We start from the raw sequence: 70,508 nt of genomic DNA, 5'->3' as shown, positions 1-70,508 counted from the left end.
AATTATAACATTACTTTACTATTAGCTGACAATAATGCAAGAGAATTGTTTTAGAACAGTTCCTTTATTAAGTGTAGCACATTATTAAAATATCTCACAGCACATAAAACTGTATTTACAAATTTAACTAAAAGGATCAAATTATAAAAGTCATATTATTTATGCTGCAGAAAAATGTTCCTACTAGTGTTACATAGATCAGTATTACCACTGCAGAAACTTCAGGTTAAGTTAAAAGTTCAAATACTTTATATCTCCACTAACAAATGTTATTCAAAGAGAAATCATAAGATTGACAAGTGGCTAGGATGTGAGAATGCATCTTTAAAAATAGCAAAACAGCTCAAATTGTACCTCAGAAGCAGCTTGTCTAGCACACCAGAGACCACAGGGCAAGCACTGCCTGTCTTGCTTGCCCTGACAGAAAGCTGCTGCCTCGGTGTATAATCATGTCTTCCTCTGGGTTTTTGTCTGAGCCTTTACTGTGTAACCTGTTTCCTCTATGTAAATTTTTGTGTCTTCATGTTTTATAGTTTGGACCTTTTGCTGTTTCTGGATTTTGGTTGTTATATTTTGAAGTTTGCATTTTCTGTTGCTGCACACTTTTTGTCTGCAATTGCTGTTGAATGAAACCTTAACAAAAGGAACTACAAAACAGATGATTGATGAAAGCAAGTTAGTGAAGTTTAATATTTCTTGTTTGATTGATTTTTGAAAATTACTGCAGTTTCTGTTGTTTAGGAAGCAAAAAAAATTTTTTTTACCTACTTGCAATGTAGTGCATTAGCCTCTAACAACTAGGGCACAGACGGCTGAACAATATTCAATTAGGGCTGAAACAATAACAGATTTCTTTAGCTGTCTATGTCATGTCTTATGGATTGTTTTTGCACTTTTGACTGTTATAAAACTAATGTTAGGTGTATATATATACATATATATGTTATAATATTTGTTATGTTTAATTTGTTCCATTTTCAGTTAAATATATGTTTGAAATGTCTTGCAAATAATTGCATTCTGTTTTACTTTGGGTCCCAACATTTCAGGAAACAGTGTTATACCTCTAGTTACTGTTGTAATGGCTGACTAAATGATATTACTTTATCTTTAAAGGTCATTTCATAAAAACAAATGGGAAAGAATGCACATTTTTCCTGCTGTTTTCTTATTTCCCCCTTTTTCCAGTTAACATGAGCATAAGCTATGTTGTACTTGCAGGTACTGACCCTTTTAAACTTCCACGGTCCATATAACCCACATGAACCTCCACCCAGCACCACCACCACCTGCGGCAAACTGTCCATGACTCTTAAAACCAGCCAGATGTTGCCTTAAGTCGAGGATTTCTGTGCAGTTTCACGATCAGGATTGATGCTAATTGCTTTGGTGAGGTGGGAGATTTTTATTGCCGTGTAAGATGTAGAATTGCATGTCTTTATTTAAACTATGAGGAAAGGATATCTCATTAAAGTAATCTAATTACTGAAATCATTTATTGTTCTCAACATACTTTCCTACATTTCCCAGAATTGCCTCCAACTACCCCAAAGGGAACATGACTGGACTTGTTGCTCTCAGCAGTTTTAAAAGTAAAAGGAGGGTTGAAGGAAAAGAAGAGCAACATTTTTGTTTAAAACAAAGGAAATTCTGGCTTGTTTTCCGCTACTACTAAATGTATTTCAGGAAGTGGGTTGCTGAACATCAGTGCAGGTTTGTGAGTTAAGAATTTAACACGAGATCTTTACCCAGAACATTAAATAGAATATTTTAGATTTGCAGGAGATGTATTAGAATTTGCTTTGTCTTCCTGGCCAATCTTCAAAGAAGAGATTGAAACATGTTGCTGCAACAGACTGCTCTTAGGCTTCTTTCCTACTCTTTGCTTTCTCTCCAAAAGGATTTGTCTTTTATTTTATGAGAACATTTGTTTGAAGTTACACTAAACCTTAGTTTTTCCAGTGTTGACCATTTCAGTTACAGGAGGAAAGGCACCTACTCTTACTCGGCTTTGTGATTATTTTATAGCAATTTAACTGAACAATCAACATTTAACATCTAATTAATAATAAATTGCTAAGCAAAAAGGCTATAACCTAACATTAAGATGACCTTTAGTTATATAGAAGTTGTGTTTAAGAATATCATACAAATTACTTGCATATATGTTAAAAAAAAACCTTAACGTCTGTATTTTCTGCTTTTTCACTACATCCAATGGGCACATAATGCAGCCTTGGATGCCACATTCCCTTTGCAAGACATTAATGTGACAGAAACACTTATTCCTTCTCTCTCCCCCCCCTTTCTTTTCAGTCCCAGATGTAGGCAACATCAAAAGCAAAATCTACATCTTTTGAAAGTGTTGTAATTGCCAACATGAATGCAGCGCACATGTGACACACACTGCATCAATCACACGGCAACACCTGACTTTAATCACCTCCCCATGGCCGCAGTAATCGTTTTGACACCCACAAAATAGCTGAGAGCTAAATGCTTGAAAGAGGAAAAGTAGGATATTAAAAACTATAATTTTTAGAGCGGGGAATGAAGAAAAAAAACACATGACAGCCACCAGCTCATTTTATTTTATTTTTTATAGAATGCACAGCAGTCTTAAATGACTGTGTTGTTTAGTTCTCTTACCTGCAGTAAATTTGAAAAGAATGAACGCAGGCAAATAAAAAACAAAACATTAATTCAGCTCCACAATCCACAAATAATAACACAAAGATGTAGTGTTTTTTTCCCATTTTGATGACACGGGGAGGGGGGATCTTTCAGGAAGACATTGTGTAATCTTAGACTTGACCACAATGACATGGGTTTCAACCACGGGGAATTTGTAAAATGTGTTGCTTATGTACTTGACCTCCCAGAAATCATTAGATAGTTAAACAGAAGAGGGCAGCACCATGACATCTGTTAATGAGGTTCTGCATGTTCTGCTAACAACTACTGATGTATTCTACTATGAAAATTCCTCACTGACTGCATAGGGTTTATGTGCTAGTCCTACAAAGTCAACTCAACATATTCTGCTGTTTGTTTCTAACATAAAAGCCCGACATTAGAGCTCATAGTGATACATTCAAACATCAGCGGTTATTCAGTCTTTTCAGAAGTAATTCACTTTACTGACTAAATATGTGTTCTCAAAGATGAATAAGCCTACCAGTGTAAATGATCCGTATTCTTGTAGCTGCAATTCCAGAGAGAATTCCAAGAGAGACTTGGCAGCAGATGATGACCAAACATAAAAAGCTGTATACATGCAAATTCCAGTGATAATGTGATGTTTACAGTTTGTGCTGCTGTAACTTTACAGCTGGGCTTCTTCCAGTGCAGTTCAACACACTGCATATACAAAAGGTATTCCTTCAGCACAGATCTATAATTTGTGGGGTTTCCAAACAATTGTAAACTGAAACTGATAAACTGAATTGCAGTAAATTACTAAAAAAATAAATAAATAAATATAAAAAAAAACAAAACACCCAGCACGCCCCTGCGGGCGGTTTATCCTTCAAGCTCGGGTCCTCTACCAGAGGCCTGGGAGCTTGAGGGTCCAGTATCTTAGCTGTTCCCAGGACTACGCTCTTCTGGACAGAGATCTCCGATGTTGTTCCCAGGATCTGCTGGATATATATATATATATATATATATATATATATGGCAGCACAAATGAACCAGCTGCTAGTTAACGAGAGACACCCGGAATGGCTAACCGAAGGTCGGACGGTCCTGATCCCCAAGGACCCCAAGAAGGGACCGGTCCCCTCCAACTACCGACCAATAACCTGCCTCAGTACTACATGGAAGCTCCTGTCAGGCATCATATCGGCTAAGATGAACAGGCACATGGGTCAATACATGAGTGGGACACAGAAAGGAATTGGCAAGAATACCAGAGGCGCAAAACACCAGCTACTGGTAGACAGAACAGTCAGCCGAGACTGCAAGACCAGACTGACCAACCTGTGCACTGCCTGGATTGATTACAAGAAGGCCTATGACTCAATGCCCCACAGCTGGATACTGGAATGCCTAGAATTGTACAAGATCAATGGGACCCTAAGAGCCTTCATCAGGAACTCAATGGGGATGTGGCGTATAACACTAGAGGCCAACTCCAAGCCCATAGCACAAGTCACCATCAAGTGCGGGATCTACCAAGGAGATGCTCTGTCCCCACTGCTGTTCTGCATAGGCCTGAACCCCCTCAGTGAGATCATTAACAAGACTGGCTACGGATACCGGCTACGGATACCGACTACGGAACGGAGCAGTTGTCAGCCACCTCCTGTACATGGATGACATCAAGCTGTATGCCAAGAGTGAACGAGACATCGATTCACTGATCCACACTACCAGGCTATACAGCAATGACATTGGAATGTCGTTCGGACTGGAGAAGTGTAGTCGGATGGTAACAAAGAGAGGGAAGGTAGTCAGAACTGAGGGGATTGAACTACCAGAAGGCAACATTGCAGACATAGAGGACAGTTACAAGTACCTGGGGATCCCGCAGGCAAATGGGAACCATGAAGAGGCCGCTAGAAAGGCTGCAACCACCAAGTACCTGCAGAGGGTCAGGCAAGTCCTGAGGAGTCAGCTGAATGGTAAGAACAAGATCCGGGCCATCAACACGTACGCCCTGCCCATGATCAGGTACCCTGCTGGGGTAATAGGCTGGCCAAAGGAGGAGATAGAAGCCACTGACATAAAGACAAGAAAGCTCCTTACCATGCATGGAGGGTTTCACCCCAAGTCCAGCACCCTGAGGCTGTACGCTAAGCGGAAGGAAGGGGGCCGGGGACTGGTGAGTGTCAGCACCACAGTCCAGGATGAGACAACGAACATCCAAGAATACATTGGGAAGATGGCCCCAACTGACCGAGTGCTCAGTGAATACCTCAGGCAGCAGAAACCCAAGAAAGAGGAGGGAGACGAGGAACCATCATGGAAGGACAGAGCCCTGCACGGTATGTACCACCGGCAGATAGAGGAGGTGGCTGATATCCAGAAATCCTACCAGTGGCTGGACAAAGCTGGACTGAAAGACAGCACAGAGGCACTAATCATGGCAGCACAAGAACAAGCTCTGAGTACAAGATCCATAGAGGCTGGGGTCTATCACACCAGGCAAGACCCCTGTGTAAAGATGCCCCAGAGACAATCCAGCACATAACAGCAGGGTGCAAGATGCTAGCAGGCAAGGCATACATGGAACGCCATAACCAAGTGGCCGGCATAGTGTACAGGAACATCTGTGCCGAGTATAATCTGGAAGTCCCGAGGTCAAAATGGGAGATGCCCCCAAGGGTGGTGGAGAATGACCGAGCTAAGATCCTGTGGGACTTCCAGATATAGACGGACAAAATGGTGGTGGCTAACCAACCGGACATAGTGGTGGTAGACAAACAGAAGAAGACGGCCGTAGTGATCGATGTAGCGGTTCCGAATGACAGCAATATCAGGAAGAAGGAACACGAGAAGCTGGAGAAATACCAAGGGCTCAGAGAAGAGCTCGAGAGGATGTGGAGGGTGAAGGTAACGGTGGTCCCCGTGGTAATCGGAGCACTAGGTGCGGTGACTCCCAAGCTAGGCGAGTGGCTCCAGCAGATCCCGGGAATAACATCGGAGATCTCTGTCCAGAAGAGCGCAGTCCTGGGAACAGCTAAGATACTGCGCAGGACCCTCAAGCTCCCAGGCCTCTGGTAGAGGACCCGAGCTTGAAGGATAAACCGCCCGCAGGGGCGTGCTGGGTGTTTTATATATATATATATATATATATATATATGCACACCGGATTATAAGGTGCATTAAGCGAAAGAAAACAGTCAGATAAGTCAAACTTTACGCAGCTCATTCTTCTTGCTTCCTCCTCTTCCGTACCATTGTTTTATCTGGCAGATGCTCTATTCCCATGTTGTTGCAGTATATTAATGACTAACCTCGTATTGTGGATGGATTATCTCAGTTGTTCTCCTGACTGAAGTTTGGTCCATTTACAGCATCCTGCCATGCGATTGCATTTGTCCATAATCATCGGGAACCCTGCCATTAACAGTGGAAAAAAGTTAGCGTTCATCCTCCAGCTTCACTGTTTATATTATGCTAACATAGCTGTGTCGCTAGCAATCACGTAGCACATCATTATATACCAGCTAGCCCAACTTCAGTAACCCTACAAACGTCACTGCTGGTTAGTTTTCTGTCTTCATTTATGTTGGAAGTGATAGCAGAGCTGTACGTTTGAATTTTTCAGAAATCTCTCAGTCAGAACATGCTATATCATGTTTAGGTGGAAACTAGCGAGCTAATTTCCTGCTAACTTCTAACTCCGTTAAATTTAATAAATCCTGTTTTCATGGATGCCTGGATGTTAAACTTAATTGTTACACCTGGTAAAGCAGCAACGCTGATCATTTTTATTAAAGATGAAAGAATTTAGACAGTTTTTGGCTCTCAGTGATGCTGCAGTGTTCGTTTGTTTTTGGGACCTGAAGCAGCACCATGAGCACCATGTACCACATGAAATTGGTTCGAGGTCAGTAAGCACAACCTGAATTCATAGATAAGGCACACTGTCTATTTTTGAGAAAATTAAAGGATTTTAAGTGCGCCTTATAGTGCGGAAAATACTGTACCCCAAACATGCTCTATGAAAAATATCTGAACCTTTTTGATTTTATTTATAGCTAATAGCACATTGAGACAACAGAAGTTGACCCAAAGTGCTCTATGAGACAGGCACATTTACATTGCAGGTCTTCAAAAAACCCAGTTTCAAAATACATGAAAAGCTTAAACTTAAGTTTTGTTGTGTTGTCTTAATTAATTATTGTTGAAAACTTGCATTGATTTCGTGGTCATTAAAGTGTGTTCAGCATTTGCAAATTGATGTTGACTCATGTAATAAGTCATGACACACTGTTCTCCCCTATATAAGCTGTATCGGTATTGATATCGGCAATATTGGCCCTGTATTTAATTGGTATCAGATCCATGACAAAATGTGCAGTATTGCACAGCACTATATACTGTATACTTTCTGAATTAATTGTATCTCCTGTTTCCTTAGCAGCTTGAAAGAGTTAGTAAACATGCCTACTGTCACAGTAGTCATAATACAGCTACGTTACCTCCCACTGCGGTTCTGACACCTAAACTTTGTCCTTGGAATAGCCGGAACAGCCGTGACTTTTAGCATTAACCTAGCTGAAAATGTAGCTTCATACTGGGCTCTACAATTAGAGGGTTTTAGAGCCTTGTCAGTGAAAACAGCTGCGTGTAAAAATGATTCTGAGACTAGGGAGTGTGAAACGGTAAAATTGTGGGCTATAAAATCAAAACAACTAAGAAACATGAAAACTCTCTGAAGAGCTGAAGGGAAGTGCATTTGTGTGTTTGCTGCTACAAGTCACTCATTTTAGTCATTGTTAGAAGAAGAATATCGACAACAGAAGCTTTGTTTCTTGATTTTTTTAAAGGTTTAACAGTGTGACCTAATTGAATACAAATGTTTAAACACCTAATGGAAAATAAAATGTATTGTGCTTTCAGGTCAACTCCCACTGGGTGGCTTGTCATGCTTTGCGGTGTTTTTAAAGGTCACCTCGCAGCATTAGCAAACATTTGACATGTATTTTTCCTTGTGTATGTATGTGTCGTTCACACATGTTATTATTCAACCCCTGGATTATTGTCTGAGTTAGCGAGCCTCACCATGTTGTGGGGGGGGGTGACTCATGCAGCATGTTGAACCATGTGAAACCACAGCTCTGTGCCCTTGTGTTAGTTTGCCAGGAGGCCTGCAGGACTGTCGGAGCGTGCCTTGCAAGCCGTTTCCATGCTCTGTCAGCGAGCAAACTTGCAAACAGCTGCGTTTTCCATCAGAAGTGGTTTCAGGAGATGGATTTCTTTCCTGTCTTCCTTGGGAAGGGGAGGAAGGAGAGGGGGGTTGGGAGGTAAGAGCTGCAGATAAAAGTGAGACGTGCCTCGTACACGCTGGTACAACAAAGTCTTGAATTTGCGCAGACCAAAATTTACTGATGGGAACGGGCAACTTAAAGAAGGTCAACCTGGCCTGTGGGAGAAAACCAATCAAGAGTGTTTTCCTAACTAATGAACTGTGAGATGAGTCACTTCAAGTTACATTAAAGGAAGGGCTTTTTAGCAAGAAGTCTGGCGTCTTGTCCTGACTTCAGGTTCAGTCTTGTGTGCAGTTTTTATAACTTAATGCAGGGATTTAAAATGCAAACAAATCATTCAGGAGGTCTGGTTGATGCTCAGGTACTCCTCTGTACTCCTACACCTCCTCACATGCTGGGTGTATAGACACTGTATGCAAATACAGGATTTGGTGTGCACTGTGTGACTGTTCCTCATGTTAATGCAAGGGTTAATAAGGTGGATTAAGGCAAAACAGAGAACTATATGATACAGAAAGCAGCGTTAGAGCGACCTCTAGTGGATCCAAGTGTAATTTTAGTAGGTAATCAGAGAAAAGAGGAAGAAAAATTTGGGGAGTGTTTTGTACAGATTCTGCAAACGATGTTATTCTCCTGAGAAATGTGACAACACATTTTAATTTGATGACGTTTTCAAATGAAATACAGAAAGGCATGTACAGATGTTATTAATGAAAGTGTGGAAGGTTAAGAAGCAGGCTCAAGTGTCTCCAGGGAAATCAAAATATTCTTCCTTTCCTCATCAGCTTTAGCAGAGCTGCCCTCAAGCAAGGCTCTTAATCAATGTCTGTATTCAACCACAAGGATAGCCAGTGGCAAAATGACCAAAGATTAGCCTTCTAATATAATCATTTATAGAAAGAGAATCAGTTTTAACCACATTTCCTTTTGGTATTGTTGCAGTCAATGCAGCCTTTGTACGTGCGCTGCCTTTGTCACTTCACTTTGAGCCTTTATCCGAGCCACCCAAGTTCACTCCAAGATCGATGTGTTTCTCTCACTCCAGCACGTGTGATAAGTAGAGCGTTTTAAGGTCATATTCTGTGTGTTTTCTTTTTGTTTACTCTGTAATTGCCCGCCGACTGAGAGAGACAGAAAAGTGCCCGAGCCAGTGGCTGATCAATAGCGGTGGGTGCAGCGTTAAAAGCGGCGTAGCGGACCGATCCTGCCTCATCCGTCGCTGACTAATGAGTGTGATGTGTGGTGAAGATACAGGGTCAGAGTCATCCTCACCCTCCTGAGTAATGAACCCCATGCTGAGTTAGAGTGCATGTTAACTCTCTGGGAAATGATAATGAGACAGAATGCTGCAGGAGTTCGAGATGTGCTCTCATTTAAAGTCGTGTTTTGATGATAAATGGCAACATCGTAACCTTAGGTTGTTGTGGTGCTCTTCCCCTGGTCAGGACTCCAGTGATTTGTCCTGAGAATCAATAACTGCACAAGTGCCTCTGAGGTGTGTGACCTTTATAAGCCCAGGTTACTGGGCAGGTTGGACCAAAAAGGTGTGAAAAGACACAAACTACCAGTAAATACCAATAAAGAAAAGCAAAAGTGTATTTGTTGCCAAGTCTTTGCATGTATGAAGCTCAAGAACACAGTGTAGCAGTTGAAGTGATCAAAAATTTGACCTTTCAGTTATCGAATAGTAGGCCTGTGTCTTGCCAAACGCTCAGTCTGTTGTCCCAATTCCTATCTACGATGTCAGAGACAGGAAAATGTCAGCAAAAAAGAAAGAAAAGAAAAAAGGAAGACACGGTAATCCCTCCAGTTGTGGATGTTCAGGTTCAGCTGTTCCGCCCGCTGCCAGAGCTCAGTCACACAACTGTGACAAAGCCTTCAGATTGGAGGACACTTATCTGGACTTGGGACGCAAGAGACAAGAGGTCAGACTAAATTGGCTCACCAGAGAGTGGAGTCCACCCTTCAGGCAATCTCCTACTCCTCCCTTCAATGAATTGGAAGTCCCACCGGTGGCACGCTTTGGCTCCGAGAAGGCCGGACACGTTTCACAAGTGGGGCGAGGAGGAGAATGAGGTGATCCTCCGACGTCCTTGGAGTTTTGCATGACAAAGTATTGAAAGGCAGGAGAGCATTCAGTCTTAGCTGTCTTCACAAGGCTGCCAGTCTCCAGACCGCTGATCTGGTCCCTTGGACAACAAAGAAAAACGACAAAATATGTCAGAGTTTGATAATAAAATCAATAATTCTTCCTGAAGAAACAGAGAGTTGAACATATTAGTTATTCAGTCGAATTTTTATGTATATAGAGGAGTACAGGGTTGCACAGAAAGGGCTCTTAACATCTCCACTGATCCTCAAGAGTCTTTCATCTTGAATGCTACCTAATTAAGTTCTCACTCGACAGCTTCCTCTCAGCATGATGCCAAGCTGATTGCTACAACAAAGGCTGTGACTTTAGAGCTGATATGTGTTCTTTTAAAGCTGCACTAATTGATATTTTTGTACAGGCAATGGAGAAATTGCCTGCATTTATATTATAGTTGTCACTTTTGGTGACAAACCCACAGAGAATAATCTGCAAAATTCTCTGTGAAATTTTAACACAACTCTCCAGAGAGATTTAAGTACCTTTGTTTATGTTTGACAGCCCACAACTTCACAGTTTGAGTTCGATCAATTCAATTTTGATAGTGCCGATTCACAGCAACAGTCACCTCAAGGCACTTTATGTTAGATAGACCCAGAAGACCCTACAGAGAAAGCCCCAACAATCAGACGATCCCATACGAGGAAGCACGTGGCACCAGTAGGAAGGAAAAACATCCTTTTAAAAGCGCTCGTAAAACCAGGCTCAGGGCAGGGCAGCCATCTCAGGAAGGAGACAAAAGACACACTGTGGAAGAGACCCAGAGATTATTAATAATCTGTGTATTTTGCATAGTTGACGTAGACCAAAACAAAGCTAAAAGATAAAGAAATGGTTACACTGCAAATTTATACTAATGTCTTCTAGATCACCGACCTGACTCACTGATACCAGGCGGCGAGAGTTGAGACTCGGGTGTGAAAATGATGATTTTCAGGGTTTTTAGTAGAGATGGACCGATCCGATATTACGTATCGGTATCGGTCCGATACTGACCTAAATTACTGGATCGGATATCGGAGAAAAATAAAAAATGTAATCCGATCCATTAAATATCACGAAAGCACCTCACAAAACTTGCAACACGCCGTAACTCGCCTCAGAACGTCGGAGCAGTATGCATCACGTGATAGAGCAGCTGTGGCATGCGGGACCTGTGGTGGTCTGGATAGCATTTGGAGCTTCGCTAGCAACCTGGCATTTCATCTCCGACAAAGTTATCCCCGAGAGAAGTAAAGCAAGTGTGTAAGTCCATCTCTGAATGTTTGTAAAGCATTCCCACGTTAAGCTTAACGAGCGACTGCCTCTCGCTCTCCGGCTGCTACTTCAATCGTGAAACTGCTAATGATCAGCTGATCGGCTTTTCTGTCGCGAGTCCGTGTCTCTTGTTTGTTTTTGGTCCACTTTGCGCCAGAAAGAGCAAACCAGCGGCTGAACAACAGCAGCACGTTTAAGCTTGATAAGCTGTTGTTACAATTTATTTAATATTACTTTCTACACCAGGATCTTTTTCTACGTAGCTGACGGCTGGTAACTGTGCAGGGGCGGATCTAGCAAAGTTTAGCCAGGGGGGCCGATAGGGCATTAACTGGGAAAAGGGGGCACAAAGACATACTTTTCTTTCTTATTCTCATTTAAAATGTCTAGCTTTTAATAAATAATTATCTGACACCCAAAGTTTTAATTTGATGTAAAATGAATAGAAGTCAATTACTGTATATAGTGACTATTAAGTCTAATATATATATACCCTAGTAAGCTATAGTACATTTTCCTTTGGGAAGGTACCATCTGTGCAGTCTGCAATTTTGTTGAAGAAAGATGTTGAATCTATTTAATATTTCTTGAAAAATAATTGATTTCTGTGCATTTTTTTCACACTTCATCAAATTAAGGTTGATTATGTTGATTAAGCATCATGAGGTGGAGCGTGAGGGGTGGTTCCCTATTTTTTATTTATTTATTTTTGTTGTTGCTGGGAGTTGGAACCCTATTAGTTAGGTTGCTTAATATTTACGCTAAGTACTCTTTAAAATACCAGAATAGGGAGGATGGTGTAGGTCTAAGTTTATTAGATTGATCAGTATTGCTGAACTATGAAATATTTTTTTTGTATACAGGTATAACAGAATAGCTTTAGTGTAGTTGTTGTTTTAAACTTGAGTATGAACTTGCAGACTTGCAAAATGCAGCAAGATATTTTAAAAAACAGTTTTGTTGATTAAAAAACACTATATCGGATTCATATCGGTATCGGCAGATATCCAAATTTATGATATCGGTATCGGTATCGGACATAAAAAAGTGGTATCGTGCCATCTCTAGTTTTTAGCATTATTTTTTTGATCGTTTTTATCGTTAACTCGGTTTCCCCGGGTCTTTCCCGTGTGTTATGAATGAAGCTTCTCTTTTTTTGGTACCTCTACTGGTTTTATTTTGTTGTATTTATCGACACCTTAAAGGACAGTCCGTGAAAATATTGTCAGACATAAATCGGTCGGTGGTGCAAAAAAGGTTGGGGACCGCTGTCCAAAAGTTGAGCCACCCCTCATTTCTTTAGGTTTCAGGAAATGGATTTGTGTATTTATTGAAACAAGTGGAAAGGGGAAAAGTTTCAAGCTTGTACAATAGCTTGAAAATCAGTATTTTGGTATGACCACCTTTATTCTTCAACATGGCTTGAACTCTCATAAGCAAGCTTTCTTTAAGTGGTCTTCAGGAATAGTTCTTTTAAGAATAGGTTGGCTTCAAAGCTCTTCTTGCTGAATTCCTTTTGTTCTGTTGTCTGTAAAGATGAGCCCGCACCGCTTCAATAACGTTGAGGTCCGAGCTCTGGGAAGACTAATCCATGTAGAATCACCAGTGTGTGAATATGTGTGTGAATGGGTGGATGACTGAATGTGTAAAGCACTTTGGGGTCCTTAGGGACTCAGTAAAGCGTTATACAAACACAGGCCATTTTTACTATTGGAGGTCCATCTAGGTATGCTTTTACTGCATTTGCATTGTGTTTGGGATCATTGTCATGCTGAAAAATGAAGCCACTGGCAATCACATGTTTTCTAGATGGTGCTGCATACACGGTCAAAATCTAAAAGAACTTTTGTGTGTTCATAATGCCATCAGTTTTGACAAAATCCTTAACAGCACTGGCTGAAATCGAGCCCCAAACCATGACAGATCCACCACTGTGTTTTACAGATAGTTGTAGGCACTGACTGCAGATGTCGGCAAAAGCAGAAGAAAGAAGTGAAAACAAAATCTGCATTTTTGCAACAGAAGATACAATTTAAAGTTGGTTTGTTGCTAAGTTGTCTGTGGTTTACCCCTTGAATTCATTACACTTAAATGAGTCATAGGTCAGTGTTTTGTGGCTTAAAAAACAGAAGAAGACCAGGTCATGGTCTTCCTTGGAAGAAAAATATAAAGAAATTACTTCTGGACATCAGTTAGATTTACTTAGAAAAGCTAGTGTTTGTTTTTGTGTGAGATTGGCATGCAGCCCAAATATCTTTATTGTGTACAACATTTAATTTTCTGTCCCTAAAACCCAACGTCAAGCCAGCTTAATTTTTCTAATATTTCGATTTTTCTTCTTGTTAAATTTTCTTAGGATACCAGGAAGGGAATGCTAACGTTTCATATCTCTGATTTACAGTCTCCTTGAATGAGCAAAGACAAAGTGTGGCAAGGTTCAAGTCACAAATTTACCCTCTAAATGTTATTAAAAGTTAATAACACAAAATTTTGCTTTTCTCTAATCGGCTTTTCAGTTCAACCTTGTGTTCTTTTGTATTCAAGATTTCTTCCTCCCTTCTTTTCTCGCCTTATTTTATTAATTTCTCTGTTTATCTGGTTTAATCATGCATCTGCTTCCTTTCTTTTGTTGGTTATAATTCTCTCAGCTTTCGGGGTTTTTGTCCTTCTTCAATGACTTCAACTGCATCTTCCTGGGCTTTTAGTTTAGCCTGCAGAGTTTATCAAATTACTTTCAAACAAATACATGACTCACTTGTCAAGGTTAGCAGAGGTGGCTGCTAGGATTTATTAATGAGCCTGTGGCTTTAGGGAGAGTTAATAAAAAGAAAAAACAGCCCTGCTCTTACCCTGGGACATTGTCCAGCGGTTGTTATGTTAATCACTTAGGCCTAATTAATACCATGCATATTATTAGCAAAATGAACATTCAAATGCCAGCATGCGTTAATTACTGCTGCAGAAGTCCTCTAGCCTACATTTCTCTTGTGAATTTTTGACAGTCTGCCAGTGCTAATTTACCTGAAGCCCTCTCATCAGCGCCAGAAATTATTGTATAAGTTTACAGAGTCAACAGAGAGATGGAGGATAAAATGTGCATTTAAACCCCCCACAAAAAACAGCAACTTTGAGGTGTTACTGAACTGCATCTCTTTAATGCAGAATTCATATTACCTGTGTGCTTTTCAGTGTCTCTGCTGTTTGACTGTCCATCCTAAAACGGTGCCTAACTCGTACACAGGATGTTTAATGGTTGTTTGAGATGATCCACGATCTGGTGGGCATACCTGTGTGCGTTTTAGAGGGATTTCCTGATCTAAGCTCCAGTCCTTTCATTCTAAACAAACACCATTCAATGAGCCACAAATCCCTCGACTTATTGTTATTATTGAGGCAACGTGGGAAAAGGAAAAGGGCACTTACCTGGCTCACCTCCTTGTACTTTGACTTCAAACGACTATACGTGATAAGTCTGCATGCAGATATTTTCAATGTATTCACGTTTTTAACTCTTGCATCCAAATGAGCAATAAAGACTTACTCAGTAGGAATATATAGTTGTAGTATGGAAGGAAAGTACAGCTTGGTGGTTTTTAGGTTGTGCCTACAGGTCAGCACAGTTCAAGATACAGCAATTTATGTCAGCACCATTTCTGTGGTAAAAGAATGAAAACAGTGGGGGGGGGGCATTGTAATTTGGGTCAGCCAGTGTTGTTATATTTAAATTATGCGTGCCCCGACAGTAATGGAGTCAAGCCAAAGAGGGCTGTGTTAAAATTCTAGAAACCTATAGTAATATGAAGATGATCTCAGCCAACTTTAAACAGCTCCTTAATTAATCCTCCTCTTGCACACGTAATTAATTGATTTACATGCTCACCTCCCCACAGCAGTCTCAAACAGTGCTTTCCTGCTGGGGAAGTTAATTGTCAGGTTAGACAGTCCCCCCCCCCCTGAGAATTTGCAGTCTGAATTATAATTTCAACTTTTTCCCCAGCGTTTTGGCAGTCAACAGCCTAATGAATTATCCTGTGACACTTACATAAAGAAGTTTATGGAGCACAACAAATGCTATTTGTTGGCTGTACTGGGTACAGTACAACAAGAAATGTTTCTGCTTTTATTGCTAAGGGGGAGGCTGTTTTATGTTTTAAGAAGATCTGCTACTTGTCATTGTCTTTAGCGTCTTCAGTTGCATCCACACTGGAAGGAATCTGTAATGTTGTGGCAACCACACACCACAGAAAGTCAATGACATTCAGTGAATTCAAGCGACTACATCCGAAAGAAATGCTAGCAGTGCTAAGGAGACAGGTCTGATGTTGCTGTCCGCTGGGAGCAGCTGCTTATCTGTCTGGAACTTGAAGTCCCACAGAATCCTAGCCATGTTGTTCTCAACCACCTTCGGCAGTGTCGCTCATTGGGGACAAATCCATATGTGGCACCAATGGGGTGGCTGTGGCTCTCCCAATGCTTTCATCGGCGTGTGAATTTGTGTGTACATGTTAGATAGAAAGCACTTAGATGTAGGAAAAAAGTGCTTGTATGTACGTGTGTGGGTGAATGACATCTGCTGTATAACATGGTTTGAGTGCTCAAGTAGAGTTAAAAACTGCTATTTAAGAACCAGTCCATTTACAATGTTCCTGTACACCATCCTAGCCACCTGGGTGTTCCTTTCTGTGTTCAGGCTCTGACACTCATTAATTCTTAAATCTAAATGAAACAATTCTACGTAACTACGGAACAATTTTGTAGCTGTCAAGCCGACAGAGCCTGTTAGCTTAGTTAGCGCAAAGATAGAAACACAGTATGCTATTTTTGCTTTCTGCATTTTGTTGATATTAAACTAATGAGTTACTTAGAATTGTCACTTAGTAACACTTGTGATTTAGTAGCTCTGATGTTGATAGTAGGAGGATTAAATTAATTGTTGTTTCCAGTTTTTGTGCTGAACAGCTAGCATTAGCCTTTCATTTAGCTCTTGTTAAGGAAGCAACCTCCAAATATCTCTAAATTACTTTTAGTATTACAACTACAATAATAGCTGTCACAGTGTAATTGTGTAATAATTGCAGTGGTAATACTCTTACATTGTATTGTTTTTACAAGGTTAAACTTTGCAAGTCATATTGTACTGCCCCATTATATAGCTGTCTATTTTGTAGCTTGTTCTTTTCACGTCACATTTGTGCCTTACACCATAGCATCAGCAGATAAAACAAGGTGGCCATCTTTAGATATGCACTCTTGTCCTCAATCATCTGACTGTGATTGTTCTCCTTAGGCTAAAGGACAGGAGACTGGGCTCAATGTATTTGCTATTGTTCACAGGTTTTCCCCAGAGTACTGGAGTCAGGACAGAAAAATGACCATCTTGGCCACAGCCTGCCAAGTCAACCAGTCTTTTCCCTAGGTCTCTCCTGTGTTGCTTTCTTTCATTCACAGTCATTTCAAAGTCACCCGAGACCTTGAAAGGGAAAAAATATTTCTTTCTGAAATGTTTTAAAAATGACATGTTTTTCTCTGAAAAAAGAACAAGAGAAAAAAGCGTTGTGTAAACAGTCTCAGACTACTTTCAAGGCTAAATAATTCAACGGTTTCTCATTATCAGCTCCACTCCCGTGAAGAGCAGACACCTTAAAACTTCACAAAGGCAAGTGGGCGTCCTCGCTTTTCATTGTCTCTCTATGCTACAACTAAATCTGACATTATTCTAATTAATGAGATGAGTTCATTACTGCTCTTGGGGTTAATGTGTTGTCCTCCACAGATTAGTGAAGGGATTTCACTTTTGCTGGAGTACCTAATTAGATCACAGTGGGTGCTGCCTGCTTAAATAGATGGAATAATGAAAGTCGTCACTCTTCTCAGCAGCAACTTGATTACTGCGCCCTATCTCTGCTCATAAAAGGCTCACATTCACCTGGAACAGGACTCAGTGAAAGGAATTCAATTATATGTATCAATAAAACAGCAACAGCACTTTCTTTTTAAGTTTGAGTTGGACTAACTTGGCTGTGATGATCAGAATTCTTGGGCCAAAACTGCCATCTAAAGGACCAAGACAGTACTGCAGTCATACATTGTTACGCATCGAGGTTAAGGTATTACTGTTTCTGGACACAAAATTAACAAACCATATTTGAGAAATTAGTAATTAGCATGCGGCAGAGGAATACACAAATGCTGCATCTAAAGTTACAGAGATCATGATCATCTCTTTCGCACAGTCTGTTTTATTCTTGAACAACCGTAATACATAAGTGTTAAGAATAATTAGTTTCTATACAAAAAACATGATAATGTGATTTTCCAAATGAACGTTCCTTTAATTTGTAAGAAAATTGTAACGTACGTGTATTGACATCAGTATCATGTCCTGTATGATCCTGTTATTATAAATAAAAATCATTTCTGATATAATAAAAATGGAAAACACGTTATCACAAAGGTTTTAAGCTCTTATTCAAAGTGTTTGTGTGTTCTCCTTCCATTTTTGCTTAAAAATACTCACTGGCCACTTATTATCACTACTTACACCTTGGTAGTACCATGTTGTCTATGGCAAATTCTGATCATACCATGTGAATGTGGCAACAGAGTTCATCAGAGCAGGCAATGATTTTATAATGTGTAGCTGAGTTTTGATGAGTGTGTAGTATGTTTTCTGTCTTTATCTTACAGAAGTGCCACCTGGTGAATCACGGTTGCCTTACTATCAGCTTGAAGCACTCCGACAATTCTCCTCTGACGTGTGACAAGGCATTTTCACCCAGCAAACTGCTGCTCTCCGAATATTTTTTCTCTCTCTTTTTTTTTGAACAGGTGTACCTACAAAAAATCTTTAACCTCAATGGCATTCAATACCTTTATGTTCTTTTATAGCTACACTATTTAAGATATTAGTATTAAGAGAATAAACAGAAAAACTGAAGGCTATTCGTAGTGTAAAATAAGTAATTGCAACACACCTAAAATATATACAATTTCCCTCGGGAGATGTTGGAGACCAAAGCAAGGTTAAAATCACACTTATTATTTGGTTTACAGTCATTAAATGGCCTGAAACAAAACTCCAAATTAATGTTAATCATGTTTTGTGCGTTTTACATATTCAAAGTAGTAACTGCTAGCTTAAAATGCTAAACTTTAAACCTTAATTCTTTGCACGTAATCCTAAATGTCTCCCTTATATGCATCTTTATATTGTTAAGAATACAACGGCAGGGCTGTTGTATCACTGAGGTTACATCCTCTGCAGTTTTTACCTACTTGGCACTTTAGAAACCTGAGTAAAATTCAGCATTCTTTAATTAAAATGCTAATATGGTGATTTTTTTTTAATCAGCCAATTTCTGTCATTTATAAATGAACGTATTCCTAAGAGACTTAAACTAGTGAGAGAGTTTGAATGACCTTAAATCCTGACTACATTATGGAAAACTAAAATAAGTCATCGTAATAATTAAAAGTATTTGGCAGCTAGCATTTGATATGTACACAATTCCACTAGTAATTCTATTGTTTTGTACTTATTTATTACTTGTGTGTATGACATTGCACAAATCCAAATATCATTTTTGTCCTTTGTTTTCTTCACATTAATCCCACTGCCTTGAAGCTTCATTTTCTCTGTTGGGCTTCTTAAAATTCACCTAATCTCTATTGCCCGTCCCACCCACTTATCGTGTGGTTTTGTAGTGTCTTCTAAGAGGAGAATACTGAGTAGCATATTGCACTCAGACACTAGTCATTAGGCACAGGAACTGTTGTCTTTGAGATAGGCTGAAGTGGTGGAGGAGAAACAGGAGGAGGGATTATGAGACTAATTCCCTCATAACTTTTTCCCCTCATTAATTTTGTTGGAGGGCATGAGATTCTTTAAATGCTAATGTCCAATAAAGATGTCAGCAATGACATTTTACAGTGACTGCACAGATGTGAACAAGGTTGACTGTGTTGTTGTGGAAGAACTTTTCCCACTCGCCTCATCTTACTTGTCTCACATGTTAATTTGAAGGATCCTTTATTGGGATTAAACATAACGTTCTGACACGTACACCTACTTATCCTTCTTATATTCAAACAAGGTCAGATGCAACGGGTATGTCCTGTCCTCAAAATAACTTTGTGGTACTGCTTGAGTCTAGCTAGAAAAAAATATTGGCAACCACCAGCGGTACCCCTCAGCCTTCTAGTAGACACACAAAATCCTACGTCACCTCATTGTCAAGTTATCGCACTCACATGATTTTCAGAAAACTTAACTCTGAGCTGGAGGTCGAGGTCATTGAGATTCAAACTCAGCCGAGATTTTTAGTAGACACACCTATGACATCAATATGAAGCTCCTACGTGGCCTCTTTCTTGAGTTACCTCATTCACAAAGTTAAGTGTCCCAGCCACGATGACAATAATCCCATGAGATTCTTACAGCTGAGGGGTAAAAATCTACACACAAAACCCCAAAATCAAACATTTCCAGAGGAAATAAACTTTAATTCACATACAATTTGATTCTATTTAATATACATACAATCAAGTATATTTAGAGGAAATTGATCGAGGTCAACGTGGCAACAAGTTGATGAGCCACCAAGAGAAATACATCCTTATTTGTCATCATAGCACACGCACCGATGTACAAAAAGGCAATCCTGTATTTCCTTAACAGCACCCATTAATCACCTAAAAACAAAGGACAAAAATCACTAACACTTCCAGAGTAAAATCAGTCCTTACAATCCCACTACGCTGAATTAGTGTCCAAAAGGTAGCAGGTGAAATGTATCTGTACGCAGCTCCTTTGTTTTCTCCTCCAAGGACAAATCATCGTCTGAAAATCCCTTTTGAAGGGATACGATTGTTTCGACACACAGTCATTCTGCTGAGGCTGACCACATTGCCAAGCTGCAGTCGGCCCTGCGCAGCACCCTTTGGGAGTTTCATGAAAATGCGGCGACACTAAAGGTTTGCATAATATCGGTCCCTGTTCATGTAATCTCTGTACGCAAACTTGGCGTCTCTCTTGCTGTGCGGGATCCGTCCGAACGGCGCATGGTCGTTGAAACATGAGTCGAAGACCTCGTCGACTATTTTCTCCGCCTCGGCTCGGCTAATTTTCCTCACGGCCAGGATGGAGCGAAGGGCGCGGCCTCGGACGCACTCCTGTCCAAGGAAAGCACACGAGTTTGGTTTGAAAATGGAAGCTGCGAGCTAAAATCTGCAAATAATTTTTGACCGGTGAAAGTACCTGATGATGCCGCTTAAAGCCGAAGTTGAATCTAGCAACTTCGTTGGTGAAGGAGCAGTCTCCGCTCAGGTTAGCTGCCCGGATCTGAAACAGAGGCACCAAAAACTAGAATCTTTGAGGAGCTTCACTCTGTGAGGCTTAACCAAATCCTCCCAGAATCCAGTCTCACTACTCATCAGTAAGTTTCACGATGCTTCCAGACACTTAGTCAGGGGGGAGCAACATTAGGGAATCTAAACAGCTGATGCCCCCCTACTGTTGGAAATTCCAGATCATTCTCAGTGGAGCTTTTGGACACTAGTAGTATTATGGAACTACTCTTGTTATTCAGTCCCAGTTTTCTTGTGAAAAGAAGACTTCACCACTCACCTCTGAACAGGCCAGATGTCTGAAGTTATTGAACCAGTCCACATGGGCCCGGCAGTGGTCAAAGGCATGTATGAGCTCATGCGTGACTACTCGGTTCATGTGGGACTGCTGGTGGATGTTGTTCTGACACAAAACGATCTGGGGGAAAAAAAACCCAACACAAATACGGTCAGTTCTCATAGGCCCGCACGGTCTGCAACACCTCTGTTCTTGTGTTTCCTACCTGAGACGAGGCCGCGTCAAATCCGCCGCTGACCGTCCCGTCACAGTCCTCACAGGAAAAGTGCCGATCTTTAAACACTTTACTGCATCCAGAGAGGAAAAGTGAAAACACTGTGACGCTCTTTATTTTGTAAAACTGTGCTTTGGCATATTTGTCACACTAACATGTTTAAGAGCAAACAAATTGTAATATTAGACAAAGATAACACTAGTTAATACAAAGTGCAGCTTTTAAAAGATTATTTCATTTATTAAGGGAAAAAACTGTCCAAACCTACCTCACCCTTTGTGAAAAAGTAACTGCGATTAGAACTGCAATCAAGTGTTATAAACAAACTGGTAATGAGTCTTTCACATCACTGGGGAAGAATTTTGTCCCACTCTTCTTTACAGCATTGTAATTTATTTTGGGGGTTTTAGCCATTCAGAGGTGGACTTGCTGGATCGTGCTGCAGAACACAAGTGTGCTTGAGGTTCAGAGCATGAAATGATGACCGAGCTTACAAGCAGTCCAGACCATCACACCACCATGTTTGATTGTTGGTATGCTATTCTCCTTAGTTTAATACCAAATGTAACAAGACACAAAACCTTTCAGAGAGTTCAACTTTTGTCTCATCAGTCCAGAAAATATTTTCCCAAAAGTTTTGGGAATCCTCGTCTCAAATGTGAGACGAGCCTTTATGTTCTCTTTGGTCAGCAGTGGTTTTCTCCTTGGGACTCTACCATGGATGCCCAGTCTCTTTCCTATTGTTGAATCATGAACTCTGACCTTAGATGAGACAACTGAGGCCCGCAGTTCTATAGTTGTTGTTCTGAGTTCTTTTGTGACCTCCTGGGTGAGACATCAGTGCACTCTTAGAGGCACTCCTGGGAAGGTTCATCACATCACTTTTTAAGAGCTTTTAGACGACTTCACTTTGTTGAACAGGTTCTATTTAAAAGATTTCTTAAAGGTCTGGTGGTAAACAGGCCTGGATGTGGTTAAAGAAATTGAACTCTGCTTTCCAAAAACAAAAAAACGTTGAAATATTATCGACAGGTAACTCATGTAGGGTGGGCGATTACTTTTTCACACAGGGCCAAGAAGGTTTGGGTAGGCAAAAATGTATTTATGTTTTGGGGAAGTGAAAATGTTAGTGAATTTGTTACTCTGGAAAAAATTGAAATGGCTTTTTAAGCATTTGTACTTAAGATTTTTATATGTATATAGTAGCTGTAAAACGAATAATCTGCAGCAAAGTTAAACTTGTAAAACTGTTCATTTCGACTGCTTGTTAATAATAAAAAGCAACAGCAAGAGTATCCCCCCTTTCCCATTTGTTGGGACTGCTCTGTATATAGATATCACTACAGTAATATGAGACTAACAGTGGAAGGTCAAGCGTGGTACTTTATTTTGAAGTGGCACGTACCATCCTGAACTCTTCATGGCACTGAGGAGGAGTTTGGCGTAAGGACCTGAGAGAGAAGCACACAAGCTAGTTAGCATTATCATTCACTGCTAACTGAATCAGCTAACGCTAAAAGTGCTGCCAATATAGACTGTGACTTTGTACACTGCAAAAGGCATGCAGTCCCCCGAACCGGCAGGTATTTGCTTCTTACTGCTGAGGTGACGTTCCCTTTTTAAAAAGTAGCTAACACTGATACTCACTGGTTTCCACTGCGAACTGTAACATGACCTGACACTTGTGGTTGAAAGTGAACAGGCTCTCTGCGATTGAGGTCTTTTTGTGCTCTCCCGGTTTTCTCTCCGGGAATAAGTCATATCCATATTCCTCCTCTTGTTTAGTCTGGTCCATTGTGCGAAATGCCCAGAGTATGAAAATGTCACCATGAAGGTCCTCCTGGTTAGCTGCAGACAGCTAGCAGGAGGGGTCGTCACTGTTTTGTAGGTCACGTGGGACATTTAGGTCAAAGGTAATGAATATGGAAATTGAGTTTGTTATCGCTGACGTCACTATTATGAAAAATAAAATATAGAAATATAATTCAAAGAAATGCGGAGAGCAATAAAATGTTAGCCTTTTATATAGTTAATTGGCTAGACTACAGTGAAGATCGTCTATTCGGAATGGGCAGAAAAGTCGTTAACTCGAAGTGGGTCTGAGGACCAAAATTAAACCAGTGTATCAAACGTTTTCATTTATAAGCTGAGTATATTTTGTGTTTCGTAGTTAATGTACTGTCAATCTACAGGCGTGTCAGCTTATAACAAATTATATGGAGTGACATTTGTGCCTTTATTATCCAGTCAATAGATTTGCGATTATAGATTGGAGGCAGAGTCCGTGCAGGTTTGGAAATGTGAGTTCAAAATGCAAAAAGTTTTAGATTTTATCTTTTGATGCTAGCCATCCACTGGCGAGTCTTCACTGGAGTGACAGCTTGAAATCATCCACAGTCAGGGAACTTAGATATGTTTACTTGCAATAAAAATACACTGCCTTTAATTTTAAACTTCTCATGTTTGGGCGCACATTAAAGTCACCAAAGTGACCCCACACTAACATAGACGATCTCTGGGTACGTGCAGTGCTGCTCACGCAGAGCAAAGGCTGCTGGGACCTTGCTGTCATGGCTGCGAACGTAAACAGAAAGCTGTGAATAAACGGCACTTTTTTCTTGTAGTTTTTAGCCAAACTAACGGAAGCTAAACTCTAACTGTGAAGCGGGAAGAGAAGTAACAGGTATTTCACACGTTTTGAGCAGCAACAGTCCGTTTATTTTATTTAAGTAAAGCAATGTTTTTGCTAGCCAGCTAGCTTCTAGCCAAAGAAGCGTGACGGCGTGATTCTCGTGTTTTCTTCCCGACTGCCGCACGAACCCAAAGGTGACAAGTGCCGCTAAGAGTTTGTCCCCCAAACAAATGTGTGTTTCACAGGGAGGGATATGTCCGTGGGAAACAAAGCCGCCGAGTTACAGCTTCAGATGCGGCAAAATGTGGAGGAGCTGCACAGCTTTGTGAGGGAGCTGGAGAACTGGGAGGCGGACATCAAGACGAAGGATGAGGAGCTGAGGACAGGGGTGGTTCAGGAGGTTCAGGTATGCCCCCCGCTGCAGACAGCTCGCGAGGCTCTTGGTGAACTGAAGTCCGTCCAGGTGTCAGCAGCTTCTTGTCTCTGTTGTAGAAAAAACTCCCTCCAGTGAGGAACAGGGACTACAGAGCCAAGAAAAGGGAGAAGAAGAAGGAGGAGGAGGAGGTTACTGGAGATGGTGACACAAAAACAGAGGAGGCCAAACAGGCTTCGAGAATAAAATCATACGACTATCAATCCTGGGACAAGTTTGATGTGGTATTTTTAAAAACCTATAAAACACACTTGGCTTTAGAAGTAAAACTTGTATGCAATCTGCTACAACTTTTATTTAATTTGTTTGATTTGTTGTGGCAGGAAAAGGTAATGGAAGAAATGGATAAGGAGGAAGATTGTCCTGCAGAGTCCAACGAGTCAGACTCGGAGGAAGCTTCAGTAGATCCAGAGAAAGCGCTGGCCGAGAAGGAAAAGGTGGATATTATATGTGAGGCATTAAAAAAAGGAAAAATAGATGTAGTACTGTACAGGCCAATCATGATCAACCCAATGTACGACATAGGGTTTTACAGGGGCTTGCAGTCACGATGTAGGTTTAGATGTCCTGCTGAAGGATAAATCTCCAATCAGGTGATCATGCAGGATACATCAAAATAAGTTATATAATCTGAAAGGGTCTGATACTCCTTCAAGGCCAATAAAAAAATTTTTTAATACAATTATATTATAACCAAAAACTGCCTTTTTAAAGTGTTTTCCAGGTAAAAACACATCAAACATGTGAGCTATTTGATTACTCTTTGTCACAGACATTTGATTATTGCAGTTTTTACCTGAAACTATGATTTATCCCATTATATTCCAAGTTTCTTATAGAGAGTGTGCACTTGTATTCATTTATCCTTGCTAACAACATTTTTTTTTTGTCAGATGTTGTTGATTATTCATTTGTGGCGTTCCATATCCAATGTTCCCCTCATAACATGGATGAGCAGTGATTCTCTCGTCTCATCCTTACTTTTTAAAATTTCATGTATTGGCCTTTATAAGCCTAGATACCGATATATCTGCAGATGGTTAATGAGCACTTATATACGTTATGTTGTAGGATTTACAAAGATCAGAAGCCCCCCCCCCCCCACACACACACACACACACTTTACAGCTATAGTTTCTGTTTAATTTTCAGGGTAACAATTTTTTTAAAGATGGGAAGTACGATTACGCGATTGAATGTTACACGAGAGGAATGGCTGCCGATCCTTACAACCCCGTGCTTCCCACAAACAGAGCTACATCATTCTTCAGGCTCAAAAAGTGAGTCGGAGCACCAAGAATGAAATCATACAATTAGAATGTTTGTGTAGTTTTTTTTAATTTTATTTTTTTCATTATTTTTTCCATTTTGTGTTTGTGCAGGTACGCTGTGGCTGAGTCCGACTGCAACCTGGCAATCGCTCTTGACAGCAAGTATTTCAAAGCGTACGCGTGGAGAGGAGCAGCGCGGTTTGCGCTGAAGAAGTATGAACCTGCATTAGAAGGTAACAAGCGTACCAACAAGACAGTATATTTTAATTTGAGCGCCCTTAGATGACAGTAAAAATATCCTCTGTAGATTACGAGATGGTTCTCAAGCTCGAGCCTGACAACACGGAGGCACAGAATGAAATAAAGAAAATCAGAGAGGTGGGTTAGTGCATAATGTGTGTTTGTGTGCGCACAGTCAACTTGGCGGTTCATCCTCTTTGATCTTCTTCTGTGTCCGCTTCAGGCCCTTGGACATCAGGTGGCTGCCGTTGCAAGCAAAGCTGCAGAGCCCCTGGAGGCCCCTGCAGTCGATCCTGATCAACAGAGACAGATAGAGGAGCAGCAGAGGAGACAGGAGGCGGTTTTCCAGAAGGACAGAGTAGGATTTTTGATGATGATTCATGAAGGTTTTCATGATTTTAGCAGTGTTTCTGCTTTCTTCCAAAAGATCTTAAGTGATGAGGGTTATTGTGTCTCTAGGGGAATGCCTACTTCAAAGAAGGGAAATATGAAGCAGCTGTAGAGTGCTACACCCGAGGCATGGAGGCAGACCACATGAACGTGCTGCTGCCCGCCAACAGAGCCATGGCTTATCTCAAGCTGGAGAAGTAAGGATACTTTTTCTTGACACACATTAAAAAGGCCTTCTTGTTTCTGACTGGCTTTGTTTTTCCTTTCCTTCTGCTGCAGGTTTAAGGAGGCGGAGGAGGACTGCACTAAAGCCATTTTCCTGGACAGTACTTACTCCAAGGCTTTCGCCCGGAGAGGTACAGCCAGAGTGGCACTAGGAAAGCTGGAAGAGGCCAGACAAGGTGCAGTGTGTTTGTGTTTTTATGAGCCCAAAAAACGACATTGTGTCTTCTGTCTGTTTGCTGTTGGGTTGGTTTTAATCTTCGATTCTGTTTGTGTGTGTCACAGACTTTCAGCAGCTGTTGAAACTGGAACCTGGAAACAAGCAAGCCCTTAACGAACTCCAGAAACTGCAGATGGTATGTGTCAAAATCCAGTCATTAGCCCAAAACTAAGTAGTCATAGAAGAAGAAAAACAATTAAATAATGAGTCAAAAGCATTAGCTCCATTAGCTTCTGATGTCTTTATTGGGCTTGAGATTTTTCTCCTCTCACTTTAGTCTTTCTCCTGGTGTTAGTACACAGGCTCCAGTGGCCGTCTGCAGGCTGTGAACGGCTCACAGATGAGAACAGTCCAACCAATAGACAAACCAACACACCTTCGCTCAACCGTGAGTAGCAAATGTCTGTTTAAAAAGCATTTCCTGGATTGCAAGCGTCACTCTTGGCACCCCTTATTGTGAGGGACCAAGCAGCCAAAACAAAGAGGACACAGGCAAAAAAATATCTTCAAAAAGGGTTTTCTTTATTTTAACCCTCAAAAAGTCCAAAATTCAAAACCATACTTAGCAGGCCCATAAAACAGGTCAACTAAATATAACTCTACAAAAAGTAATTTCCAGAAACTTAAACAAAACAAAGTGAGACACAACTTAACTCACAAACTGACCTAATTACAAAGACACACGAGGGTAGCTTTTATAATGATTTGGCCAAACCATTTGAACACAATAGGGGGGAAAACAAAAACACACACTAATATTAACTAAGCACAGAATAACCTAACTAAACCTAAAACACCCCTGCTCCTGGTAAGCCCATGGTTGGTCCTGCTGAGCAGGCATTTTGTCCCCAGAGTCCTCAGCCACACCTTTTGCCCAGACAGGAAACAGCCACCGCCCAAACCCAGGTAACTCAAAGAGAAACATAATTAATATAACAAAACATTTTAGAAAAACCATACAATGCTACTATGTGCGCGCCTCATAATACCAGTGTTAGGTTTAACCAAATGATTAATGAATTATATTAATGAAGAATACTGCAAAGCAAAATAATAAAGTGAAAAATGGACTAATTTACCCCTGTGTGGCTGCTGCCATCACACTTAGACTAGTGTATTTGTAAACTAATATGAACTATGTGAAAGTGGATTTGTGATCCAGCGGAGCTCCGTTTGAACACGCTGCTGAGAGAAGACAAACACTTATTTTGCCATTGCTTGCATGCTATTTTGTTTTGTTTAGTTTAGTTTTGTTTTGCAGGCCCATAAAAATCTTCAGTGCACATGTGACTTTTATTATGTTAATTTTAATCTTTCCTGGAATGACCAGAATCAACGGTGGGGTCCTTTTAATTTTATAAAGCTTGACAAACCTTTTTTTTTCTCTGCAGAAACCTCTGAGGAGGATAGACATCGAGGAAATCAGCGGAAAGATTGTGGTGCCCGAGGGGGAATCAGGGGCATACAAGCCCTTGGTGCAGGAAGTGGTGAAGGAAGTAGAGGAGGCGTCTTCTCCCCTGTCTACATCCCCCAGCGCCAAGATGATCAAAATCGAGGAGCTGTCAGAGGTCCCCTCACAGGCATCAGAAAAGTAGGTGTCAGCATTTTTGAGTATTGCTCTTAACTTTTCTGCACTAGTTGTTATTTTATTGTATCAGTTTTTGTCCTATTAAAAGTTATTCTTCATTTCACCAGACAGCCCAAACAACCAGAGCAGGCAGAAACCGTTCATCCTCCTCCTGAACCATCAACCGAACCTTCCTCAACAGGAACAGACCTGCCTCCTCCACCAACAAACAGCTTCCAGCTGGAGGCGGACCTCCGCAGGATTGGAAACCAGCCCGAAACTGTTTACAGATATCTGAAGGTGAGCCTCCATGCGCTTTTCTTTGTCCCGTCTTCCTCCCCTCACCTCACCCAGTCGCAGCAGATGAGCCTGGTTCTGCTGTTAAAAGGAAGTTCTTCCTTCCCACTGTTGCCAAAGCGCTTGCTCATAGTGTCATATGATTGTGGGGGCTTTCTCTGTTTTCATTATATTTTTGTAGAGTGTTTACCTTACAATAAAAAAGCGCCTTGAGGCCACTGTTATTGTGATTGGGCGAGTATAAATAAAATAAAATTGAATTTCTATCAAGTTATCAAAGATTTTTGGCTAACAGGAAATAGCTGTTCTGAACCAAATGTTTAAAAAAATGAAAATAGGCTGCTGGAGTTTGTTTTAGCTGAAATTGTCGTCTTTGTTCTTGCTTTTTTTGTTTGTCTTGTGTTTTTATGTACAGCAAATAAAATCTGAGGCTTACGCCAAGATTTTCCACAACTCCCTCGAACCTGATATCCTCAGTCTTATCCTGAGGACTCTACATGACTTCTACATCAAGTAAGTTTTTTTTTTTTTTTTTTTTTTTTTTTAATGGTGTCTACGTCAAAGTTATGGTTAATCGTAGTATTATTATGCATTAAGCATCCTGTTATTTTCAGTCATACTCAGACAAATAGGTGCAGCTAAACTCTTAAAGTAGTGAACACGTGTAGCTCTGTGGTGGATTTAAAAAAACAGCTTTGTTTGCAGGAATGAAGAGCCGGCCGTCATACTGGAGACTCTCAGGAGTCTTGCAAGCGTGAGGCGCTTCGATGTGGCTGTTATGTTCATGTCATCACCAGAGAAGAAAGGTGGAGTCTTTACATGATGCGCCGCTGCAAACGGCTCATAGGTTCACTTTGTCTTTTTCATCCACATTTTTCCAGCATATTGATCATTTCTGGGGGGGTTTCTTTTCCTCACAGTGCTCAAAGAACTGTTTGACTTTCTTCACCAAGCCGACCTGGACAGATCATCTATCACGGCTTTGCAGAAGAAGTATGGCGTGTAATTGCATTGAATGGAAATTTGGCGCCTCAGACTTTGCATTTCAGAGAAAACCAAAAAAATCAGCTGTTGTTTGTTTGCTGAATAAACTTTTGTTTAATAAGACTGCAGAGATGTGAATCTTTCCTCTGGAAAGGCGCTGTCGTTTTCTGTCATAAGCGAGTTTATTTAAAGTTGGAGGCTGGGAATTCAGTTTCAGCTGCATTTTAATAAAAAATAAAGAAAAACTTTTCACAGAGGTTCACTTGACTGTTGATTAAGATAGACTCTGCAATTTGCAAATGCAATAAAAGCAGATGTTTACCTTCAATAGCAAGAAATTGTTCAGAAATGTAAATGGAACCAAGTTATTAATCACAGATCCTTTATGGGGTTTTTGGAATATCTAGGCAGGCATACAGAGGCGATATTTAAACGTACCACTCCTGTTGTCCCAAATTTAAGTTTGTAAAAGTTTAATTGAGAATTAAAGGTTTTAATCAAATTTTAGTTGTGTTAAAACTCTGTAACAATATGAATGGGTCTGTGTGAGCAGTTTGAAGTAAGCCAAGAAAACTAAATACGTTTTCAGTAAACTGAACACCAAATAAAGAATCTTTTTTTAATGTGTTTGGACTTCGATAATTTGATGAGTCTCCCCAGGTGTGAGAAATGGAAGAAAATGAGTTTTAGTAAATACCCAAGCTGTTGAGTCTTAATAAAATCCAGGAAAATGTGGAACCGAAAGGTTGATTCTGTTCATCTGGATGCAGCGTTTTCAGTGGGAGAAACGTTTGGTCCAATCCAAGTGACGTCTTCAGTCTCAGCTGACTGCAGGTTTCACCAATTTTGTAAACAGTACATTTGCATAATGACTGAAACCAGCCCACTGAATGAACAATGGGCTGTGAGGTCAGTTCATTGATCAATATGCAAATTGTCATGATCAAAGACCTGAGTATCACTCACACACTCACAGCATTGTAATATGGTGACAGATGGACCCTTAGGCCCCCTCTCCAGTTCAGAGATGTCCTTTTCCTTAAATGACCTCTTTGATTGCCGATCAAACCAGCGTTCCTCCCTGTCCAGGATGTGTACATCCCCATCATTAAAAGAGTGTCCACTGACGAGGTAGCTCTTCTGTGTTGTGCCATCCGCTTAGCCAGATGTTTGGTTTCCGCGATGTATAAATCATGGCAATCCTCCTGGCACAGCGTACGCTATATTACTGTGTTGGAGGACCGATTCCTTGGGGTGGACCAATTTTAGGCGCAGCGTGTTTTGGGCTTTAAGCACCACAGAGACTCGGTGTTTAGAAAAAATGTGTCTCAACTGTTCTGATACTCCTGACACATCAAGGATCACTAAGGGTTTTAGCTTAGGGAGCATGTTCTTCAGCTTCCCTGGCCGCTGTGTCTGTGGGGATGGTGTTGGCTCTATGTTGTAGTGTCCTGATGACACCCAGTCTGTGCTCAAGTGGGTGATGAGAGTATGTGGTAGTTGTAAATAGTAAATGTGGTAGTGCAGCTACAGAATGGGTAAACATAGCCTTGCACATACAGTATATATGTTACTGATGCTTGTGCAGAGCGGACCAGTGGGTGCAGTTCTTCTAGCGTCTCCATGTCAGTGAGGCTCTGCAGTGAAAAGCACATAAATCAATGCACATGAACAACAGCTACAAACACCGAGCCATTTTCTGATGGGCACAGAAGAGATGCCAGTCTAAATTTTGTTGTACTTGTATAACGACAACAAAGATGATCCTATCCTGTTATTGTAATTACAATAAGTGGAGTTATTTCAGTTGCAGGTTGTAACACACAGTAGCATCTTGATGAATCTAACTCACCCAACCACCTTCAGTGTGAATGCCTACCAAACTGTTGCATATGTCTGCATATTTTTAAAATGCAAATGTTAGCTTTTGTACAGCAGGTGGAGCCAAAGCTAAAACAAGACTAGCTAAATGAGAAACTGGGCATGCTTTCCAGTTCCAGAGCAGTTTTAAGACTATACACACACTCTTACAGGTGATTTCACTGCACGGTCAGATTTTATTTGTTCAGATTTTCAGGATACAGAAGAAAATATCTTGCCACATGTAAGTCGTCCTGATCCCATACGTTCTTGTTCACATGCTAAAGAATGTCACAAATATCTTAATAGCTACGCCTCGTATGCGCCGTCCCTTCTGTACTCTGATATGAAAGTCCTTTCAGCTTCACTGATTAGAAAGTACAAATAGAGACTGGCCCATTGTAAACAAGTGAGACGAGCATAAAGTGCTGCATTGTCAGGTTGCAGGTGAGTCATTCACTCTCAAAGCCATTTTATCTTGAGCTGATTCACAAAGGCCGGAAAATCTGACAGAGAAAAACACACATACCGTATATGAAAAAGAAACATTTAACAGTGAGATAAAAACTCCACATCTTTATTGTAGTTAACACTATAGTAGCAAATAATAATAATTGTAAAAAATGCTTAGAAAATTAATAACAGATTGTCACGGTGCTTGGTATTTTGACAAAGCTTATTTATTTATTTATTTTCTGAAAAGTTGCAGTGAAGTTGCAATGTGTTTGACCCCTCTGGGCCACTGTACTTTTGGGATTTTCAAGGTTGTTTTCTTCACGTCCATTCTCTCATAGTTTCTTAGTGTCTGGTTTCAGTCTGCTTTTAGTTAGTGCCTTCCATTTTGTTAAGGCTCCACCACCAAGGTAGATGTTCCCACTTTTAGTTACTTCCTGTTTTAATATGGTACCTATTTGTCTTCAGCATTTTGTATTTAGCTTTACTTCCCCATGCCTCTGAGTGTTTGTACCTGTGTGCTGTTCCCCAGCTGTGAGCTCTTCCCTTGATTAGCCTTGTGTGTATGAGCAGCTTTAGTTTTCCCTCATTCTTTGTCTATGTGTTTCTTAGTTTAGTTTTTCCTTGCTCTCATGTTTTCCCTGGATTTTGTTACCTTTTCGACTTTGTTTTAATTTGGACTGTTGCTTCATATATTCGTTAAATATACATTGTAAGTTTTCATTTCAAGGTCCACTAACAAGACAGATAATTGCAAAAATAACAACAATACAACAGCTGATTACATCATATCTCAGGCGAGTTCTGTCGCTACTCGATCACAGTGTGAAGGAAGCAGGAATGATGAAGGCCAGCAGCAGCACAGCTGAAGATTCTTCAAGACGAGTGGCCAGGCTGCGGTTTGCCGCTGAACAGGAAAAAGCAAAAATATGTGTCAAGTCAACACTTGAACCACACGACTGGACTAACTGTGGAAAAATGACTTCCTGCAGCTTCTGCTGGACTCTACACACAGTCCTGTCTTGATGCATGCTCAATCATCCAGGTAAGGAAATCCCAAAAAGTTGATTCTGTTCATTTGGACTCGTTTTCAGCAGGAGTTTTGTCACTTGGATGAGTGAAAATGTAACGTCCAGATGAACACAATCAACTTTCTGGGATTCACTGTGATCACGTGATTCCAAAAGAGAATGAAGTCTCACAAGATCAGATGATATTTGGTTTTAACTTAACTTTAGCAAGTAGCAACACAAATGATGCACTGCCTAATAAGAAGTTCTCAGTGTCTTTATTGTTAACTCGCAGACTTAAAAACCTTTACGTACATGCCACCTGCAGAGACTGAGTCGTGGAGATGTAAAGATGTGAGAGGGAGTTCTGAGCTTTGCAGGTCAGAGACCCAGAGAGAGTCCTGGGAGGTGGAACGATGGAAACCGGGTTTCCTTCTACAGTACTGAATGTCATGCCATCGAAGTCAACTCTCCATATGTAGTTGCAGGAGGGGTAGCACTCAGCCGAGCAGGTGAAGTTGGACGCAACTCCTGTAGTGAGATTTCCTGGGCCACGTATCTGTATGTTTGAAGGTCCGGCTGAAAAGTTTGAAAATAAAAAACATTTTCTTGAAGTTATTGCTGCTAAGACAACTTACGAGATCAAACTGAATCTTGCTGTCACTACCTGCTGCTTGCAGCATCTTTTGGGCAGCGGCTGCTGTTTTGGTAACAGGATTGACAGCTGTGCACGTCAGGTTTTGGGCTGCCTGTAGTTCTGTAAGCTGCAAGCTCAGCTCTGGGCCCTGGGAAGTCACATTCCCCCAGGTCCAGGTGAACTGACATGCAGGGTAACAACTGGCCGAGCACTGAAAACTGTACAGTATCCCCAGAGTCACTACATCAACCACACTCATGGCTACTGACGCTGGTCCATCTGAGGTTAGAAGCAGAACAGACAAGATAAAAAGCTTAATTTCTTACTCAACGCGGCAAATGCTTTGCTAATAGAAAGATACATATTTCAGTTATATTGTGGAATATGTTTTTTTCCTTATTTTGCTTTTTTTAACCACTGTATGATTTGCCTTTATCACAAATTACTGCATCAATGTAGTCTGACACAGAGGCAGTGACTGAGGTGTCAGTGAAACAGAGGTTGCTTTGATAGTCATACACATGGTTAGTAGGGGTGCAACGATACTCGTATCGATATTGAATCGTTCGATACAGTGCTTTCGGTTCGGTACGCATATGTATCGAACAATACAAAATTTTTAATTTATTTTATCAACTTTCCTTCTGACGATGCTGTCTGTGTTGAGCGCTCAGTGGATCTGCGCTCGACAGTGCAGCCTAGGCGGAGTAGTCGAACCCAGATTCACTGAGCGCAGGGCAAGCTAGCAGACAGAAGTTAAGCTCTCGTTGCAACATGGCAAATTGAACCTCCCCCACCCTCATTCAGATCTGGCGTTTGGAACTATTTTGGTCTTCATGTGAAGTATGACCCTGAAGATAAGCGCGTCATGGACTAAAGTAAAACAGTATGTCGGATGTGCCACGCAATGCTCAATTACATGGGTGGGAACTACTGCGTTAGCGCAGTTAGCTCGTTAACGTGTTGATGCCATCCAGCCCCACGCACAGGGCGATCCGCGGTAGCTCGTTAACGAAGATTTGCCGTGTTGTGGCGTTAACATCATTTCAGATTAACGCTGACAGCACTAGTGGGAACACAACGAATATGACTGCACATTTACGCCGACATCATCCTAGTGCAAAGACAAGTGGAAGCAGACAAAAACAACAAGCATGCATGCTACAAACTTTACCCGAGTCATTTAGACAGCCGTTAGCACCTGATTCTCCTTATGGGGACCTGATATGTTTAATATGCTGCTGAGAGTATACCCCAGAAGAAGCCTATAGTATAGCTTTTATTTTGGAAAGAGCCATTTCTCTGTAATAAACTCTCTTTTCCAAAGATGAGTGATTTCTCAATCAGATTTATTATTTTATCCCTTTGTTGTTCCAGCAACATTAAATTTTAAAACTGTACTTTTGAGTTAAAATATATTTATAATTTTAATAAATGACAAATGAAAAAAGCATGAACATTTTTTGTATCGAAAAAATATCGAACCGTGACACCAAAGTATCGAACCGAACCGTGAATTTTGTGCATTGTTGCACCCCTAATGGTTAGCAAACCATGATGGATGCTCATGTAAACACAGCTAAAATATCAAACAGTAAGCTCAGTTTCATGAACACTTACGAACTTTCAGCTTTAAACTGAACTCTGATACCTGTCATGTGTAGAACAAGAATACTGAATGCGTTGAAGCTTTCTGGGAAGAAACTGAACCAATATTCACAGCTATTAGGACTTAGACTGTAAGATTTCCAGCTGGATTTATACAGTAAACAACCTCTGGTTAAGCAGATGGTATAAAACAGAAAAGCTAACTACTCAGGCCAGGACTCTGCAGTCCTTTTCCGCCTACAGGCGAGTGGCCACTCTTGTTCAATGACAATGATGAGGGTGTAAACACCCTGGACCAGGAGGAACGCCACCTCTGAAACAATTTGCATATCAGTGATCGTGAAGCTGACCTCACAGCCCGTCAGCAGTGTAAGTTTCAGTCATTGTGCAAATGTACTGTTTATAAGGTTTGCGCACAAAACTCCCACTGAAAATGTAACGTCCAGATGAACACAATCAGCTTTCTGGGATTCACTGTGATCACGTGATTCCAAAAGAGAATGAAGTCTCACAAGATCAGATGATATTTGGTTTTAACTTAACTTTAGCAAGTAGCAACACAAATGATGCACTGCCTAATAAGAAGTTCTCAGTGTCTTTATTGTTAACTCGCAGACTTAAAAACCTTTACGTACATGCCACCTGCAGAGACTGAGTCGTGGAGATGTAAAGATGTGAGAGGGAGTTCTGAGCTTTGCAGGTCAGAGACCCAGAGAGAGTCCTGGGAGGTGGAACGATGGAAACCGGGTTTCCTTCTACAGTACTGAATGTCATGCCATCGAAGTCAACTCTCCATATATAGTTGCAGGAGGGGTAGCACTCAGCCGAGCAGGTGAAGTTGGACGCAACTCCTGTAGTGAGAATTCCTGGGCCACGTATCTGTATGTTTGAAGGTCCGGCTGAAAAGTTTGAAAATAAAAAAACATTTTCTTGAAGTTATTGCTGCTAAGACAACTTACGAGATCAAACTGAATCTTGCTGGCACTACCTGCTGCTTGCAGCATCTTTTGGGCAGTGGCTGCTGTTTTGGTAACAGGATTGACAGCTGTGCACGTCAGGTTTTGGGCTGCCTGTAGTTCTGTAAGCTGCAAGCTCAGCTCTGGGCCCTGGGAAGTCACATTCCCCCAGGTCCAGGTGAACTGACATGCAGGGTAACAACTGGCCGAGCACTGAAAACTGTACAGTATCCCCAGAGTCACTACATCAACCCCACTGAGCACCACTGAGGATGGTCCATCTGTTAGGAATGGTTGAACAGATAAAGCTGTTACATTCAAGTAAGTTATTGGATTGTAATTTTTGACAAAAGTTCGAGATAAAACATCATTTTTAAAAGATTTAGAAACATAGTGATCGAGGAATCTTACATGTAGAGTCTGCTGTGGTTCTAAGTAGCTCAGTTGTGTTGCCATAAAATCCTTTATCATGAAAAATGTACAAATTTCATGTCAAATTAACACCATATATTCCATATGTTCCAGGTCACACTACAATAAATAAATTCAACTTTTAATTCAATAAGTCCATAAAAAAGTTTCACCATACCATTTTCATAAAAATCTGATAACCTGCGCTTAGATAATTCCAACTCATGCAAGCGGACGTGAGGTGTGTGTGTCTTCCTTACCAGGCAGACACGTGAGCAGCAGCAGACAGGCTGACTGATGAACCATGGTGTCCGCAGATGCTGAAGTATCCACTCTCTTATGATCATAAAGACTGTACAGTCCTTATAATACATGGGAGAAATGGTATGCCCACTGTTATCAACCACTCAACACAAAAAGCAAACAACCTCGAGGGGTAAAAGAAGTACATGTTGGTTATCAGCTGGTTCTTTTGTCTGGGTTTCTTTTTTTCTCTGAACAGTGCTGCAAAAAAATAATCCTGTGCTCACAGATCTGTCTCTCTCCACTTTTAAATCACGTCTCAAAACCCATCTATTCAGAATTGCATACACCTGATCTGTCTTAGTTCATTTTTACCTTACTCAGCTTTTATACTTTCATGCTTGTGTTTTTGTTTTTTTACCTTAAGTCTAAATCTTTTTTTGCCATGTTTATTGTATTTTATTGCTGCTATTGTTTTTGTGTTATTGTAAGGTGACCTTGAGGGTCTTAAAGGCGCCTATAAATAAATGTATTATGTGGCCAAGGTAGAAACACTTGCCATTGAAGCTAAAACGTTATAGTTAACCTAGTTAATCACAGATATGTTGTAATTCAAGTTGCCAGGATTTTTATAAACTTCAAAATTATTATCCCAAACACACAATGGTTAGTCCAGCTTTCTTTCCTAAAATTATTTATTTATTTTTCTGTATTTCACACTTTATTTTAGATTTTCCTTTTTGTTTCTTTGCGGCTCTAGTTCCTCTTCAATTAGATTTAAATGAGACAGCACACTTACAGTATCCGTTTGTCTCATAGTCACATTTTTTCCCATCCGTCCATTCTCTTCCACATATCATTTTCAGGGTTGCTGGGGCCTATCCCAGCTGTGTTAGGGCGAGAGGCAGGGTACACCCTGGACAGGTCACCAGTCTGTCACCGGGCAAACACATAGAGACAGACAACTATTCTCACTCATATTCGCATTTATGAGCAATTTAGAGTTACCAGTTAACCTATCCCCAGTAACTGCATGTCTTTGGACTGTGGGAGGAAGCCAGAGTACCCGGAGAGAAACCACTCAAACACAGGGAGAACATGCAAACTCTAAACAGAAAGACCCCGGCCTGATGGTGGACTTGAACTCAGGACCTTCTTGCTGTGAGGCAACTCTGCTAACCACCGGCACGGTGGCATTTCTGACACTCTTGGATGCCTATACCCACAGGCCATACATCTGAAACAGAAAGTTCTGTTTGTGTAACCATGTATATAAAGTTGGGCTGATTGGAAATCACAGTTTTAATGTTTGTTTCAAATTTAAGTCACATTTGGTGTTTCTGTTTTTATCTAGTCTTTTCTTTTTTACTGCTGATGAGGAAATTGCTGCACATCTTAAAAGTAATGAGACCTAATACAGAGCTGAATCATTTGACATTTATATTACACTTTTTTATAATGTGCATTAGGATACTTAAAATTCATCACATCTTCAGCAAAATAATTCACCACAGTTTTACTGAGAAGAGGTTTGACTTTATGCAGAAAAGATATAGAATTAATAAATACTTAATCTGCTAATTATTGCAGTCAGAGCAAATACGTGCAGGTCATCTTCCTGCGATGATTTACAGTGTCAGTGTGGAGGTGTCGTTTGGTGTTTTCAACATTTATTTTTATAAAACCAAAATGAAAAGTTCATTTGTTAAGTAATAAGTTCATGCGCCTTTAGCAGCTCAGTGTTAATTGCCAGTGCTCTTTGTGACATGAGATTACAGCCTTTAAATGCACAAGTGTGGGAAACACTTAACAGATTAATTCATAGGTAACCGCAAATAAAGTTCTAAATGTGATAAGATTTATGAAACATATGACATTTTCCCTGAGACTGCAAACATTGTGAAATTAAATAACACTTGACTGCTCATTAAGTGCAGATTCTTATCAACAGGAAACTGTGGCTGTGCTGGTTACTCATTCTTTCTTCTGATAAAGCAGGGCGTGAAAATCATTTCAGTTCACGGGTCACAAACAGCCTCATTTAATCTCAAGTGTGACAAACCAGTAAAAAAGCGGCATAATATTAAAAATAAATGAATAATAGAAATTTGAACTTTTTCACATTTTCTCCTGGCTTTAAATGTTGCTAAGGCCAAGTGAAACACACCTGCCACCCATCGCCTTTAAAAATATAACACTAAAAAAGTTTTTTTCTCATTAAATTAACTTTTCTTATTTACTGATTTAGTAGGAAACTGAGATGACTCAAGTATGTGTGACTTCACCAGCTTTTTTTCTTTTGTTGATTGGGTGACAAAGCAAAAATTTCCCAGGTACAACTTTTGTAACTGAACTATATTAAATTTTTCAATTTTAATTCAATTTTATTTATATAGTGCCTCAAGGCGCTTTATATAAATATATTTTACGTCTTTATGATTTTCAGAAGCTTCAGCTCCTGTAGTAAAGCTGATAACACCACACATGGATTAATAGTGATTAGTTGTGATTTATTTTAGCACTGATTTTCCATTTATAAAGATATAAGTGTTTGCCCCTAGGTTTACCCAAACCATTTAAAAAAAGACTGTCATTGAGTTCCAGAGTAGGTCCGTTTTTATTAATAGAGATGATAATTTTGTACATGTCAGAAGAAGAATGTGTTCTTTGTACACATTTAAATTGTATCAGTGCAGAAGAATGTCAGTTTTGTACGAACACTCCCTTCGCATACAACATTTCAAGTTAATTTATCAAGCACAAACATGGATCCGCCTATTAACAACATGTGAGGCAAATGCATAAGATCAATGTGCACTAGGCTACAGGTGAGTCAGCAATTCAGTGCCATTTCTTCGCAAAACTGATCCTCAGCGCCTAAAAAAGGATCTGAGAGAAAAGAACACAGAGACAAGAAGATAAATTATTTATCTGATGAAAAAAAATGTTATTGACACTAAATTGATGCTGACACTTAATAAATACTGTATAATAATAATACTCAAACGTAATAATAAACATGCTACTACTACTACAGCCAAAAACTATTTGTGTAATATTTAATAATGATAATAAACTGTGCAACATGAAGAGCCTCACCTGTTCTGTACTCAATCACAGTGTGAAGGCAGCAGCAATGCCGAAGGCAAGGAGCAGCAGGGCTGAAGTTTCTTCAGGGCGAGTGGACAGACTGCGGTCTATCACTGAACACAAGCAGAAAGCAAAGATCTGAGTCAAGTATCAGTAAAAACAGTTAATATCTTGTAAGCTTTACATCAAACCATGGTTTTCAGACTGTCTACCTTTCATCTGTACAGTTTTTAGGGCTGTAACTGTCTTCCTTGAGGCAGTATTTTGTGCTTCACACTTGAGAGTCACCGATTTAAGCGGATGATCCAGTGTCATCTCGATCACATTGCCCCTCACGGTCTGACTGTCCACAGACGACAGGAAGCGACAAGAAGGGTGACATTCGGCAGTACACACGTATTTATACGTTTCCGCAATTTCTACAACGTCTGGGCCTTCAATCTGAACCTTTGATGGTCCAACTGAAAGACAGATGATTTGTGAAACACATTGTCGTACAAAGTTAATATACAATTACCTCGTCAATATCTCTTTTAAACACACTACCAACAAACCTTTGTCATGACAGCAAACATTCGCTTATCACTTCTGTTTCTTAGGTTAGGAAGGTAGCTAGTAGCTGGCTATACTGTAGCGGTGTCCCAAAACGTAGGCCGCATCCTTCGGACCGGCCTTCGCGGTCTACGTGGATCGGGTCCTTCGAAGACCGACAAGGCCGGAAGTGCGAGGCTGTGAAATGGGACGGTCTAGCCTTCAGATCTGCGTCTCCGTCTCGGTGGAGTTAAATAAACTCAGCCATCTGCTCCTTGCTATCTAAATATAACCGGACGCTGGCGTAAATTCTCGACCATCTCACACTTCTGTTTAGTCAGTTTTCTGTTTGACATTTATTCAGCTGTGCGAAAATCCCAGAGGAACCCACCCGAGTTTAAAGTTTAATTTAATCTAATCTAATCTAATAACTTTGATCTCAGCCAAACCAATTTACTCCGGAAAAAATAATACACCGAAAAAAGCCAAACAATTACATTTTTAAGTTATCCGAGTGACTGCAAAAGTATTCGGCCCCCTTGAACTTTTCCACATTTTGTCACATTACAGCCACAAACATGAATCAATTTTATTGGAATTCCACGTGAAAGACCAACACAAAGTGGTGTACACGTGAGAAGTGGAACAAAAATCATACATGATTCCAAACAGTTTTTACAAATAAATAACTGAAAAGTGGGGTGTGCATAATTATTCAGCCCCCTGAGTCAATACTTTGTAGAACCAGCATTTGCTGCAATTCCAGCTGCCAGTCTTTTAGGGTCTGTCTCTACCAGCTTTGCACATCTACAGACTGAAATCTTTGCCCATTCTTCTTTGCAAAACAGCTCCAGCTCAGTCAGATTAGATGGACAGCGTTTGTGAACAGCAGTTTTCAGATCTTGCCACAGATTCTCGATTGGATTTAGATCTGGACTTTGACTGGGCCATTCTAACACATGGATATGTTTTGTTTTAAACCATTCCATTGTTGCCCTGGCTTTATGTTTAGGGTCGTTGTCCTGCTGGAAGGTGAACCTCCGCCCCAGTCTCAAGTCTTTTGCAGACTCCAAGAGGTTTTCTTCCAAGATTGCTCTGTATTTGGCTCCATCCATCTTCCCATCAACTCTGACCAGCTTCCCTGTCCCTGCTGAAGAGAAGCACCCCCAGAGCATGATGCTGCCACCACCATATTTGACAGTGGGGATGGTGTGTTCAGAGTCATGTGCAGTGTTAGTTTTCCGCCACACATAGAGTTTTGCATTTTGGCCAAAAAGTTCCATTTTGGTCTCATCTGACCAGAGCAGCTTCTTCCACATGTTTGCTGTGTCCCCCACATGGCTTGTGGTAAACTGCAAACGGGACTTCTTATGGTTTTCTGTTAACAATGGCTTTCTTCTTGCCACTCTTCCATAAAGGCCAACTTTGTGCAGTGCACGACTAATAGTTGTCCTGTGGACAGATTCCCCCACCTGAGCTGTAGATCTCTGCAGCTCGTCCAGAGTCACCATGGGCCTCTTGGCTGCATTTCTGATCAGCGCTCTCCTTGTTCGGCCTGTGAGTTTAGGTGGACGGCCTTGTCTTGGTAGGTTTACAGTTGTGCCATACTCCTTCCATTTCTGAATGATCGCTTGAACAGTGCTCCGTGGGATGTTCAAGGCTTGGGAAATCTTTTTGTAGCCTAAGCCTGCTTTAAATTTCTCAATAACTTTATCCCTGACCTGTCTGGTGTGTTCTTTGGACTTCATGGTGTTGTTGCTCCCAATATTCTCTTAGACAACCTCTGAGGCCGTCACAGAGCAGCTGTATTTGTACTGACATTAGATTGCACACAGGTGCACTCTATTTAGTCATTAGCACTCATCAGGCAATGTCTATGGGCAACTGACTGCACTCAGACCAAATAAGAGTAATATTAAAACTTAGTAGCTGCCGCCATTGTTGGAAACTGGAATTGGCTGGGTCGCGCTATGAATTCTGGGATATGGTGGGCCATGAAGGACACACCCGACCCATCCTTCAAATTTGGGGAAATGAAGGACGCATTTGTTGGCCGCATTTGAAGGAGTCGATGAATTGGGACAGCCCTCATCGCCTGGCTGTGACGTAACGGGTCTTCAAATGCAGCCTCCAAAGGATACAGCTTACGTTTTGGGACACATATAAATGGTTATTGTTAGCCATTTATAATTCTTAGATACAAATTTACTACCCATGGGTCAGAGCCAGCCAGCAGGGTTGGTAAAAGAAAAGCATCAAAGCAGTTGTGAGATGAATAAAGAGGATCAGTGCAACTTTTGGTACACAAATCTCTTGCTTTTGTTAGGTATGGTTGAATATGTAAGGTAAAATGGGATGTACAACAACTATTTTAATATCTGAAAAACATTTTTTCATCATTTGTAGCTCTTTCCAGTAGTAGGTGATTTTGTTTGAAGTTGTTTAAGTGTGGTAACATATTAGAACTTACTGCAGTTTGGAGTAAATATTTATTATGAACCTAATAGTTTTGCATTGAAGAAAAATTTTTTTTTGTCTATACTGTCAGTTATGGTTCTTAGAAAAAAATGAATTGGTGCATCACTACATAAAACAAGTCCCTTTGACACTTCTGTTTTTGTAGAAGATTAAATATGGTACAAAACATCTAAACCTATAAACTTTAGAGTTAGCAAATGAAAGGCTTGCAGTTCTGCTTGGGCAGGCTAACCGTCTGTAACAATCTTCTTTAAATATTCAACTTCCAGATTTCTTCTATTTAAAAAAAATTACTGGAACTTAAGAAGTAGTTATGACCATATCCCTCTTTTATTAGTAAAATAATCTTTGTGTAAAGGTATTTGCTCCCAGTTTTGCATTTGTCTCCAAATCTTGACTTACATGTCACAGCTATGTTTTGAGTAGCAGTGGCAAACAGCCCAGAGATGCGATTGGTGGCTTTGCAGGTGACAGTTTTGGAGGTGTCCATCTCCCGAGGAGTGATAGAAACAACATTTCCTTGACTACGGATCCATGGGCCTTTATCTGTCCTCCAGCTGTAGTAGCAGGATGGCTGACAGTACGCATAGCAATTATAGGTATGGCTCACTGTGGGATTCATCAAACTGGGGCCTGAAATGGAAACATTGGTAGGTCCAGCTATAATAGAAAAATATATATTTGTCATTAGTGGAACCAGTATGGGCTAGTGTCCGTAATTTTTCACATGACAATAACTCAGTGAACTGCTCTTAGTTTTGTAAAAGATCTAACAAGCTCATACCTAAAACCTGGATGTTCTTTGTTGCCGTAGCACTCAGCCCGTTGTCGCCTGAGACTGTACATGTCACTGTTAAAGAAGGTACCCAACTATTAATAGTAAAGGCTAGCATGTTGCTTTGACCCACGGCACTTTGTCCATCCAGAGACATGGAGTAGGTACATGTCCCACAACTGGAACCGCACTCAATGCTGCTTGGCACACCCACCGTCACATAGTTTGGGCCAATAATGACTGGTTTCAAGCCTTCAGAAAATGTCACAAAAATTAGTACTTTATTGCACATAATGTTCAAATTTATTTACAGCTACAGTTCATTTATTATATATTGTTTATGATGATACCTAGAACAGCATTAGCATAAGACTTGTATTGAATTAAATGTAAAATCACTTACCACTGTCAGCCAGTTCAGAGGGCTTTCCATCTGAAGACAGTACTGGGTGAAAGCCTAACAACCAGTAAAGCAAACTACATAAAACATGTAAGCTTTTAAGTTTACAAGAAAATGTAGGCCTAAACAAAGTTTCAGCTATTTTGGGCTGTTTTCGGTCATACAAGGTAAGGAACAGATTGTTAACAAGTTTTTTATTTGGGATTGTTTTTATTAATCAACTCTACTTGCTGCTTATCTTAAGCTAACAGGTATGTGAAGAATCATCTAACGTTAGCAAAGTGTAGCATTACTGCAGGACTTGTGCTGACTTTACACTTCTTCTGTACTTGTGTTTATAATTACACCGTGTTAGAATTATCTTGTTAATCATGGCCATAGACCTATGCATATATCTGTGCAGGTTCTCAGTCATCCAGGTCATGCTAATCTAAGGAGCTTGGAAAGAAAAACAACTGGACTTCATTTCACCTCACCTCACCATAAAGAAGTCCAGCCGCTTTTCTCGCCAAGCTCCTTGGATTACTGATGCATAGGCTTACAGAGGCTGATGACTAGATATTACCAGTAACTATTTTACTTGGGAGGCTTAAATAAATTGCATAGCCTTCAAATTGTTTTTATGAATAATCTTCACATGGATCCATAAGTTACCCACTACTAACTTGGCAGCTGTTGAGCTTAAAGTTATACAAAAAATATACGATAGCAAAACATATTTTAAGAATCAAAAATAATAGTGCTCATAATGTCTAACTTGATTCAATTTACTTTTTCAGCATACTTTTGTAGATAAATATAGAATGTTAAACGTAAGAATTTGGAAAAACAGCAACAAAACTGAAAAAGCAGAAAAAGGTTAACTGTCAATAGAAACGCGTTAGCCCTATGTACAGTGTGCCACGCTAACTTTTTTATCACAGCTACATTTGAGTTCATCGAAGGATTGTGTTACCTGCCAGAAACAGAAACACCGAAATTCTGATGACATTTGTGTTTTCTCCTTTTGGTTTGGATGTGAAGGTATTATCCATTTTTACTGTACGAAGCTGAAGTGTATCTCCGGGAAACAGTCCACTGACACAGAGCAGTCAGGCAGCCAGTCAACATGACTAAGCACACAGCTCATATCAGTAAGAGCTGAAAAGAAATCACCCTTCTTCGTCACCGAGCAATCCATTGCTTTTGTTTCGTAGCACAGTGCGACCCATAGTGGTTACACAAAGGTTTCAGAATTTCATCAGCTATGTATAACCGATTTAGATGGATGAGTTTGTGCACCTTGGGTCAATTTTCCAGAAGCTGATTTTAAAGAGTGGAGAATTACACTGCAGCAGTACTCCCATCTTTGGGCTACAGGCTCAGAGCCAGATAAAAGGAGTGCTTTGAATCTAGGGTGGTGATAGTTGTAGAGAGTAGCCCAAAAAGGAAATGTCACAGGTCTGACCACTCGAACAGCAAACATTTAAATAGAAAGGCATTTATATAGCAGTTTTCTAGTCTTATTGACAATTCAAAGCACTTTATATATCTCAAACTAATCAAACACATGCATATAATAAACTACAACACAACAACTTAACACAACTTAAAACAACTGAATAGACCACATTTATTGAAAGCAAACATTTTGACAAACTAATAACATTCAGTCTTTCTACACAAATACTAAATGTCAAAGGAAAAGAATACTTGTGGGTGTAGGTGCAAGTAGGTGCAATTTTATTTGTAAGAGTGTGTGTGTGTGTGTGTGTGTGTGTGTGTGTGTGTGTGTGTGTGTGTGTGTGTGTGTGTGTGCTCTTAAAGTGACGTCTCTTTCGAGTCCTTGGGTGGCCTGAAGGTCAGTATCTCTGTGAAAGTGTGACCTGCACAACACAAAAGAGGAAACTGTTATTAACAGCAATGCTAAACTCAAGTTTAACAACTAAGACACTGCCTGCCTTGCTGATTATGTTACGAATCAAGGCAGCTTCTGTGTATTATTAGATTTGAAATCTGCATCAAGTAAGATTAGCGTACACTGACCTCTTTTGGCCTAGGGAAGGTACTACAACTTCATGGAATTAATTTTTTTTTTTTTTTTTTTTTTTTTACTGTCATTCACATTGTCAATTTTTACCTATTATCTATACATCTTTTCTGTATGTTTGGGGTTATCTAAAGGAAAAATCTGGTTCTTCAGCAGTTAAATGCCCCACTTTGTTTGGTTGTTTGGTGTTAACCAGGAAGCATTAGAGGCTTTCTTAGATTTGTTTTTTTAACCTGAAGAACAACTGCTGGCTGCAGATTAGAACAAAAAAAGGAGAATTGGGGGGAAAGGACCAAAACAGTAAAGATCTGTGCCAAAACATTAACAGCTGAGTAATAGGTTTTTTGCAACTCGATTAATTTCAATTGAATTCTATTTTATATAATGTAAAATCACAACAACAGTCATCTCAAGGCGCTTTATGTTGTAAAGACCCTACAAATATGCAGAGAAAACCCCAACAATCAGATGAGCCCTGTGAGCAGGCACTTGGTGACAGTGGGAAAGAAAAACTCCCTTTTAACAGGAAGAAACCTCTGGCAGAACCAGCCTCAGGGAGGGGCGGGGCCATCTGTCGTGGCAGCTGTACCTCCCATTCTACTTTTAAATACCTTCAGAACCACAAGTAAGCCAGCAATCTGATAGTGTGATGTAGAGGGGACACGGTTTTATGAGGTCTTTTAAGCTAAGATAACATGATTTTACATTCGATTCTGGATTCAACAGACTTCTGTCATATTTCTTTCAGAATATTTTTGAACAACTCCAGTATTTTTTTATTACGTTTCCACAGGTCCAGCGGCAGTTCTGTGTTGTCTAGGGTCTGATCGTATGGCAGCGCCTCGGTCTCCTCCTCCGTATCTCTGAACTCACTGAAGAAAGGGAGGTCAAGCGCCTCAGAGGCGCTCAGCCTCTGGTCAGGGTCCAGAAGCAGCATCTTTTCCAAGACACATACAGCTGTAATGCAGAGACATGTCATATTCTGGATGATAGTAGCTTAGTGTAATTTATGGATGGTGTATGATCACGTACCATTTGAGCTAGCTTTGGAGAAAATTGAGTGCAAATCCTTTTTTGGCACTTTTGGTAAGCTTCTGATGTAGTTTCTGGCCTGTTCGCAGAGGGAGAGGAAGAAGGTTGATCATTTGAAATATTAAATCAGTGACAGCACATATGTCTACTATTGTCATTTCAACAAGCCCCACCCACTTACTGCTCAAACCTTCTATTTGTGAGGGGCAGCCAATCATGAGAAAGTTGCTTTAAAAGGAGGAGGGGGCTGCACCAAATCAATCTAATGCAAACCAAGATTAAAACTTTTGGAAATGGAATTGAGCATAAGAGGTGACCTTTCCACATGCTTGATTAAAGTCTACACAGGAAAGTAATTCTTTAAAGTCTAATTCAATGCAAATGTCACCTGAGTGCTACTCATGTAGAATACAAGAATAAGACGCATGCACCAGTTTGGCGAAATGTACCGTATTTTCCACACTATAAGGCGCACTTAAAATCCTTTAATTTTCTCAAAAATCGCCAGTGCGCCTTTTAACCTGGTGCGCCTTATGTATGAATTCTGGATGTGATTACTGACCTCGAACTGATTTTATGTAGTACACGGCGCTCAAAAATCTGTCAAAAAATGTTTTAGTACGACTTTGGTAAGCTATGAAGACACAACGCTTGATGGAATGTCGGACAATTGTGACTACCGTAGTCAGAAGCCTTGCGGACTCTGTGTAATCTGGGTCTAAAATTCCGTCAGCTTCAGGTCCCAAAGTCAAACGAACACTGCAGCATCACTGAGAGTTAAAAACTGTCTAAATTCTTTCATCTTTAATAAAATGATCAGCGTGGCTGCTTTACCAGGTGTAACAATTAAGTTTAATATCCAGGCATCCATGAAAACAGAATTTATTAAATTTAATGGAGTTAGAAGTTAGCAGGAAGTTAGCTCGCTAGTTTCCACCTAAACATGATATAGCATGTTCTGACTGAGAGATTTCTGAAAAAATTCAAACGTACAGCTCTGCTGTCACTTCCAACATAAATGAAGACAGAAAACTAAACAGCAGTGAAGTTTGTAGGGTTACTGAAGTTGGGCTAGCTGCTATATAATGATGTGCTACGTGATCACTAGCAACACAGCTATGTTAGCATAACATAAGCACAGTGAAGCTGGAGGATGAACGCTAACTTTTTTCCACTCAATAAAGGTTTATGCGAGGGTTCCCGATGGTTAGGAACAAATGCAATTACATGGCAGGATGCTGTAAACTGACCAAACTTCAGTCAGGAGAACAACTGAGATAATCCATCCACAATATGAGGTTAGTCATTAATATACTGCAACAACATGGGAAACGAGCAGCTGCGAGAGAATTCAACATTAATGAATCAATGTTACGGAAGTGGAAGTAGCGAGAAGAATGAGTTGAGTAAAGTTTGACTTATCTGACTGTTTTGTTTCACTTAATGCACCTTATAATCCGGTGCGCCTTATGGTACGAAAAATAGAGCATTACAGTAACTAAGAAAATAGGTAAGGAAGATGCACTGCACTCGACTCCCAGTGCCGAGAAAGTCCTAAACACAGCTACTCCTGTGCTTTCAATCTGAAAAATATGTGTTTCAAACATACTGTGAGAAAAAAGGAATGGTTTTGATAAACTTCTGTGCATCTTTTTGTGATGAGAACTGTGAAAACGCTGTGACCAACTTTGTATTGGAATGCATTATAGCAACTATGAAACCAGACTGACCACAGCTGCTTTTCCCTTTGAGGTCTGAGAGAGCAAATTGCATATCTTTTACAGCCCTCCCCTTTTTCAACTTTACAGCCAGTGTTTCATACTCAAAGGGAACTGTAACCCCAGGTTATTACTTACATCTTGACTTTGTAGTTTCACAATAAAGTCAGGAGATGGGGTTCCTGTAATCTTCATGATTTCCCTCAGCTGGTCCAGGTCTGACAGTGAAATATGGTTAAGAAGGGTGTGTTTAACTGATTTTTGATATTCAATTGTGAGCTTTCTTTTCAGCTTGCAAGTATAATGGGATCAACATGAAGAGACAGTAAAAATAGGAAAATGGGGAATAAGTCTTAATTTTGCTGTGAAGTGAAGGATTCAGGTGGTTAGTCTTAAACATAGACTGCATATAAAAGATGGCAAGGGTTACACGCTAGACTAACACGGTGAAGGATACGGTCGTTGCCTTTGAACAACGGCTTTCCCAGCAGCATCTCCGCCATTATGCAACCTGCCGACCAGATATCCACTGCAACCCAAAGCCAAGCATCTTTATCTGCAATTTTGGATTAAGAAAGAAATATATCCTCCTGATTTTTACCCCCATCCCTATAAGAAAGATAGCTGTACCAGTTTGCGTATAGTGCATCCAGTTGAGGATAACCTCTGGTGCTCTGTACCACCGTGTCACCACATAGCCGGTCATTTCAGAATCAGCCTGCCTCGCCAGGCCAAAATCCAGAATCTGAAGTGGAGGAAATAACTGAACTTTAACACAGAACGTGACTACGTCTAGAGACTTCACATCGATACATCTTCTTTGTTATTCGGCATTACCTTTAACTCACAGTCTGGGTTAATGGCTAAATTTCCAGGTTTAAGATCCTGTGGTGAAAAGAAATGTTGAGACCAATGAGACCAAGAGATACAAACAGTATGTGATTCAGGTTTAACATTAGTCATTAAAAGTAGGAATTCAACTCAATTTTATTTACATTCCATGTAACAACCCTTATTATTGTGATACAGCACCACTAGGGGGTGTTGTCCTGATATTGTAGTAGTTGGGGAGACTCCTAGTGTGTGTGTGAGTGCAGCGGCAGCCATTACAGCCGAACAGTCTGTTCAGAGAGAGACCTCATCATTGTAACGCGATGGCACCGGCGACTACCCATCCCCGCACATGTAAGTATGGACAGAGGAGAGCCGTGGAGACCTGGCATGTATGGTCTTATGTTGCTAACATCAAATAAGGTCTGTTGTTCGATTTAACTGACTGGCCTCGAGTTATCCAGCTAACCTACACACCACATGCCCGCTGGACCCACTAGCCGCTCTTTCTTCGCCAGACTGCCGTTACAATAACAGACATTGCCTCAAAGTGCTTTATATTGTATGCATAAATACCCTAAAATTTATTAGATTAAATTACATAATCCCCTGTGAGAAAGCACTTGGTGACAGTAGGAAGAAAAAAATCCCTTTTAACAGGATGAAACATCTGGCAGAGCCAGGGTCAGGGAGGGGCGGCCATCTGCCGTGAGTGGTTGGTGGTGAGGGGAGAAGAAGAGAACGGAGGGAGGCAGGACAAAGGATTTGGAATTGGAAGGCTTGTTTCTTTAGCAGGGCTAGCAAGGGTGAAAAAAGGACACATTTTTTAGCAGTAATTGATACGTTTTCTGCTCTAATAAGCAGTTCTCTGAGAGGCAGGAAAAATCAAGGAAAGGCTTTTGAAAATAGACATTTCAATAACACGATCTAACAGTCAGCGTATCAGACACAAACGCACACACTCACATAACAAAGCTCCCTGTGTGGGAATCGAGATGAATGGGACCGAGTATAAAAAAGAGAAAGTAGCCCCGCCACCCCCAAAGCTCATAGTCTAAAAGGTCAAAGGTCACCTACCCTGTGAATGATCCCTGCTGAGTGGATATACTGTGGAGAAAGCAGAGAGAGGGGGCATCAGATCAGCTCACTGAAACACTTTCCTGTTGTTTCAAGAAATTTCATGAGGGTTTCATTCACCTTGAGTCCTTTCAGCATCTGATAGACGAGGAACTGCACTCTGTCCTCCGATAACCTCTCCAGCTTCATCAGCTTGCCGAGGTCGGTGCCCATGAACGGCATCACCAGATAACTGCGGAGAGGCATGGGATCAATTCAAATGAGCTCTGTCTGATTCTTTAAGAGTGGTTAAGGAGAGCAGAGAGAAACTTACAAGTCACGAAACCGGTCGAGTGAGATTTCAGGAGTGAAAACATCCAACAGCCCAATGACCTGATAAGCCAGGAGGGAAAAAAAGCTCAATTAAAATCCGACTGGAATGATATTTAATCACATCTCTTCTCCTTCAAGCATGAACTTCAACATCTGCTATAATGTGAGTCGTATTTGCTGTTCCCGCGTCTTACGTTTTCGTGCTTCATGTGTTTGAGAAGTCGCAGCTCTCTGTAGGCCCTTTTGGCAAAAAGTTTGGTCTGGAAAGGCCGGTGGAGTTTCTTGATGGCCACCTGTGTCCCTATCCGGCGGTCCCATGCTGAACTGATGAGCAAGAAAACAGGTTTTATTGTCAGACTGAAATTTAAACTGGAATTACAAACCCCGATTGCACAATGAAACGTTTTTTAATGATCTGAATTAAAACCAGAAACAACTGCATCTTTCCATGTTTTTTCCATAGAAATGTGTTTCTTTTGTTGTGTTCTTGGTTTCAGTCAGGCACCTGCCCCATTTTTAGTGTGTGTGTGGATGTATTTCCCAGTTAAGCAAACTTGTGCTTTTCCTAGCAGGACAAGTCACCGTGTCTGCAGTGGGAAAAAATGTAGACTGCAATGTGACTGGAGACAAAGTGCATTCTGAGGAATTAACTCAGGGTCTTTAGCTTGACCCTAACAATAAGAGTTGGGGGTGGGTTTTCTTTGTTGACCCTCAGTCACAGTACACAATGCAAAGAGGGGCCCTAGACAGCCATCTGTGGAGAGACCACTGACCAAAAGAGCACATACAACCAGGACCTGATGCTTAGATAGGCTTTTATTGCAACATAAGATGCAGTGATGTGCAGAAATCTTGAGTCGCTTTTCATTTATTTACAATTTCCTAGAAAAATGGGAAATGGAAACAGAGATTTATTGAGACAAGTGTTAAAACATACATGGAAATAAAGCATATAAGCCAAAAACAGAATTTATAATTCTAATAAGCTTGAAAGTGGATAATTGGTAGGTCCAACATCATTCTTTAACACAGCCTGATCTCTCTTTGGCAAGTTTCCTTGTAGTTTCTTTAAGAAGTCTTCAGGACGGACATTCAAAGCTCTCCTTTGGATGTTGACTGACTGATACTACACTGCTTTGACAGTGTTGAGGTCCGGACTCTTGGGGAGGCCAATGCAAACACATACAATTGGCAATGTGTTTGTTATCAATATCCATTTTGACGAGATCTCCAACAGCTGGCTAAAATGGAGCCTCAAACCATGACAGAACCTCCAACATGTTCTATGGATGACTGTAGACACTTGCTGTTGTACCTCTGTGCTGTCCTCTGAATCAATTTTTTAAATTTGTATTCATCAGCCCACAACACCCGTTTCCACTGATTTTCAGTCCAGTTCTGGTGTAATTTCTCTTCGTCCTCCTTCCTTGACAGCTGCCCTCAATAAACAGTAAATGGATCAACTGAAGAGTCAGGTGCATCTCTCAGGTCCTGTGTCAGCTTGGTTTTTTTTCCAGTTTCTTAAGGACAGGACTCTTTTTTTAACAACACACTGCACACGCTGCTAAGACATGCCAAGTTTTTGGCTAATAGCACTTTGGGAATTACCTTGTTGGTGCAAGGCAACATTTCATGCCTGTCCAACTGTGTTACTTTGGTATTTCTCATAGATTCAACTGAAGAAACAGGAACAAATGTTGTGTTTTTGCAACAAGCTGCTAGGAACAAAGTGCAAAACTGATTATTTGCTAAGCTGACTGTTGTCTGTAGGCAACACTTGAGTTAGGTGTCTTCTTCATGCTTTGCTGACCAATCAGCGAACAAGTAAGCAGGGAAAATAATCCCTCTGAAAATGGTCAGGTACAAGGACTGGACTGAAAATGGGTCAAAAAGGAGCCAAAGAAAAACGTTGAAAGATTTTGAGAAATCCCGAGGAAACAATTTAGAAATTACAAGCAAGCCTGGCTCCCTGGAAGCAAAATATAAAGAAATGAAAGGAGGCTCAAGACTTTTCAGACCGTACTGTACTTTATAGCCTTTCACAGTATGTACACAGACGTTGCTTAAAGTCTAACAGACTTGTCCAACTGCATAACACGCACAGGATAGGTTTGTTGACAATCAGTCCAACACAACAGATTTTTTCTTTTTTAATCAAATTCTTTTAAAACTTTCAGCTACAACTTGCATAACTCACCACACAGTCCCATATGCTCCCGTTCCGACCTGCTTCAAGTCTCGATACCGCTCCGGTACCTCCCACACGGTTCTGTTGATCTCCTGCCTGTAGAACCCCGTCCTGGAGCGCACAGCCATACCCTACCGACGAACAAGGCTGCGGCTCCGCTCCAAACTCTCATGTGAAGAAATAAAAGTTCCACAGTAAAGAGCAGCTGTAGAAACTGCTGGGGCGCAAAATTCCTCCAGATGCGATCTCTTGTGCGCTTTGGAGGATCGATACTCACGGCCCCCCAGGACGCACACGCAGACTCACGCGCACTGAATTGTTAGTGGTTGTTTCTGGTCGCCCATGGCACTCCGTGGGTGTGTCTACAATGTGGGGGAAAGACTGCAAAACATCTGTCCACCCTATAAGGTTAGGTCCCCCCTGCGTCCCTTCAGAGCTAACCTTGGCTTCTAACATAAAGTCAGTAAGCTTTCTTTTTTTTGTTTTAGGGATTTTTAGGATTTTGATATTTTTTTGAGTTAAGTTATATTTTCTTTTACACCTGGTTGTGTGCACCTCAGTTTAAATACCTGATATACATGTCAGTGCTTTTAGCAGGGGAATGTCCAGAGTGGGCGCATGGGGTGCCTTGACCCCAAATCCAAAATATAGGATGTCTGAGCAAAATCCATGTTCAGCCGTCTTAATTAATTATTGGCAACACAAATTTTATTTTTTTGAATTCCTTCTACAGTGGCTCTGAGAGTTCAAACGCACTGCAACTTTAGAAAATTTCTGGAAAGCACAAAAAACACAGTGGATGTTAAATAAACACAACAAAAGCAGAAAAAGTGAAACAATGGAAGTAGAAAAAATGCTAGTGTTTGGGGCGGGAAGATAAAGATGTGATGGAACAGCTGCAGACACGACAGAAATCCAAATATGCGAAGGATTTTACTTAAACATGCTTAAAAGAAGGGGAGGATTCACTGGTGATGTGAGGGAGAAAAGATGCTAGGCAATGTGTCTTTTAATCACATTATTCATAAAATACTGTTTATGTTTGCTATTTACTGTTTAGCCTGTCATCATGAATTACTACCCCCCAATAACAAATTCTGTGTTTTGTGAGGGGTTTTTGTGTGGGGGCTCTTGCTATTTTTTTTTCTCTTTTATTCAACTTTGATCGTCTTTGTGTACTTTTCCAGTGCTGGTGTTTTCTTACATTGCAGTGCATTTTTCCTCACAGGGGCACTGTATATTTTTGAAATATACAAAATATACTGCAAATTCCCTGTGAGAAAACCCATTTAGTCAGTTGGAACACCCCATTAAAAAGCAAACAAACAAAAATGGAAAACCTGTTTTCTTCAGAGCAAAACAAATACTAAATGATGAGGTTTGTAGTGTCTGAGTTTTACATGTAAAACCACCATCATCATCTAGATTGCTTTATGTCTTTACAGTATATATTTATGTCAACAATGTATTTTATTCACAATTAATGGTTCTAGTCCAAACTATAAAAATCACACGTTTAATGATATGAAGTATGCAAGAATGATGTGTACTCTATGTGAGACATTTTGGCAAACAGAGATGATCGAGTTTATTCTGTTGAAGCCAAAGCTTAAAAGTCATGGTACTGTCTGATGACGAGAAAATCCTTTGAATCATTTGGAAACTAAGAGCTGACATTCATTTTAGCGATTTGAAACTCAGGACTACAGTTGACTCACACGCCACCATGTATTCAAAAGTCATAACTTGTAACAAACATACATACATACATATACATTCAGTTTGCAGTTGCTAATTAAATCCACCACATATACAACATAAGCACATAACACTGTAACATTCAGAGCTCACACCTTGACTGAGACACAGTTTTGATTAATTTAGACTTCAAATTCAACATTTTTCATCCAGTATTAGTGGACAACTTGCACAAAAGGCTACATGTAGCACTCCAGTGTGAACCAATCTGGGGGGGGGGGGAAGAAAAATAAAAGAATAAACTTTCTTTCTTGTGTCCTTAAAGAATTATTCTTCACGCAGAAGTAATCTTGCTGGTTGAGTTTAATGTGAGCAGATTGAATCAAGAAACTCAGAAGACTTTGCATTACTGCGATGGAGCACATATGGATATGTCCACGGGTACATGGTAATTTTTTTAAAACAGCGTTTTTCTGCTTTTTTGTTGTTAAAAAAAATTGTATTAAAAAAAAAAAATCACAGTGTCACACTCATTTACCTTAATTATGAGTGGACAAAAGGCCAAATGCAGAGAAAGAAGCTATGTTTACCAAAATGCCCGCGTACATGTGAGCAAGTCTGGGATACAATTCACTTCATGTAGCTAGGAGTGGTTTATCTGTCAAGACACATGCTAAAATTCAATTCATATGCTGTAGTATTAAACCTTAAATAAGTGCCAATGATGTGTATAGACCATTCTTTACTGACAGAACTGTATCAGTACATTTATTCTAGCTAGTTTAAAAAACCTAACTAGGCTACAATAACAGCTACAGTTTCACCTTAGCTAGTCTTGTGAATGCCTGCGCTAATACCTGACATCGGAAGGCAAGCCAATTCACTTATTTGTTTTATACCTGACATTCTAGCCAACATTTGCCAACATAGTTTACATATTGAATTAAACATCAGCAGCAGTCAGATATAAATGTGAATAGAGTGTTTAACTGGCTTACTTTGCTTCTTATCCTGTTGTTCAACATGGACAATTAAAATGATTCAATTACAATTTAAACCTATTATTTAGTTTGTTGCATTCAACTTCAAATACCTTTCACTTGATATTTTCACTGACCTTCAGGGCAAAATCTGTGGTTTGTTGGCTGTGCTTACAGTGGTTTAATACCATGCTATTATTAAAACAGCAGCAGCAGCAAAAAAAAAAAAAAAGTTACGAGAACTGAAACTCCAGTTTGTGGCAAGATGAGTGACACATCAGTGGGGAAGTCAGCCATTTGTTAGAAAAATGCATATATGCGTTCGGCTTGTGTGCTTACGCAAATATTTCCAGTCAGAGTTGCTAAGCATGAATATTTATGTTACAATGTTGCACCAAGCTTTTAACTGCAGCAAACTAAAATACACGTAATGGAGGTTAAAAAAGAGATGATCCAAGAATTATGGAAAGAAAAGAAAAAGATGCTTAGGTAACATGAAAGATGACTAATGAGCTCCCTGGTTGCCACAAGCAGCCAAATATGGCTGCTTTCTGTGAATCATCAGTATGTGGTGTTTGACCGGTCAATGCTTGGATGAAGCTACAAGTTGCATAACAGATTATTATCCAGCATTGTTAGACACCTTCTGGGAACTGATTCTGACAATTTGCACAATGTCTGTAATGTTAACAGTTGTAAACACAAATGGGGATCTGTATAAGACAGCAGAGCAGTAGAGAGACCTTACGGAGCAGGGCCAAAGCCAACAGGTGATCGGTTGACAGCGGAATCTGTATATGAGGAAAGAGACTCACACTGTAAACACAGATCTGCAGGGCAATCATTCTGTTTCAGCTTTGGCATATATTAATTATCTTGCTAATTAATAGCACAATTGGTGTTTACTATTCTGTAAGGATGGGATGACTTTTCATCCATGGAAGAACATTTTCAGACATGAATTACAAAGACAGAGGAGGTGAAACACTGGTTACATTTCCTGGTAATGCCTCTTTCTCAACCCCAAACTGGTTTAATAGCAGTGTGGCAGACACAGTAAGCAGTGGTTATAATACACCACCAGTAATATGCTTTAACAATAAAATGCACAGAAGTCATGCATCAGTAGTATGCAGGCTGAATGCTAAGCTGTTCTGTGATGTGAAATGGTATCACTGCAAGCATGATTTTTATATATGAAAGCTTAATGGCATTCGTCTTGATGATGACACAGCATTCCTGTTGTTGCTTTGGAAATCCTAGTGTGCATTTTTTCCTCCTCCCACACCTTCTGTTGGTCTTTAAACAAAGTTCAGTTTCTTAAAGTTGCTTCCTCACATGAATCCTCACGTCCTCCGTGGCCCCTGATATTGAGCAGTTCCTTATTTTACCCTCAGTGAGCGGAACCATAACAGGAAGCAACTTTCTGCACTGGTGAAATCCTTTTTTTAAACTCGAAAATGTTCCCTGTAATAGTAATGTTCACATGTGATCCCATGGAGACCATCCTGCCCTGCTGCTCAGACAAACTCATGACAGGAAATCAAACACAGTCATTTCCTTTGCTTGTTTTTCCAGCCCTCCTTGCATTTATTGACTACATGGTCCTTCTTCAAGCAGAGGAGGCAGAGCAGTAAAAGTCTCACTGCTCCACCTGAAGGCTGTCAGTCTTGCTGCCAGATGCTTTGAAGCTGTTCACCTCTTCAAATACCAACTCTGTGGACGTAAATGAAGAAGAAGGGAGAAGAAACACTGTTAGGCGTGCTGCTCAATATTCGGAATGTAACAATAGAAACAATAGAAATTGTGACATTGCAAAAGCACCTTCTTGATGTTTCATGGCAACAACACAGGATAATATAATGTGCATACTTTAAAGTTTCTTCAGGTTGCTATATTAGTCCAATATAGCAACATATTACAGTCGATAAAACCCAAACATAAAGCATAAACTAAAGCTGGCTGCCCCTCCCTGGTTCTGCTGGAAGTTTCTTCCTGTTAAAAGGAAGTTTTTCCTTTCCACTTTTGCCAAGTGCTTGCCCTGAGGTCCTTGGATGGTCATCTCTGTGTTCAATATAAATTGCCTTCTTTAGGTTTTCAACAAACTTAAAGAAGTCCAGATGCTTTTCTTTCCTCGCTCCTTAGACTACGATGGCCTGGATGACTGAGAACCTTCACAGACATACCACCCACCATAACATTGGTACAGATGGTGTTTTAAGATCAAGACCGTGTGGGGCTATAGACATGACAGTGCTGCCCCCCCTGCAGAATAATCCATCTCATTACACCCCCTAAAACTGCTAGAGAATGATTTGGCAACGATGAAAAAAGAGCCCAAGGCACAGACCCAGGCTCAAAACTCTCCAAACTGCCTCTATTGGTTTTGCCAAAACAAACTCCATCCACAGAGGCCCCGTCCTGCCACCCACAGGACCCCATGAATTAGCTGCCAGTGTGCTCTTGCCAGACACCACAAGGTTTTCCCAGATGTCACGTGTCTATGCCCTGGCTGGTCAGAGTTGTTTTGGCAGCACAGTATGAGGCAGGTGGTGTTGTGGTGAATACTAGTCTCCAATATTGCACCATATTGCTTAGATGGTGCATTTCTGCAACACCCATGCAATATGAAATGTGAAAATCAGTGCAGCTTGAATATATTGTCTTCTTGTTCCAACAGACTTTTATTTCAAATGGTACTTTTTTATTTGCAGAAGAGGAAGTTGCTACTGGCACCACAAATCTAAAACCTCGACAAATGTCTTTCATAGTCATATTTTCTAGTTTGACAGCAGGGACTACAGCAGAATTCTGTGTTTCAGGTAAGACGTGAGTATGGTATCTTCTGTCAGCTGTTTTAAATCATAAAATCACCAAATTTTAAAAAGAGGCTTTACCTTTCCATTCTTCTAAAGTTCGGTCTTTGCTCTCCAGTGTTTGGTCATAGGGCTGGGCCTCTGGCTCGTCATCTGGATCATGGTACTGGGAGAAGTAGGGGTGGGAAAGAGCTTCGCTAGCTGAGATCCTCCCGTCACAGTCCAGAACCAGCATGCGCTTCAGCAGATCAACAGCTAAAAGAGAGACAAAAAACTAGACAAATAAAAGAAGGAAATAGCAGGAGGTCCAAAATTTAATTTAAGCCTATATGGTTAAAATGCATTTCAAATTTGCAGGCTGGAGAGAGTAACTTTTAGCAGAGTCTTAATGGTTTTCAATTGAATTTGAGAAGCTGATAATCCAATCTGCAGTCCATCACCCACCCAGTGGATTTGCCCCTCTGAAGATCTTTTCCAAGTCCTGTTGGGGCATGAAGGGCAGAGATTGGATGTACTTCTGTGCCTGCAAATACACACCAATGTTACACTCATGGCAAGTCACAATTTGGATAACATGTCCAACCACTGGTGATCAATTATGTCCAACACTCAGACATACTGACAGCCAGGTCAATGGAGTGACTAATCAATCAGAGCAGTTTGCTTTTGTCAGTAGAAACAGCTTTTGCGGAAAGCATTATTTTGACATTCCCAATCTCTTTGTAGAGTCCTCACATGTTCAGAGCAGATCTTCTTTAACAGCTCTGGTGTCGGAGTTCCCACCACCTCCATGATTCTCTTCAGCTGGTCGATATCTTAGCACAGGAGGAGTTAAGGGCCATCGAGATTTGCGGAAGTCATCAACTCGCAAGATTTGGCTCATTAGAGTATCTTTTCACATACCGAGGCAGATCGCTGCTTAAAAGACATCTCGAAGCCTGACAGCACAGAAAGATCAGTAAATCAAATTTGTTTTAGAGCCCCTCCGAGACACTGAATACAACAGCCTAGACAATTCAGTCTTTTGTGTTTGCTCCTATTCATTCCCCAGTTTCTCTCTGTTGAAGCAGCTCCCCCCATAGAAAGGCCTATGATTGTAATGCAAATCCACAAGAGGTCCGCATCCATGGGACGGTTTAAAGAGGCAATGGAAGGTTCCCACTAAGACAGAAGAAAAGCTGCAAATTGCGGTGGACTCACGCCACGATGATAAGGATACAGTCAGTGCCGGGAAAAAGGACTTTTCCCTTCAGTAGCTCTCCCATAATGCATCCCACTGACCAGATATCAACTGAAACAGAAACACTACAGGTTCAGCCATTCAGCATTTGCCCATTTTATTGCTGCCAAATGCAAAATACTTTGAAAACCTCATTTTCATTCGATGGCATCTTACCATTCTGATTGTAGTGCATCCAGTTGAGCATGATCTCTGGTGCTCGATACCAGCGAGTCGCCACATAACCTGTCATCTCATCATCTGTCTGCCTGGCTAAGCCAAAGTCAAGGATCTGTAGGACAGGTGAACATTTTATTTCCAGATTGATGGATTTCATTGGGTGTAATGTAGCATTTGTAGGGTTAAACTAAAGACCAGTCTTACCCTAAGCTCACAGTCTTCATTCACTGCCACATTGCTTGGCTTGAGGTCCTGAAGACGTTGGTTAAATAGATAGAGAAACATCACAAGAATTACAACATATCTGAAACTCAGCAGCATGAGCAAAATAACCATTATCCCATTTTCTGATCGACTTTTTTTTCAAAATGTGAAATGTACTCTCAGAATTTCACCCAATGAAACATGTTTATGTTATAATGCCGGACAGTCTGGAGGTGATTTTATCACCTTAAAACATTTTAAGAAATGAAATAGGAAAATGCTTAAGATGTTGTCGTTTCAACCACCAAAGTGCAGCAGTGGTCTCTTGACCAAGGCAAGAAGAAGGAACTCACTCTGTGGATCAATCCAGCTGAATGGATGTACTGTTCAACAGGTGGCGTGGCAGGGGTACAGGGGGAGGAGAGAGAGAGAAGATGGGGGTCAACAGTGCAGCTCAGAATTTAACTTTCTGCCTCTTTTGTCTATCGGAGAGTGAAGAGCCAGCATCTGCAGGCAGCTGGATGATTCAGTGTTAGATGGCAAATCTTGGAATTGTGGATTTCAAAGTCTGTGTGCACTTCAGTGTAGTGATTTCAATGTTACATTGTATATAAATGATCAAAAGTTATCTATTTGATTTTCACAGAACTGTTTTGAAGCCTCGCCATCCACCATCTTTTGTTTTTTGAAGTCACATGTCAGTGGTACACTATGGTAGCAGTGTGTCAATCACCCTAAAGCATATTGAACTTTTTTAAAAAACAAAAAACAAAACCAAACATAATGGGATGTATAGAACGAATGTCTTGTTATATAAAGTCACCAGAAAAATGTCAGAAATGATGTGTTTTTTTCAGCCAGTCTTCAGCACGTTTTAGGCATCAACAGATTAAAGGTGGACCTAGTGTTTGCCCCCTTCCTGATTTCCTAGTGTGTTGCATATTTGTCACACTTAAATGTTTCAGATTGTCAAACAAATTTTAATATTAGACAAAGATAACCTGAGTATATAGAAAATGAACTTGATAAAGTGAAAAAAGTTACCTAAACCTACCTGGTCGTGTGTGAAAAAGTAATTTCCCTTCTTGTTAAATGATTGATTAACTGTAATTAATCGCCATGTTTTGAAAATTTGAGTTCAGTTTGGCTAAACACACTCAGGCCTGATTACTGGCAGGACTGTTGAATCAAGAAATCACTTAAATAGAAGCTGTCTGACGAAGTAAAGCAGGTAAAAAGAGCTCAAAAAGCAACACATCACGCCACAATCTAAAGGAACTACTGAGAAACAAAGTTACTGACATCTATCTGTCTGGAAAGGGTTAAAAAGCCATTTCTAAGGCTTTAGGACTCCATTGAACCACAGTTTGAGCCATTATCCACAAATCGAGAAAATTTGGAACAGTGGTGATGATTCCCAGGAGTGACCAACCGACCAAATTTACTCCAAAAGCATATCAACAACTCATCCAGGAGGTCACAAAAGAACCCAGAACAACATTAAGGAACGACGGGCTTCACATTTCTCAGTTAAGGTCAGAGTTCATGGTTCAACAATAATAAAGAGACTGGGCAAAAATGGCATCCATGGGAGAGTTCAAGGAGAAAACCACTGCTGACCAAAAAGAACAGAAAGACTCGTCTCGCATTTGCCAAAAAGACTTTTGTGAACTGACAAGACAAAAGCTGAACTTTCTGAAATGTTTTAGTCCCGGTGGTAGTGTGATGGTCTGGGGCTTTCTGTCAAAACATCCTGAAGGAGAATGTCCGGCCATCCGTTTGTGACCTAGATACGGCAATTTGTGCTTACTTGTGTTACCTTTCTCTAAATATTTAAATTTGTTTGATGACCTGAAGCATTTAAGTGTGACAAACATGCAAAAAAGTGATCTCCAGTTAAAAAAACAAACAAACAAACAAACAAACAAGAAAGAAAGAAAAAAACAAGATGGCGATGACCAAAATTCCAGGTTTGTGTATTCAAATCAGAGTCTGTCTGTCTTTTGTATACAGTCTATGATTCGCTGCTGTTACATGTGTCTGCTGGCATTAAAACAGACACAGCTGATTATTCATGTTGCAGTGTGGCATGCAGGAGATACTCGTGATGCAGTAAATTACCTTGAGGCCACGGAGGAGCTGGTAAATTAAGAACTGCACATGCTCATCTGACAACCTCTGAAATTTGACTATATTATTGAGGTCTGCGCCCATCAGGTTAGTCACCAGGTAGCTGGAAAAGAGGAGAGAGTCTACATGAGTGAATGGGGGAGGGCATTTCAGTTCAGAGGAGAACATGGAGGTGCTGCCATAGCAACCATCTGACATCTCTACAAGCCTATAATCCCCCTAGGATTGCCTGTATATATGCATCAGTATGCCCTCTAATAAGAGAAATATCTAAAAAGGTGGACAGCTGTACAGCTTGTAGAAAACACAGAGGGAAAAACAAAGATTTACAGCTCATTGAAGTCTTCTAATGTGGCAGCAGGTGTGAAGACGTCGAGCAGCCCTATTACCTGCAGAGACAGAAACAGAAGCAGAGCGGATCAATAACGGAGCGAAAAACATTCAGAGAGCCACGTCTGTCTGTCTCTGGGTATTTTTATAAGGAGCACTAACATTCTCGTGTTTCATGTGCTTGAGAAGCCTGAGTTCCCGGTACGAGCGGCGACTGTGTATGAGAGACTGGAAAGGCCTGGATAGCTTCTTCACCGCAACCTTTTGCCTTAAGACCACATCGTACGCCGAACTGCAAAGAGCAAACAGATAAAGCATTTAACACGTGTGTGGATATACTTAAATGCAGTGCCATTAACACACGAGCTAGGCTAAGCTACTACTTCACGCTGTGATGAATGCCTGAAAGTTGAAAATAAAAAGAGAAACGGGCTGGAAGAGTTTGAAACGCAAGCAGACGGGAGAAGTGAGTGAAAGAGGATGTGGTGGAACAAGGGAAGCGAGGATGTCAGATATTGTAAAAGTGCTGCTGGGGTTTTTTTCATCTCATCTCTTTTGAAATGTAGATGTCACTCCACATATTGAACACTGAGCCCTGCTGCGGCTCATGCTGAATGCCTTTGTGGTGCCAGTGTCTTTTCAGGCCTGCCAGCTTTGCAACCGCTCTTAGAAAGAATAATAATACAGCCATCAGAGGGTGGAACAGACCAACAGGAAGAGCGGGTGGGAATTGAGTAACAATGCATAACATTGCAAAAATAGACCAAGAAGTAAGAAAAGGAACTATGACCTGAAAATTTGTGTGATGAACAACACTTGCAAAACAACTGATGCAATAAAACGACTGTAAACATTTGACATTTTAAAACAAATATCATTTACATCTGGCAGCATGGATGAAATGTTTTACTCCGGTTTATGATAACATACTGTACATAAAGGATGGACAAAGCTTCCTGTTCTGATAAGTAAAGCCAGAGCTAAGTGCTTTAAAACCTGCATTATGTCTACTAGCCGGGGGGGGGGGGGGGGGGGGGGGGGGGGTTACTCCTTTGGGCGCAGTGCCGCATTCCAGATTAAGTCTGAATTTCTTTATCTGGAACACCCTTTCAAGTCACATTTCATACTTAGAAAGTAAGAGCAGCCCCGCCAACCCTGAGCTAACAATCCAAAGTTGCATAAGTGAGCATAAACAGCAGTAAAACTTTAAAACTAATCTGTGCTGCCACTGTTGGCTAGCACTGACTCGACTCTATCCACGAATGTGCTCCAGTAGTGGTTTTAAGCTAAAAGCAAAGAAGTAGTATGCTCTATTACTCGTGATACTTGAAAAACTCTACCTTGCTAAGAACTAAGCAAGTTTTTTCTCGCTTTTCTAGCTTTACTACTGGAATTCACTAACTTCAGAGAGATTTCACTCCCAAGTTTCGACATCTGACTTCTGAGGTAACCGGAAAGTGACATAAAAGGAGGTTAGATTGCACAGACGTCATTGGGAAAATTATCCTAAAGCTCAGTTGATTCATGACCTCAGTTTCAATACTTGAAATGTGCAATTCACTTGTATTTTTATTTTTTATTCCTATTTATTCTATTTATCCCCTTCGTATATTTTATTTATATTGTCTCTGTATTTATATATATATATGTGTGTGTGTGTGTGTGTGTGTGTATATATATATATATAATATTCTGTAACTCTGTAACTCTGTAACTTCTGTCGGTGCTGTGCTTTTTTGAAAATCGAATTTCCCAGAGGAACCCACCCAAGGGATTAATAAAGTTCTATCTTATCTTATCTTATCTCTTATCTTATCTTAGTTATCATTTTCCTGGTGAGCTTATGGTCTCAATTGCTAGTCTCAAGTCTTATTTTATTTAATATATTATTATTACATTGTTATAGTACATTTATTCAGAATTTTTCCATTTTGTAATTGGGAAGTTGTTACCATATGACTGTGTAGCGTCCTTGATTTCCAGAAACACAACAAGATCAAGTCACAAATGCATAAATCAAGGCTTCAGAGTGGGACTGTGTAAAGTGATTGGTGACATGATGGTGCCTACATGTTAAGCTTTAGAAATCCTGTGTACGTTAGTGATTAGTATATATACATAGTGGCCTCATCTTCTCACCTAAGATGCCAAGGGAATGAAAACGCTTTTAACCAGAAAGCATCAAATTATTCTTCTAATTCATAACATCTTTGTTTAATTGAGTGTCCTCCTGTGCAGGTAAAAAGTACTGTTCCCTACAGAGATTGTGGATGATGTTCTTAGGCCATTTAGCAGCTTAATACATTTTTTCTTTTACCCTTAAGACCTGCAAAGATTCAGCTAACAGCAGGTATAACGTCTGTTTACTTTCAGACAGTTACAGTAGAGGTGTCCATGAAATGATGCATGTGTCCTGTTTTTTTTTCCTATACATACTATAAATATTGCTGTATCTTTTCCTGCTGATATATAATGCTTACGTGCTTGAGTTTGCTGCACTTTTGCACACTTCAGTGCATCCATGTGGCTCTCCGTCTCCAAATCACCTGCTGACAGCCCGGATGTCCCAGCTGGGCTACGTCCAGGTCAGCAGCCAGCCTCCTCCGTCTGACATAAAGCAGGCCTCACCGCCTTGAGCATATCTTCCCCCCTGCCATCTTCCATACATGGGTATGATGCACCATTCTCAACACAAACAAGCTAGCAAAGGCATCGATTTCTCCACTGTCCTTTTGTCTCAGTATGCCTTTAATATCCCAGCTCTTAATGCACATTGGGTTTCTCAGACGGAGACGGTGGAAGTAAACTGTTTTTGCAATGAGGAGAAATGTTTCATATAGATAAGATAGCTAGCAGTCTAAACAGTGATATATTCAGATTAAATTTAAGAGAAAGCCAAAAATGATTTGAGGGAGGCTGCTACATGGTGCTAAATCAAGTTGTCTGCATTAAGAGAATTTTATGTTATTTACATTTTTTTATAGGAATTATGCAAAGCTACGCAAACAGCTGCTACATTTAAATTTGTCTTCCAATAAGCTTATTTCACAGCTTTTACCCTGCGATCATTCACATGCTATTTATTCATAAGATCCACAACAACTCAGAATCCCAGTGTGCTTTTTCCTCCCTAATTTATCAAATTTCCAATCAACAATCTGACAAGCAGAGATATAACAATCTCGACAGGAGAAAATGAAGCAGTCATGTTTTATTCATAGTAATCCAAATGCAAGGCTTCATGCCCAAAGTCTAGTGAACAGATGTTACATATGCTCACATGAGATGAAAGCAGCCTTGATCAGCTCAACATATATTCTGTCTTGATGTTCAATCTCGAGCAAACGGTCCAAAATTGTCCCATTTTTTTGGTTGCGAGAAACCGAAGCAGAAAAGGAATATTAATTGGCAGGAAGCTGAGAAGACAGTGAGGCTATATTAGACATAGAGTATGACAGCAAAATTCAAGAAGCAGTGAATGGTAAATTATTAAAACAGCTTTGTATTCTTGGTGCTACTTGCTCTAGTGTCTGTACTCCAAAGTTATTCCTTATGTATTTCCATGCAACTATTCCATTTTTCTCTCTTAAATCTGCCTTTTGATTCCCCTACTCCCAGTAAGGATGGGGGATAGATGTTCTTCAGCTCCAGCTATAATGGATTATATGAGCTTGTCGGGTCCTTGACCTAAGGCCTATTTTCTCGAGAGATTGCACTGAGAACATGGATCATTTGTGCACATTTCAAGACCTGGACTGCTTGAGTATCGACCCCCCCCCCCCCCCCCCCCCCCATCACGACACGACAGATACAGATGCCATACCCTTAACCCCATCCCCCTACTGTTTGCTAATCAAGTCTTGCCATGAGAAAGTCAGTGACAATAGCTCAAGATCAACATTAACAATGCAGGGAAGCACTCGGTGTCAGCATGTGTGTGGAGGAATGCCCTTTGTGTATTTGTATAATTGTATAATAATCTAAAGCTCAACCATTCGCACTTGGCCTGTCTAGAAATTATGCTTTGAGAAGCAGGTGAGTAAGATAAAAGGATTAAGAGACCTGCTATGGAAGAAAGGTTTGATAGCTAAAAACAGTGGATAAATGGTTAAATTAATTAGCTAAAACAACTAGAACGAAGCTGACTAACCCTTTAAAACCTGAACCATGAAATAACTGCCAGGAAGTGTTTGTTGAACCTTTAGACAAAATATATATAAAAATACATCAAATGTTAATCTGCATATGAGTTTTCATTTGTATCGCATTTGCTACATTAGCCATATTTTTGCAATTTAGTCATTACAAATGTGTCATGCAATTTATATCATTTTGGGGGGTAAAAAAAGTCCCGCTGATGATGCAGAAGTCTCAAAAACTCCCCAAAACACGTGTATCAAATACGATACGCTTGGCTTTAAAGGGTTAAAACAGTTGGCTGATAAGTGTTGGAAGCATTTAGCTTTAAAAAATGGATCGTTGGATAATGGATAAGTAATTAATAAGTGGTTATTACTTCTTTTTTTTTTTAAAGAATGTAAGTAAGCTAAATAATGGATGAACTGGGCTAACTTAAAATAGGTGTTAAATGGATTAAATAGTTAGCTAAAATTATAAATAAATAAATAAATATTTTTAAATGACATACTAAGGAGGAGTAATGCTATATAAAGGATGAATTAAACACTTGCTAATACCTTAATAATGCTTAGTAATGTGACATTATTCTAAAGTGCTACCACTAAACCTCAGATAAACGGATTCATTTGGCTATAAACTGTTACATGCAAACTCTAAGAGGGCGTCATTGTCCACTTTTATATATAAACAAGGGAAAAAATTCATTTAAATCAATATAGTTTGATGATCCAGAGTAATATGAGTGAACAGGTTCTGTGAGTTCACCTGTCAGGGCTGTGGTGATGTGTGTTAGCCAGGAAGGGTTTGAATAGCTCATATCTGTAGCCTACTGGCAACAGTTATGCATCATTTTCAGCATGAATCTGTCCTCAAAGGGGGGATTATGAGAGTCACTCACAATGCTAATGTTTACTTCAGTAATTAAGACTCAAGAAAACAGTCTATCAAATCATAATCATCCTTTTATGTAACCAGAGAAGAAGTCTAGAAAGTGCGTCTTGTGGCAGTAGCTAGCTATAAATAATAACTCTGCTTCTGGCATTGACTTTTCTGTCTATACACAAGCTCACTGCACCTTTAGAGAATATGAGTTACAAGCGTGAATTGCTTAGGGCATTTTTTTTTTCTCAAGAAGGACAAGATACGTGTTGAATGGACTTTTTTTCATAATGCGTCCTTTGTACCATGAGTATCCAAAATGGGAATCAGACCTTAAACTTACTTTAAAAAATGTCCATGTGAGTATTACCTCGAGGCTGAAAGGCAAAGTCATGATCCACCCCTGTGCATTTTTAGTCTGCTGCTATTCTGAGCAGAACTCTAAAGCTGCAAATAGGCAAGATGCTAATGCTCAGTACTCCTGTGAAAGCTTCTATCACGACGTGAGGTAAGTGAGGGAGACACACATCCCATCATCCCATCATCCCATCCCAGTTCAAATGTTGCCTTAATTCAAATCTGACAGAAGAGGATGTTAGCCATCAAGACATAAACTGCTTTTGTGAGGACACAGGCAGTGACATCTTGGGTGTGGTTTAACGGGCTGAGATATGAGCTCTGTATATGTGTGTGACTGGACACAAGCTCCCACTACTACTGTGTAAGAAGGAGATAATAAAGTGAGACTAAGATGCAGGAAATTCAGCCTGGTTTTGGGTTCGGTTATTGGCACATTTTTTTGCCTGTGCAGAGAAAGCTCAAACAGAAAATGACACATCAAAACTTGACAGGCGATTCCAAACTGGCTGCACAGAGTGAGTGCTCCATCTGTAGAAACTTGGACTCCCTGCTATTATATCATATTATATCATCTGCCTCTTTTATTTCCTTGCTACAAAGCATCACAGGATTTGGGTTTAGACTTACAGGATTTGGGAACTTAGCAACGCTGACCTAAAATTTTAGAGTTTCTCATTTTAGCCTGAAAAGGCTGAGTGGGCTTGTGTCATGTGATGTCGTCACTTGGTGTCTACCCGGTTTACTGTGGAGGTGATGGCATAGCTTTTAACTACCTCTCATAAGGCTTTTAGAGTCATTGGAGGAAGGTCCGTTATATTATATCTGTAAACTTCTCTACAGTGTTTGGGCGTTTCGGCTCATAGATAAGTGTTTTGCTCAGCTGCCAGGATCAATCAGTTTGTAGTGGAAGGTTTTTCAGACTACTCACAGCTTTAATAGTCATTTCTCACTGATACCACTGAAGCTGGCAACATGCAAATCCGCTTAAATACGTGGCACAATGTGATTATTCCTCAGGGATCTGTCACACAAACACAATAACAATTTTGTCTGCGTTTTCATAGCCTCCTGGTAACAGCTTAATTAATATTAACTGTCAGAGGAGGTTATGCCATGACATATCGCCATGGCAACGGCATCCCACCGGCTGAGGCAGATTTATCCAAATCTAAGGCAGTTACATTTTGCAAAATTGATAGTGCATCCACACAGAGCGTGGGGGTTATAAACAAAGGAGAGTGAGTGTGCAGGTGCAAGGAATACAGCATCAAACTTGCAGCTGTGTTCCCATTCCAGATGTGCTACACACACACACACACACACACACACACACACACACACAAACACACATATATATATGAATATCTGCTGAGGTGCTACTCAAATTAAATCTTAAGATTCGAGACTTTTTTCCAAGACTATTTCTGTGTGTGTAGAAGCTGGGTGGGGGTGAGGAGAGGGTTATTGGGGAAATTCCTGTACTGTCTCATTCTGTCTTTCCCTCCCACACACAGGCTGTAAGACCCACAGACAGTGAGCGGTGGGACAAAAACAAGCCCTGCAGACCTGCCTGTCTTTCTATAAGGCTGACATCAGTGCAAGCAGTGAAATCTTATTCATGCACACAAAAACAGGGGCGGAAATGGAATTTGAAGGTGTTTTGCTGAATATTGGGAGCATGATAATTAAAAAAAAACGCCAGTAATAACAGCAGTGAAGACAATAAAACCTCCCAAACAATCAGTTAACAAAGCAGCTCGGTCCTGAGAGACACACACACATAAAGCGCTGTAGTCTACTGATGCATCATGAACAGAAATACCGTAAATGTTGTGACTGTTCAGCCTCGCCCCTCCACTCTCACAGCACACACACACATACATACACACACGCACACACTCACCACACCGAGCCGTAAGCTCCGGAGCCCACCGGCGTCAGGTTCTGATAGCGCTCTGGAACCTCCCACACAGTCTTGTTCAGCTCCTGCCGGTAAAATCCCGGTCTGGCGGACATTTCTGCGAGCCTGCTACAGAAAATAAAAGGTGTGCAATAAAGGGGAAGAGGGGGAGAATAGAAACGAGAGGAGGAAATCGGTAGATTGGCCGCCGTCTGCTGACTGAGCCAAGCTACTGCTGCAAGCACTGCACCGGCCAGTGACAGGCTCGCTCTCTCTCTGTCTCTCTCTCTCTCTCTCTCGCTCTCTCTCTGTCTCTCTCCCACTTCTACACACCCAAGAATTTGTAACACAAGATAATAGACCATCATTAACAAAAACAAAGATTTATATTATATTATATTATATTATATTATATTATATTATATTATATTATATTATATTATATTATATTATATTATATTATATTTTAGCTGAGTGTGCAGTTTCAATTTTTTATTTCATCGTCTCAAGGCTTTTTATATTGCAAAATAAAGAGTTTCCAGTTCCAGATCAGATGATCTCCTGTGACCAACCT

General features: G+C 40.5%; 5 protein-coding genes and 1 pseudogene across 6 annotated transcripts; 1 reads left to right on the top strand and 5 right to left on the bottom strand.

Annotated features, from left to right (window-relative positions):
* Positions 1–19,901: 19,901 nt before the first annotated feature.
* Positions 19,902–23,071, bottom strand: atp23 (ATP23 metallopeptidase and ATP synthase assembly factor homolog). Its single transcript, XM_085375462.1, has 6 exons — positions 22,851–23,071; positions 22,609–22,654; positions 21,195–21,276; positions 20,972–21,109; positions 20,603–20,686; positions 19,902–20,517 (listed from the first exon to the last, which is right to left on the bottom strand). Exons 1-6 carry the CDS (start codon positions 22,996–22,998, stop codon positions 20,314–20,316), a joined length of 702 nt encoding a protein of 233 aa, XP_085231588.1. The 5' UTR covers positions 22,999–23,071; the 3' UTR covers positions 19,902–20,313.
* Positions 23,072–23,773: 702 nt separating this feature from the next.
* On the top strand, positions 23,774–29,893 carry rpap3 (RNA polymerase II associated protein 3). Its single transcript, XM_085375460.1, has 17 exons — positions 23,774–23,886; positions 24,081–24,241; positions 24,328–24,492; positions 24,592–24,705; positions 25,421–25,548; positions 25,651–25,772; positions 25,847–25,917; positions 26,003–26,137; positions 26,239–26,366; positions 26,449–26,570; positions 26,677–26,747; positions 26,907–26,999; positions 28,003–28,202; positions 28,307–28,478; positions 28,891–28,988; positions 29,181–29,281; positions 29,396–29,893. Exons 2-17 carry the CDS (start codon positions 24,089–24,091, stop codon positions 29,479–29,481), a joined length of 1,959 nt encoding a protein of 652 aa, XP_085231586.1. The 5' UTR covers positions 23,774–23,886; positions 24,081–24,088; the 3' UTR covers positions 29,482–29,893.
* A 2,697-nt stretch (positions 29,894–32,590) lies between these two features.
* Positions 32,591–36,700, bottom strand: LOC146615421 (uncharacterized). Its single transcript, XM_085375559.1, has 7 exons — positions 36,655–36,700; positions 36,016–36,264; positions 35,663–35,926; positions 33,850–33,879; positions 33,450–33,740; positions 33,098–33,361; positions 32,591–32,679 (listed from the first exon to the last, which is right to left on the bottom strand). Exons 1-7 carry the CDS (start codon positions 36,698–36,700, stop codon positions 32,591–32,593), a joined length of 1,233 nt encoding a protein of 410 aa, XP_085231685.1.
* Positions 36,701–39,751: 3,051 nt separating this feature from the next.
* Positions 39,752–45,021, bottom strand: LOC146615420 (uncharacterized; annotated as a pseudogene).
* A 690-nt stretch (positions 45,022–45,711) lies between these two features.
* mapk12b (mitogen-activated protein kinase 12b) lies at positions 45,712–53,390 on the bottom strand. 2 transcript variants are annotated; one of them, XM_085376252.1, is made up of 12 exons: positions 53,108–53,390; positions 51,105–51,234; positions 50,912–50,970; positions 50,719–50,830; positions 50,599–50,628; positions 49,528–49,575; positions 49,321–49,489; positions 49,148–49,219; positions 48,829–48,908; positions 46,973–47,051; positions 46,724–46,897; positions 45,712–45,776 (listed from the first exon to the last, which is right to left on the bottom strand). In XM_085376252.1, the coding sequence occupies exons 1-12, from the start codon at positions 53,224–53,226 to the stop codon at positions 45,712–45,714; spliced, it is 1,137 nt and encodes a 378-aa protein (XP_085232378.1). In that variant the 5' UTR covers positions 53,227–53,390. The 2 variants fall into 2 exon arrangements, with proteins under 2 accessions (XP_085232378.1, XP_085232379.1); XM_085376253.1 differs by having other exon boundaries at positions 49,321–49,435.
* Positions 53,391–57,418: 4,028 nt separating this feature from the next.
* Positions 57,419–70,050, bottom strand: mapk11 (mitogen-activated protein kinase 11). Its single transcript, XM_085376888.1, has 12 exons — positions 69,938–70,050; positions 62,818–62,947; positions 62,656–62,714; positions 62,317–62,428; positions 60,549–60,578; positions 60,196–60,243; positions 59,989–60,103; positions 59,812–59,883; positions 59,328–59,407; positions 59,037–59,115; positions 58,674–58,847; positions 57,419–57,492 (listed from the first exon to the last, which is right to left on the bottom strand). The coding sequence occupies exons 1-12, from the start codon at positions 70,048–70,050 to the stop codon at positions 57,419–57,421; spliced, it is 1,086 nt and encodes a 361-aa protein (XP_085233014.1).
* Between the last annotated feature and the right edge of the window lie 458 nt (positions 70,051–70,508).

The sequence above is a fragment of the Diplotaxodon limnothrissa genome, linkage group LG17 (assembly GCF_057381915.1).
Source record: "Diplotaxodon limnothrissa isolate DT_005_m linkage group LG17, D_limnothrissa_male_GT1.1, whole genome shotgun sequence".
Classification (NCBI taxonomy): domain Eukaryota; kingdom Metazoa; phylum Chordata; class Actinopteri; order Cichliformes; family Cichlidae; genus Diplotaxodon; species Diplotaxodon limnothrissa.
This window is presented reverse-complemented; position numbering and strand designations above follow the sequence as displayed.

Bases quoted from the DNA above. Each gene is read 5' to 3' on its own strand.
- atp23 (XM_085375462.1), bottom strand. From the start codon at position 22,998: ATGGACCAGACTAAACAAGAGGAGGAATATGGATATGACTTATTCCCG. The intron at 20,687-20,971 runs GTGAGTGGTGAA...CCTCTGTTTCAG, and splicing joins GACATCTGGCCTGTTCAGAG to ATCCGGGCAGCTAACCTGAG. The intron at 20,518-20,602 runs GTACTTTCACCG...TTCCTTGGACAG, and splicing joins GCTTTAAGCGGCATCATCAG to GAGTGCGTCCGAGGCCGCGC.
- rpap3 (XM_085375460.1), top strand. From the start codon at position 24,089: ATGTCCGTGGGAAACAAAGCCGCCGAGTTACAGCTTCAGATGCGGCAA. The intron at 24,493-24,591 runs GTATTTTTAAAA...TTGTTGTGGCAG, and splicing joins CCTGGGACAAGTTTGATGTG to GAAAAGGTAATGGAAGAAAT. The intron at 28,479-28,890 runs GTGAGCCTCCAT...TTTTATGTACAG, and splicing joins CTGTTTACAGATATCTGAAG to CAAATAAAATCTGAGGCTTA.
- LOC146615421 (XM_085375559.1), bottom strand. From the start codon at position 36,700: ATGGTTCATCAGTCAGCCTGTCTGCTGCTGCTCACGTGTCTGCCTG. The intron at 33,362-33,449 runs GTAGTGACAGCA...CAAACTTTTCAG, and splicing joins AAAGATGCTGCAAGCAGCAG to CCGGACCTTCAAACATACAG. The intron at 32,680-33,097 runs GTACGTAAAGGT...TTTCCTGTTCAG, and splicing joins TCAGTCTCTGCAGGTGGCAT to CGGCAAACCGCAGCCTGGCC.
- mapk12b (XM_085376252.1), bottom strand. From the start codon at position 53,226: ATGGCTGTGCGCTCCAGGACGGGGTTCTACAGGCAGGAGATCAACAGA. The intron at 50,831-50,911 runs GTAAGTTTCTCT...GCCTCTCCGCAG, and splicing joins CTCGACCGGTTTCGTGACTT to TTATCTGGTGATGCCGTTCA. The intron at 50,629-50,718 runs GTGAATGAAACC...CTTTCTCCACAG, and splicing joins AGATGCTGAAAGGACTCAAG to TATATCCACTCAGCAGGGAT.
- mapk11 (XM_085376888.1), bottom strand. From the start codon at position 70,050: ATGTCCGCCAGACCGGGATTTTACCGGCAGGAGCTGAACAAGACTGTG. The intron at 60,579-62,316 runs GTAATTTACTGC...CCTGTTGAACAG, and splicing joins AGCTCCTCCGTGGCCTCAAG to TACATCCATTCAGCTGGATT. The intron at 59,884-59,988 runs GTAAGATGCCAT...TTTCTGTTTCAG, and splicing joins GATGCACTACAATCAGAATG to TTGATATCTGGTCAGTGGGA.